The sequence below is a fragment of the Vitis riparia genome, chromosome 14 (genome assembly GCF_004353265.1).
Source record: "Vitis riparia cultivar Riparia Gloire de Montpellier isolate 1030 chromosome 14, EGFV_Vit.rip_1.0, whole genome shotgun sequence".
Lineage (NCBI taxonomy): Eukaryota > Viridiplantae > Streptophyta > Magnoliopsida > Vitales > Vitaceae > Vitis > Vitis riparia.
In genome coordinates, this window is record NC_048444.1 from 10,554,809 (window position 1) to 10,626,897 (window position 72,089).

The 72,089-nt window shown below is 35.4% G+C and overlaps 2 protein-coding genes across 2 annotated transcripts; both read right to left on the bottom strand.

The window, feature by feature from the left end:
• Positions 1–16,047: 16,047 nt before the first annotated feature.
• LOC117931408 lies at positions 16,048–17,367 on the bottom strand. The gene is made up of 7 exons (XM_034852397.1): positions 17,288–17,367; positions 17,096–17,173; positions 16,879–16,986; positions 16,638–16,769; positions 16,451–16,554; positions 16,268–16,343; positions 16,048–16,160 (listed from the first exon to the last, which is right to left on the bottom strand). The coding sequence occupies exons 3-7, from the start codon at positions 16,981–16,983 to the stop codon at positions 16,071–16,073; spliced, it is 507 nt and encodes a 168-aa protein (XP_034708288.1). The 5' UTR covers positions 16,984–16,986; positions 17,096–17,173; positions 17,288–17,367; the 3' UTR covers positions 16,048–16,070.
• A 7,440-nt stretch (positions 17,368–24,807) lies between these two features.
• LOC117929636 (RAB11-binding protein RELCH homolog) lies at positions 24,808–56,458 on the bottom strand. The gene is made up of 20 exons (XM_034849986.1): positions 56,086–56,458; positions 51,923–52,072; positions 51,249–51,427; positions 46,891–46,998; positions 34,737–34,907; positions 34,089–34,655; positions 33,923–33,997; positions 33,702–33,830; positions 33,542–33,616; positions 33,248–33,457; positions 32,876–33,028; positions 32,559–32,773; positions 32,300–32,417; positions 32,052–32,184; positions 31,780–31,981; positions 31,595–31,700; positions 31,367–31,507; positions 31,159–31,282; positions 30,903–31,019; positions 24,808–25,419 (listed from the first exon to the last, which is right to left on the bottom strand). Exons 1-20 carry the CDS (start codon positions 56,285–56,287, stop codon positions 25,037–25,039), a joined length of 3,558 nt encoding a protein of 1,185 aa, XP_034705877.1. The 5' UTR covers positions 56,288–56,458; the 3' UTR covers positions 24,808–25,036.
• Between the last annotated feature and the right edge of the window lie 15,631 nt (positions 56,459–72,089).

A 72,089-nucleotide genomic window follows, 5' to 3' on the forward strand; every position in this document is an offset into this window, starting at 1 on the left:
TTTGAGAACTAAACTATTGAAACTCTCAATTTGCTATAATATGAATTTAATTATGTCTTTTATACTCACTCATCTTTAATAGACAAAAAAAATGAATGAATTCTTCAACGGATTAGGTGGTGCAAATAGATTAAAAATCTGACATTTGAGTCCACCACCGAATCCCTCACATCAGTGATCATGTTCATATTAGATGAAACCATTGCAGCTATTGCATTAGTGTTAACCAAATTTGTCTTGATTTTTGGTTCCTCATTCCTCCTCCCATGTCTACATTGTGTTGTATAGTGCCTGGATTTTTCACAAACAAAGAAATTTCCCTTTTTATCAAATTTAAGGTTTTGGGACTTGGTCCACAAAATTGATATTAGATTTCTAATTCTACGGCATATTTTTGTCTTTATTGCTCGTTTGTTGTTCGTGTAACTTTTGGGCTTATATTCCTTCTACTAGATTAGTCATGGAAGCAAGTTCTTTGGCTTTCTCACCTTGTCTAGGTTTTTTGTTTTGTTTATTAATCCTACTATGGATTATCATATCCTCTAGAGATATTGGTTCTCACTTCTACTACATAATTTGCACTAAGAATTGTTATTTTCACAAGAATAATTAACTCACTATTAGGTTATTTCTTGTACAAATCATGACCTTTAATCATCTTTTTAAGTCACTTAGGGAACTTGGCAAATTAACGTTAAAGTACAACAAGAGATGCCTAATTGATAATAGAGGATAAAGGGAGAATTTTGAAAATTAGAAAAACTCAAAAACCTAAGGCTCATGTGTACTAGGGGTAGGATTGTGCATTGCACCAATGACAGAGATCAGTATTAAGACAAATAAGCAATCTGCACTTTAGAAAGTGCATATTTGGGTTGATAGAAACCAAAAAAAACAAACCCCCTACAATACCTCCCTTTGGATGGGAATACCCATTGACTTGGCCATAGGAATGGCTCACCCCCTAGGGTGCAGCACACCTATTGCCTTGCCTATGGGCATATTGCACCCCCTTAGGGGTGAGACATGCCTATTTCCACCCCTTTCTTGGATGTTTCCTCATCTACTTTTGAAGTCATTTGATCATTGGATGATGCTACCACTTGTCCTAGATTCTTAAGGTTTTCCAAGTATAAATGCTAACTTTTGAGGAGTCAAGTAAGGGGAATTTTTAAAACAGACTTTGGTAAAGGGGATAAGGTTGTAAGACTTGGAAGATCTATAAATGAAGAATTATTTCCAATAAGTCGTTCTTAGTTAGATTCTCTAACTAGGGTAAGGCCCATTTGATGTAAACTCTATAGGAAACAATGTTTAAGCTTTCTTTCCTCTTCAATGTATGTGTTCTATTCTATATTTGATCTCCATATCTACTAACCTTTATTTACTTAATTTATTAGTGTTGAATGTTTGTTAATACATTAAAAACCTAGGAATTATTCACTTAGATTTGTTGCTTTCTTGAAACATCTAATGATTAAGGTTCCTTCTCTTTGATTTTTTGTATTCTTAAAACATCAAATGCCTAATTGTATTATCCTTGATTTAATGAAAGATCCTAACAAAAAATTAGCATTTCAATGCGGCCAACCAAGGAAAACATTATGAGATGCAAATACGCCGTGAGATGAAAATTTCAATTCCAATCTCATGAAAATAGATTTTAAAATTTTGAGAGTGGATATTTTATCAAAATTCTTTTTGAAAATTACTCTCATGGAAATCTTAAATTTTTCATGTCGGTATTCTTCATATTATACTAGGTTTCCAATTATGAAATAAATATTTTTGAAAATTTTCAAAGTAAATAATTTATTCATCAAGAAAATTACTTTTAAAAATGTTCTTATTTATCTCAAAAGACTAAGTGGGAAAGGCCTTAGGCAAGCCCACGGCCTCCATTGTCAAGCCCATCTTGATTTGGGTTCATCACCATCCCCACAATGAGTTAGCCTTAAGAATCAGGAGATATGGACTCTCCATATGGACGAGACTAGATATGTCTATAGTGGGAGTGACCACCCCTACAGTGGGGTTCTTGACTTGGTGACATTGATAGTTCAAGGACAATGGTTATACACTTAACATTGGATATGAAGTGGTAGAATCGCCCCATGCAGTCCCAATTGCATAGTCCATGGCCAAATAAAAGGTATGTTGATCTTGCTTTTAGATACCTTTATGGTTAAGGTAAGGAGATCAATCTAAGAGGGTCTCTAACTAGTAATAAGGTCATGGCCTGCCCCATGTAGGCTTGATTCTTATGATATTAGGATACCTTGCAAAAGGACATGTAGTTTGAGGTGCTACATTTTTGCTAAATTAATTACCAAATTCCTTGAATGCTCAATTATGTTATATGCTTGGTTATAATCTTTGTTATAGATATCATGTTGGTTCTATTATCCCTCTCTTTCTCACAATAGGCCAAGTCCAACTAGTCAATTAGACTAATTTTATTTTGGATATTGTAACTAATTGCATAGAAATTAGTTTAAGTAAAGCTAACTATTCCTTATGAACTAACCTAGAAAAAGGAAAGAGTGATATATCAAGGTGATATTAGACAGATCAAAAGACCAAGTGTCTAATACTTGGATCTTTGGATAATGTGTTGCAATAGCAACATATGTTTATTACTAGAGACTTTGATATTCTTTTTCTAGTTTGCAATGGTTATTTGGTGATAAGGGTAGGTTAGCTTTTGCAAGCTACTCTTAGGACTGTTATGAACACTAGTATTCATATGATCTTAGAGACCTTGTCATTTTCCTTTGGGGTGGCTAAGGGTATTCTCATATTATAGAGTGTTCATATGGAAGTCAAAGCTTTTTCAGGTTTTTCATGTTCTTCTCTCAAGAAGAAGAAGAAGACCAAATAAGTAAAGTTCAAGAGAAGGAATAAGAGAGAAAACTCAAGGGCAAGTGATTCCTTTGTGACCTTCTAGGACACTAGAAAAAGAATGCCTAATTCACCTAAAGGAAAAAGGAAAGTATACATCATTTTCTCACTGTTGAATATTTGGTGGTGGATTTCACCATTCATGATGGATAGACTCCAAGCCCACTATCTGTAAGTCTATATACGATATTCAACAAGTGGAATGTTAAATGATGAGATTACACTTACCTTAGCTTCAAATGCAAAGTTAGCTATGCAGGTTTGTAGGAGGTAATATCCTCTTCTTTTATATGTATTTCATTATCACTTTGTCAAGTGATGAGAATAGTCAAATCTCATGATTAAACCTAACACTAATTAAACATTTGGTTTATAGACCTAAGTCATATTAATCTAAATAGGATCCAAAGACTGATAAAGTTTTGAATCTTTGATTCTAAAAGATCTTTTAGTCTACGAATCCTGTATAGATAGTAAAATGACCAAGAGGACTAGAGCCAAGGAATGTTTGGAGTTAGTGCATACTGACATGTACAGAACTTTTATTATCCATGCATGGGAAGGGTATCGGTATTTCATCACTTTTAGTGATGATTACTCTAGGTTTGGATATATACATAGGAGATCCAATGCCTTGGATACATTCATTAAATTTAAGGCGGGATCGGATAACCTATTAGGTATACATACCAAGTCACTTCGCTTAAATCAAGGTGATGTGTCTAGTAATTTTGATTCTTTCTGTTGGAGCGCGAGATTATTTCCCAGTTATGTGTACCAAGGTCTATATTGCAAAATGGAGAGATGAAAAAAAGATATCAAACTTGGATGGATATAGTAAGATCATGGATAGGTTTCTCATTTTTTTTTCCGGATTCTTTTGAGGATATGTCTTATAGATTATGTAATACCTCTTTTTCTTAAGAGATATATCAGTTTATAGGATATCTAAGAGGATTTTTGGGTTATTACCTTTATAGTCAAGATCATCAAAAGATATTTGTTGACACAAATGTCGGATTTTTTATGAATACTATATGATAAAGAATAAGGCAAAAATTTTAATTTATTTGCACAAATGTCATATTTTTTATTAGATGATCACTGATGTGAGGGATTAGGTGGTGCACAAATGAATAATTCAATAACCAATCTGATTGTGCAAACATTTTTTATTGCAAGTCAGTCTCAGATACACCTTATGGGAGTGGGAAATTCACGACATAAATAATAAATAAGGGAATGAACAGTACATTGTCCAATTCACTGATTAATCATCTTTATATGCCGAATCGTTAGCTGGTTCGATTGACAAAGTCAAATATGCGTCAATCAGAGAAGAAAAAATATGGGAGAATTGTGTTTTGGGCCCAGCGGGGCCCAAAAATTAACAAATGGTCCATGTATCTAACAAAATTAACAGGAAGGCTATGAGATATTAACTGACCAATATGCCCTTCATTAGTTCCAAGTCAGCTGGATGTTGCCATGTCATTCTGACTGAAAAATCTCAAATAATAGCAAAAAGGGTCACCAGTCTCCTGCCCCTTTCTCTCCCTCCGTAAACACCATGGTCAACTATGAATGTCCCCCAATCGTGCAGCTGAGGATTGTGAGCAACTCAGAAAAGCCTTCGCATGTATGTGATCATCATCATTCCCAAATCGAAATGAAGGTGGGTGTGATTAAATTTTCTGAGATTTTGATTTCATGTTGGTTCCTTTGATGATGTGGTGGTTGTTTGTTTACAAGGTTTGAGGAAAGACGTCTGTTTTGATCTGGTGTTGGGGTGTTCTTAAAAAATTTTGAACTTAATAACAGCGTGTTTTAGGGTGCGTGGTGGGGTATAAATGAGGCTTTGATCATATCCATCTTGCCTCATACGAATGAAGCACAAGGTAAGTAAATGAAAGAAACTTCCAGTTAATCCGTTGAAAAAGATCTCCTTAAAATTGGCATTTCAGCTGGTTGAAAATTCCTCACTTTATAATCTAGTTGTTGGGTTTATATTCTAGAGAATGAATGGGTATGGTGCAGAAGGTGAGCTGTGGGGACTAGTTAGTGCATTTATGATGAATAGGAAACTAAATTGAGTTTCATTTTCGCCATTTTGACTGAGCCATGACATTGGGAAGTGGTTAACCGGCCCATATGCACTCATTAAGGTGTACCTAGGTCGATTTCCTGCAAGTGTACAAGGCATTTACACTAAGTGTACAAGGCCAATGTAATAAATGTACAAGGGTGTACAAGGGCGTGTATCTTAAGGGTTTTCAAGTGATTTTGAAGAACTTGCTCATTTACTTTTTCCAATCGTCGGGGACATTCCTCACACATATTGCTTGAATGGTGCCTCATTGCACGCATTTTATGTGATGGCTACCATGTCAATTCATGCTATTAGCTCCCCTACTAATGATGCATATGAAGCGAAACAAGGCTTAACTTTTTCATCTTTTTCCCTTATCCATGAGAGTGGAAGCATTGTTTTCCCACCCATATGCACTTGGTTGGTCGTCCCTATTATGGATTTGCCCAACTGTACAAGGCATTTACACTAAGTGTACAAGGCCAATGTGCTAACTGTACAAGGGTGTACAAGGCTACCTAACTTGAAGGATTTCAAACGATTTTCGCAAAATTCTTTGCTCATTTCTTTTTGTTGGGTAATAGATTTGAAATTATGCAAATCATGCATTATTGGATTTTATTTCTTTCCATGCTTTAATTTTCTGTCTAGTCCACCATATTATTGACTTAGTGAGGAGCTCTCAATGGTAAAGATTCATGGAAGAGCATAAATCAGGGGTGGGATGAGTCCATGAGGTTCATTTCCTTCTCTTTGGGTGATTGGCGAAGAGTTAGGTTTTGTCATGATATATGGTGTGGGGAGTTGCTGCTGCATGTCAGATTTCCTGAGTTGTTTTCCATTGCTGTGGATAGAGAGGTTTTGGTTGAGTTATCAGGGCTTTTTGAGAGGTGGGGCTTTTTGAAATTTGATGTTTGTGAGTGATGTCCAGGGCGTTAGGTTTGGCAAGGGATACTTTGGAAGCTATTAAACATCTTTATTTCATACAGGAAGATGATATATTTTGAGATGTAAGGCTGTAATAAGACGGAATTTTCAATGAAATCTTACCATGTGCTAATGACTAGAGAGGAAGGTGTTTTCCCCCTTTTCAGTTAGCCATGACATTGGGATGTGGTTAACCCGGCCATATGCACTCTTTAAGTTGTAGGTAGGTCGAATTCCTGCAACTGTACAAGGCATTTACACCAACTATACAAGGCATGTACACCAACTGTACAAGGGTGTACAAGGGTGTGTATCTGAAGGTATTTCAAGTGATTTTGAAGAACTTAGTCATCAACATTTTCAACTCGTCGTGCACATTCCTCACACATATCGGTTGACAACACACTCCTTCCACGTATTGTTAGTTCATTGTTTTAGCTCCCCCACATTACTTAGGCGTAAGAACCGAAATGAGGGTTAAGTTTTGCCTCCTTTTCCCTCATCCACGAGAATGGAAACATTGTTGCCCCACCCATATGCATTTGTTCGGTCGTCCCTTCGGTGGATTGCATAATTGTACAAGCCATTTACACTAACTGTACAAGCCAAATGTGCTAACTGTACAAGTGTGTACAACCCTACCTATATTGAAGGATTTCAACTTTTTTGAAAACAATTGTTGCTCATTTCCTTCTTTTTTTTTTACTAGGGGGACATCCCTCACAGTCATTCCTCATTTCCCTTCGTACACATTCAAATGCCTTGTGGTAGCACACTTATGTTGCATAGGAACCTAAATTGGGGTTCATTTTCCCATTTTCAATCAGTCATTTCTTTGGAATGTGGTTAACCCCCCCATATGCACTCCTTCAGTTTTATTTAAGTGGAATTGCTCCAACTGTACAAGGCCTTTACACCAAGTGTACAATCGCAATGTACTAAATGTACAAGGGTGTACAAGGGTGTGTATCTGAATGTATTTCAAGTGATTTTGAAGAACTTAGTCATCAACATTTTCCACTCGTCGTGCACATTCCTCACACATATCGGTTGACAACACACTCCTTCCACGTATATTATTTTATTTGTACAATGTTAGTTCATTGTTTTAGCTCCCCCACATTACTTAGGCGTAGGAACCGAAATGAGGGTTAAGTTTTTCCTCCTTTTCCCTCATCCACGATAATGGAAACATTGTTGCCCCACCCATATGCACTTGTTCGGTCGTCCCTTCGGTGGATTGCATAACTGTACAAGCCATTTACACTAACTGTACAAACCAAATGTGCTAACTGTACAAGTGTGTACAACCCTACCTACATTGAAGGATTTCAACTTTTTTTGAAAAAAATTTGTCGATTGTGGTGTTTACTTATTGTTGGTAAGTGTTATGACAAACAATTTCTGTCTCCCTCTATTCGCCTTGTTATCTTGGGTAACAACACATAATTTCAGTAGGCCATTTTGTTGCCTTTATGAAAAACTCTCATTTGGTGTTGATGTGAGCACAAATATCTTTGACGTATCTAATTCAACAGCTTCATGCAAAATCAGATAGTTAATTCACATTCTATGGCTTTAGAGGTTTATTTTCTCTTAATTTTCATCCTTCCAATATGCTTAAATTATGAGTATGTTGACTTCTTCTGTTTGTAAGACGGATTTATGACTCTGCATCAATGGAAAATTATGTGCACAGTATGGAGTGACGGATAATAGGAGAACTTAAACGAGTACATGAGGGTGTCGAATTGCACCCTTTCCTTTTCGTATTTAGATGAAGCAAATAAATGATCTTTTATCCTTGAACTAATTGTTTTTCCCTTTATGTGTGCAGGTGGGTTGATTGTTGAAGTGGGAGCTTTGTCACGATTAATAGAAATACTTCAAAATAAGAGGCTTAACATCAGATGAAAGATGAGAAGAGAAAAACATAGAAGTCTAGATGATCAAGATAGTTTATTTTATAGGAAGCCAATCTATGTTAAGAGTTGGATAATAAGATACCAACCTTCTTTAAGTTTTTACATTGTAACTATTTTCATCAAATAGTATCATATACGTTTCGGGACATGTAATTATGGATTTCATTCCAATTAAAATTCCAATGTATTGAACTTAAATTTTGGTTATTTCGCAGTTTATCATCACATGTTTCTTGTTTTTAAATTTTGTTTTTCCTCCGTTTATATTGGTTGTTGGCCAAATAATGGCTCATTCTCATTTCATGTCGTTCTCCAAGTTTGCTGAATAATTTCTTTACTTGCTAAATTTATTAAGTCATTAAATACAATAATCATGTTTGTTAAGATATTTTCATAGCCCATATTTTTAATATTAAATTCATTTCATTAATTATTTACTATTTATATCTCTATATCATTTTATATGTACACCTTCATATTTATTACATAATTTTTATAGTCAATATTGTGTAGTACTATATGTTTGCAAAACTTTAATTATGAATATGTCAGAAAGCAGTTACTAAGTAAAGAATAATGGGAGAATTGTTTTTTGGCTCAGCGTGACCCAAAAAATAAAAAAAGGTCCATCTAACCGACCCATTGAAGCTGAAAACCCATAGGAAGTGTCAAACTTAAAAAGAAAGATTACCAGTCGACCGGTTGGAGCCTTTATGTGAAAATCTTTAACTGGATTGCGACCGGTCTATGGTAACCGGTCGACCGGATCCATCCCATGTCGACCAAGTATACCAACTGACTAATAAAAGAGTTCCAAAATATGCAAATTTATTAATTTTTTAAATAGTTATTAATTCAAAAATTTTATCAGTTCTAAAACTATTTTTGGACCTCACATTTCATGAGAGAATGAAATGTTTTTCCTTATATTGGATGTTCTAAGAAAATCAACTTGTTAAACAATGCAATCAAATGACTAATATTGGTAATGTGGGATTACAATTTTTGGTTATGAGTCATCATCCTAGTTCTAACCAAGTGATCAATTCATTCCATTTTCTTAGGCTATGTTTTGGTCTAAAAAATATGAGTAAAAAAGTTGAGGAAAGAAAATAAAAAGAGATGAAAAGTAGAAGATAATAAAAAAGTTAAGAAAAATAAAAGATGGATTTAAATTCACTAAATTATTTTTATTTATTACTTCAAACATATCTAATACATCATTACAATGGATCCTTGAAAAACATGCCATTATGAAACAATATATTATTTCATTTATATTTATGACTAAGGTTAAATGCATGAGATGAATAAGAAAAATAGCCATAAAAGAACCATCAAAAGGTAATTAGAGAAAAGTGTTTGTTGGGAATGAGCTTGTCAAAATTAGAATGAACGTAATGCCACTAAAAAAATAGAGAAAAGAAAAGAAACCACAGATGAAAATGAAAATAAACTTTCTCCATTGGTAAATAGGAAAAATCAGACAATAGGACAAGAGGACCAGAGGATGCACCCTAGCAAGATGTGTACAATGAAACACCCTAAAGGCAAAAGAGAATGCAGAGACAAATACAAGGCCTCATGAACAAATCTATTATCACAAAGAAGTTTAAAACAGTTAAGTTTCTCTCCTCTAAGGGATCTGTATACACAACAAATAGTGACCTAAATTAAGCATATGTCCTTCAGTTTTAAAACTAGCAGCTCAGTCCTTTCAAATTCTTTTCCATTCCAATTTCATTCCCTCCATAAACTTTGTCAAACAAAAACTAAAAATTCTACAAAACTGGCTTAAGATAAATGTGTATGAAATGCATTAAAAGAGTTAGGCAAGGTAGCGTGATTTAATGCCCAAGAGAAAAAAGACGGCACACTAGGAAAAGTACAAAGATGAAATTATATAATATCAATCATCCTGCCTGAAAATTTCAATAGTCCATAATGCATGTTTATCAAACATGTACCTAGGGTTGAAGTGTTGGAAACTCCTGTATAGTAAATATGAATAAAATATAAAAGGACAACTAATAGCTTCTGAAGTTCAGACAAAATAGAATTTCATTGAAATATATCTCTTTTCTCATTTCTGTAAACTTCGAAGTTGTAGCAAACTGGATTACTAAGAATTCTAACTAAAGAATAAATACAAGAGACAAAGTAAGATATGGCCAGCAATTCAATTTCGAATCTAACACAAGAATGTTAAAAGGTTATAGTTTTAGTAAATAAAGAAAAGTAAAACAGGGTTAAAGTTCATTACCTCTTAATATGGATGAGATGAGTTGCCCATCTTGTAAATATTACTAATCAACATATAATAAACTAAATAGCATAATATATATATATATATATATATATATTGAATCCAAATTAAAACACAATAAAAAACATTTGCATGCAATATGACACTACTCTGAATATACGTATGTTAATACAAAATATATATATGTCCCAGTTTTGCAACATAAACAAAATAACGACGTGGTCTCAATGCAGTCAAGGTGCATGGGGTGGCGGTGGGAACACGGAGTGGATGTACGCCATCATCTCCTCATGCTGACGCTCTTGGCGATCAAGCCTCTGTAGGATATGCTCATGCGTAGCCTGCTGCTGATCCATGCGCTCCACAATACGAGTCCCAAGTGAGCTAATCTGCGCAGCCAATTCCATCCAAGGCGCATGCTCAGGGCCGTCACGAGCCTGGGCATGTGATGTATGGGTGTAATGAGGCTCAGTAAACGATGGCTGACTAGATGGTCCAGCTGTGTAACCCGTCTCAGTCGTCATCGGCTCTGAAATAGGCGGGTCAAAGTCCCCACCCTCAGACTGGCGTGGAGGGATATGAAACACAGGCTCTCTATGCTCAAACTCGGTCTGAGGGTGTACCCCACCCTCCATCTCCCGAATCTCCTCCTCTTTGTCTACTGCAAGATGCACATCCCCCTCTGCCTGTGGCTGTGGTACTGGTCGGTCCGCCCTCCTAATCCATGACCCATCTGGGGCCTTCTCCAACTTCATCCGCGCCATCGACTGCTCATCATAGGTGTCATAACTGCTGGGCGCCTCGACCTCCTGCTCCTTGCTCAAATCCACCCCCGCATCCTTGAACACTCGTGTCATGAAGCGGCCGTATGGGAGAATGCGTTTGGGCGTCTCGCAACATGCCATCATGTGCATCATCATGACATACCCGACATCAATACGTCTCCCCGTCATAATCGAATCAATCAAGAATGCCTCCAGGTAGGAAACCTCATCTCGATGACCGCCACGTGGTAGGAGGATGTACGCTATCATGTGGTGAAGGACTCGGCAGGTCACTGTGAGGCTATGTGCCGATGGTTTCCCCAACCCCGGGGCATCTGCCAGGCCACACATCCTCTGAATCGCCTCTCTCGGATCGAAACCCGGCACCGTCGGCCTGGCCTTGGCATCATATACTCGGAGTCCGCCATAAGGAATGTCCAAAATGCGGCAGATGCTCTCCGGGTCCAGATGGATCCGAACCCCTTTAACGGTCGAAGTGATCGGGCATCCATGTCCATACGTCACTCGTGAATAGAATACCCTGACTAATGTCGGAAAAATGGGCTTTGAAATAGTGACTAAGGGCAGCCACCCCATGCATGCAAAGAGGCTCTCAAACCCGAAATGCTGTAGATGGGCGAAATTAATATTTCTCCCTGCAACCACCTTCCTCTGGACGAAATGGTGCTTGTACCTCTGGTATTCGTCGAGCGTAGTGAAAAGGCCGGTGTCGAACCTCGCCTTTCGGCGAGCCTCCGCCTGACCGTCCTAAGAAGTCTGAGTAGGGCGCTTGCCCTGTGCCTTCGAGGCACCCTTGTCTCTCCTAGGCGCCATGAAACACTACAATAGAAGAGAGCATTGTACTACAGGAACAAAGGGCCACACCTATGTCAAAACAAGGCCAATGAAAGAGTCGTGGCGCGCGGGAAGAGAAGACAAATCGCCTGTGACACGCGATGAAGGAGGACCACTGCCAAACCTCACGCCCCAGGTCCGAAATGTGAACCCGCACCCCTCAAAACTCACTCCGAAGGCTTGCAACAGTTGGAAGGGCGTCGAAAGTGGGTGTGTGGAAGCTCAATCGGCGGATCCCTTCGACTGGCAGAGGATATAACTGAAGAAATTAACCGCGGGAAGGTTTTTTAAACGTCACCCCGGCCGACCGGATATGAACCGGTTGACACAGTAACATGTTCCAGGATGTTTTGCACTTTTTAATATAATGCATTCATTTTTTTAAAATTTCATTCATTCGAAAAAAAAAAATACATTTAGGAAACCTGTTTAATTCCTTTGTGTTTGGATGTTTTTTTTTTTAATTTAAATAATTCTTATCATATATCATCTAATTCTTATCATAAATTTAAAATAAAACTTTGATGAAAAGAAAATAAATAGAAAAAAATAAAAGTGAAAGAAAAATAAAAAATAAATTTAAACTTAGGATATTGTTTTTTGAAATGTGTAGATTGTCTTGTATATAAATATTTCTATATTTTATATTTGGTAGTTAAATATAGATATAAATAATTTTTTGGGATAAATAATTTGATTTATATGAATTTTTAAAAATAATTTTAAAAATGGATGGAATTAGAGAGTATTCCAAAAAATGTACTCAATGGGATTAAAAGGAAAATAAATTAATTAATTTCACTTATTTTTCCTCACTATTCAGGTTAAATACATTTAATTAGAAGTTAATTTGAAATTTGATTAAATATTTTTTTATAGAAATTTTAAATTAATGATAATTAGGCGTATTTAACCTAAATATGAGGAAGGTGGATGAAATTAATACTTTTTAAAAAATAATACGATAAATTCTTTATAAAAAAAATGCAATAAATCTTTTATCATTTCCTTGCATCTGAAAAATATTAAAGAAAATAAAAATTAATCTATTTTCAAATACCGCGATTAATTTAAGAAAATTTTGATTAAAGAAGGTAACAATATTACTTGATACAAATAAACTTCGGAATGAGAGTAACACTATTCTTTTCACATTTTTTTGTAATTTATTGATATTAAAAATAGTAATAAAATATGATGAAAATGATCAATAAATATTAGACTTTGGATTTAGGAATAAGAGTAACACTATTCTTTTCACATAGATGTTTGTTTCCAAGGACATGGGTTCGTACTTGAATTAAAGTTTCTCAAGAAGGAAAGGGATTTGGAGATCATTTTCCTTCCCCATTTCTTAAGTTTCTCTTTGATCTTTTCAATTTCTTGTTTTGGTTAGGTAGTGGCCTATATGATAAATTATTAAGGAACATACTGAAACAGCTGTTAAGATGGTGTATAATATTCCACATATGTGGAACATGCCAATGATAGCAACACTTTGGATTCGATGGTCATAGAAAACGTGTTGAACAACTACTACTAATATTAGCTTAAACTAATTTATAATTAGTTGATGGAAGTTCATTGGCAATGCATGAGAAAGGTTTTTTCAACTCTTGAAGTTGTGACGGTCTTAATTGATTTACACTTGTTCTTGATCAAACCTCAAAAAAATTATGCATTTGTCAGACTAATAGCAGGTTGTTTGACTCCAATCTTAAGTATCAATCTTGATAATCTCCTGAAGTGATTACTAAATCTAAGAGAGTTAGGTTAGATTTAACTGATAGACCGGACTTGCAAATTAACATCATTGACTTACTAAAAGTAGAGAGGAGTGGTGCCATTTGCATTGATTAAACATAAATTAGAGGTCCTGAGAAGAATTGAATTCCTTGACTTGCAATCCAGAAGCCACATGTGTTACTACCTAACATAAGATAAGTGTAGTTAATTTTGGAGAGACACTCGGTACTAAAAGACCATTGACCTACTAGTGATAACCAATGTTCTTTTCAGGGTTGATTGCTTGCTTTGATGGAGTTTGCTAATTCATATTGACTCGAATTAGAGGCAACATGTTGGGATGCAAGTGGCTCTCCTCTCATTATGATTGATGCATTCCTTTCCCATGTTTTCTTGCATTTAGACCCGTTTTTTGGACACGTAAATAAGAACAAAATGCCACGATGTTGATGCCATTTGGTTGTTAATTAACAAATTAATGAATTCTATAATGAACTTGAATTGGTCATGGTGCAGTTTTTCAAATGTCCTTGAGACCATGCTGTTAATATGTTAATTAACACAAATTATTTTCTATTCTTCATCTTTTTTTCTCTTTATAAAAGAAAAGATTAAAAGTTTTTGAAATATAAATTTTCCTTTCTTTCCTATTTCCTATCACTCCCAAATAAAATAAATAAATAATTCACTATTTTTTTCCTTTTTCCTTTTATATATATATATATCCTAAAGAATAAAAATATACAGATACATGTTTATGTGAAAATCCTAAATGTAAAAAAACTATGGTCAAAGAAGGCAAAAATCTATTATATCAAAAGATTTATATCAGAGGGGAGAGTTGTAAGCGGTTACAACAAAAACATAATCATTATAACCCTAAAACTATACTTCATCCATAATTATAGTTTCACCACATATGTGGTTTTATTCTATATAAATGGTTTTTAAAAACAAAGGTTTTTGGGCCATTTGAATTTGTGCCCAATTTTTATTTATTTATTTTTATTTATTTTTTTTTTTTGGTTGGAATAATTCATGGGTTTTGACTCCTTCATTCCAACAGAAAAAATTATACAATAATGAGTGAAGACTAAACTCCACTCTACAGGGTGCATTTTTATTTTTTTATTTTTTTATTTTTAAATTTTTTAATTTTTTAAGCAATTCCACTTATGTTTGATTAACAGAAAGTCAAAAATGTAAATAAGATTTCTTCCTCTTTTATAATCTCTGGAGATTTTTCTTTATCAGCACATTATCTACGACCAAACTCAAGTTCTGTGAAGTCCACCTTTAATTCTGGTCCTTCCAGCTTCTTTCCATCATCTCCTGTAGTACGGTCAAGCTTCGAACCATTTAAACTCCTGAAAGTTTTTAGGCAAACCTTACCCCTTAGCACCCCGGAAAAATGCAAGTTTCAATCTATGGAAAATACAAAAATCCGTAAAATCTGTATAATTAAAATAAGTAAAAACAAACTATTTGATGTTATTTTGATAAATAAAAAAAAAGGAAATTAAACGATTTCAAAATCAAAATCCTCCTGGGACCGATCGACCGGATATGGTCGACCGGTCTATATCCGGACAAGGGTGCATTTTGCATTCTCTCTCATCCAGTAGCATGTCAAAATCCTCCTGGAACCGGTCGTTTGGATATGGTCGACCGGTCGATCTCCGGACGAGGGGTCAAAATCCTCATGGGACCGGTCGAGTTGATCTGGTCGACCGGTCGATCTCCGGACGAGGGTGCCATTTTGCATTCTCTCTCATCCAGTAGCATGTCCAATTCCTCCTGTAACCGGTCGACCGGATCTTGTCGACCGGTTGATCTCCGGACGAGGATGCCATTTTGCATTCTCTCTCATCCAGTAGCATGTCCAATTCGCCATGGAACCGGTCAAGTGGATCTGGTCGACCGGTCGATCTCCCATTTTAGAATATGTAAAAATGTAATTGTCATTATGAAATAAAAATGTTGAAAATTAAATATCTTTAAGTATAAACTAATTAATCTAATATAATTACAAACTAAAAAAGGTTTAAAGTTATTTTTATTATTTTTGTATTTTGATAAAATAATATATCATATAATTAAAAATAAATACTAATGTGTAGTTTTGGATTGTGAAGAACTGTCTAGATTTCTAATCCATGTCAGTCCAAATATTTCCAAGTTGATACTTCACCATCACCCATGCCAACTTGAATCTCAAGTTCGACAAGAGCTATAATAGAAATGCTACGTCAATAATCACAAAGAGAAAAGAAAAAAAAACAAAAAAACAAAAAAACAAAAAACAAAAAACGAAATAAAAAGGTATCCTGCTATTTCTAATTTTCTGATACATTCAAATTTCAAACAAATGTAAAGTATAATCCAAACAAGTGTTGATGCATAGGTTTTTTATAGTTTGTAATGGCGGTGCCTTTTATTAGATGTTTTGAGAGAGTGAGGGAAAATGCGACTTCATCAGAACCTTCATTAAATATATAAACCATAATATTCACAATACAATGGCAGGAGTTAGTTTTTCCTGTATAATGTACAATCATCTTTACAAATCCTCCTCACATCCTATTGAAAAGTGTAACTCAAACTGTCATAAATCGATGCCGATGTGCATTATGTGATGAAAGCAATAATCTGCCCAGTAGCTTCAATCTATACTTCTTAATCTTGGCCTGCACTCATTCATGTTTAAAAGACATATAAGGAAAGGTTAAATAAGTTGCCGATGCTATGCAATTTTTATATAAATGATGTCAAGCGAAAGCCTATATGTACATACCACATCGATGGATTTGGAGAGTCCCCCATTGGACCAGTTGTCCATGAATTTCATAACAAAAATGCCGCAGTCATTGCTAACACAAAGAGTAATGTGTAAGAACTTAATATGCGTGACATGGGAAGTATAATATTTGGAAAATGCTATGAAATCAAATTAAACTTAATTGTGGTAAACACTAACTCATTTGGTTGGCATGGTACGTTTGGCATGACAAAACTGTACATGTTCAAGTCTACAGCAACCATTTCTTTCTTGTTGGCAACAAGCCATAGAACAACCTTGGCCTTAAACAAGCAAAGTAATTGACATTCAAACTTACAATATGATGTACAATGCAACAAATATTGGGGAGTAGAAGGTACATTACCAAATTTTGTTGTATTCCACTCATACAACTCCTTTTTCTTCCAGGCCGAGAATCCAAGAGCTGGATTCGTTTGTTATGTAAGTCATAGACATAAAGTGTCCAATGGTTTTTGAAAAGGACTGGTAAGTAGACCTGCATGATGCCACATACAATGGATTAGAACATATAATGGATTAGAACATATAATGGGTCAAGGAGATCAGAAGTGAAGAAACATAAAACATTGGAATGCAAGTTTGACCTGAGTAACATTCTGATACGAACCATCAAAGGCATACATATATGGATCGAAACGCGCAATAATTGCATCGTGCATCAAATGTTTTGCATTGGAACGCATCACCATTTCCTGTATATGAGATGAAAGTACTTAATGCATGGAAACATGTGTAAACGTGTGGACATGTTATCAGAACAAGGGAAATTCAGATGTAGTGGCAATTAAAAGCATTCATTACAGCTATGTAGGGGGAGAGAAATAGTTTTGTCCTTGATTAATCGTCGAATTGCAACATTCGGCAAAATGCATCAACGACCTAAAAGAAGAAATGATTAAAATGTAATCAATATTCAGATTGACTAATTAGAAGATGTTACATCACATTAAAATTAAAAATAATGCAAACTAGTGGACAAATTGAAATATTAACATCATTGCCAATCCAACAGTCTCCCTGGAAAGACGCGAGGTTGCCTCTGGTTAAACTTGTGTCATGCATTGCAACAAGCTCCTCGCTGCCAACAAAACCATATATGTTAGGGTAATACGATTTGTTGCATGTGGAAACACTTGAAATTGGCGTAGTATATGATGTAACATGCCTTGGGTCCAAGTCCCCATTAAATACAGTTGTAGCTGCCTCTTTTAGGTCCATCTTGATGGCAGAATGGCGGGTTTGTGCCTGCGCTATGAATGGTGACAATAGATTGGGAGCCATCCGACGCACTCTCCGTTGCCTCCCAATGCTATGGGATCAGGGGGCCACAGTCATAGAACGCAAAGGTAAGGGGTCACAGATGACTACTTCGTCATCGGCTGTTTGTTTGGAGTATAAACATATTAGTTAACTAAACCCCAGTACAATTTGACATATTTTGTACGCACTAATGCAGTAATGAATGTGGCCCAAAATGTTACCAATAATAGGTGGATGCCGAATAGGAGTGTCTGGTACTTCTTCGGTGCAATGGAATGGCATGTCATATCGGGCAGAGGGTGAATCATGCGCGGCCTCAGGAAAGTCATTCGCTGCATAGCCTGAGTGACCAGCAGGAGGGGAATGTACACTTCTTTCTCTTCGAGCATCCAATCTATGGATCAGACCACGCATGATGCCAAGCTGTTGCTGAATGCCCTTTTGATAAGAATTTATTGCGCGTTCGGCAGCATAGTACTTTTCCAAGATTTCCTGTCACATGTTAACGAATTGGCATAGGCAAATTTAAAAGAAAATTGATTAGAAGTTATTAACAATATAGCAATGATAACCAAATTGTAATGTGATTCAGATGGATTGAATGCGTAAAGTAACAAGTAGTTTTAGCGTACATCACTACTTGTCGGTACATGACTACTTGTCGGTCGACTGTCATCCTCGACATGTGTACGAGGCGGTGACGATTCATCAAACGCCTACATTATGAGAACATCACGCATGGTAAGAACATAGAAACATTAGAGGTATTCAAAATGCATGTAAATCAATATATAACAAATTTCATGTCGAATAAATGACTACCTGGTCATGTCCAAAACTCCCAAACTCACTGATCTCAGCAGATAAGCGCTCCTTTATCAACTCATCTGACCATGCTGAGAGTAGGGGCGCTGTCATCGGAACATGAACGGAAGGAATTTTGAATTTGATTACGTAATGGAGCTGCACAATGGAAATAAACATATGTATAATTCTTACTTGTTGGTACTGATGTAAACAAATTCAAATTTACCAATTAATGAATGTTAAAGAAGGCCAATACCTGGAGGAAAAGAATGCAACCATGAACCCAGACGTTGTTCCCTTGCTTAAATCGTCCTATACCCTCCACAAGCTGGTCAAGAACAAATTGGCCCCAATTAACATCATTTCTGAAACCATCTTCATGGATGGTATGCCACAAGTTTCGGCATCCATCAATCCTTGAGGTGGGGGCTAATAGCGTCGCACAAGTGTAGTAAATGAAGCATCTACGAAACTCCTCCCCAATAGGTAAGTTGAGGAGTCTCTCCTCACATGTGTTGAGGGTACCGAACGGATGACCAGACGGGGTAGTAGCAATATGTAGAATCCGTCCAGTCATTGGGAGGCCAAAGACAAGGCCAACATCAGCAGCTGTCAAATCATACCTTTTGTGGGATGTAATGTCAATGCGTCTGAACCCAACGTTAAAATGGGCAATCAGCCATATACAGATGTTATGCCGTATCTCCTTGCAATTTAAGTGAAGAAGACCTCCAAAATGAAGGTCTCGAACCACGTCCAATTTATCAGCAGGGAGCCTGTTGCATAGTTTTAGAAACCTTGAAGATGAACACCGTGTAGACAATCTGGTGGGCTGCATTGAAATGGTTGGAGGTCATTAGTAGTTTACACATGAATTATATATAAGAAAAAATTAACATCAATAGGAATATGTAAACGTAGTGAATAAAGCAATAAAATTGAATGAACAAACAAACATATTCATGTGGATTCATAATTTACAATTGGATGTTTATGTAATTCAATCTTTAACATCAAAAAAAACTATAGGTCGTAAGTTGATCAAAATATGAAATATCCGAAATAAGTTATCAATATTTAAAAACAAGAAAGAATGCATCACCTCAGTAGTGGCCATAGAAGAATGAAATGATTGTTGTAAGCTTCAACCTTGGAAGAACGGGCACCTGGAAATGGGTGTTATAGCAGTTATTGATGACCTGGGGAAACTAATAATAAAGGGAAAGGTCAATTGACTATTTCGACAATTAATATGTTTGATTAATTTGGTAATGGTGTTCCATAATCATAGTTGTAAGGAAAAAATAAATGAAATACATAACAATATGACATTTTAGGAAAACGCTTACAGTTTGGAAGCAAACACGTGTATGATCAATTATCCAACCAGCAACCATATAAATTAGTAGATAATAACCATATGGACAACGTGTGTAACAAGTATATCTAATTCAGGACAAATTGAAAGACAATTTTTATGACGTCTTAGAAATTGATGGGACATTGAAATAGGTGCAACAAGAACATAATGCGATAAGAGGACTAATTCACAACTTGGAAATAAATATAGGGGAAGTCTCGCTTTATTGAAAAAAAAATTTTGTCACCCCTATACGTAAAATAATGTAACAGAAATTGTCATCCTTAATGAGGCTCCAAATAAGAAATGCTCGAAAATGTAGACACATAGATGGAATTAAATAACAACTAAAAAGAAACCACATTGAAAGTGCACTTTCAATTAAGTTGGTTACTGAAAGCAACTCTAAATAAGAAAATTTCCAAAAAAGTGCATGGTGCCTATAAATAGGGCAATACATAAAAACGAGAATCAACAACCCCATACCATATACCATACAACAGAATATATGGAATGATACAAAAAGAGGAAATTGTACAACCAAATAAAATGCAAATGTCACGGCAACAGATTATTACATTTAGAGCGGTTGTGACCTATTCCATTGCATCGAGAGCAATGAATTGCTCTCTTATGAGAAAACTGTGATTCAATGCGCCTTTGTCGGGGTCTTCCTGGAGGACGTCTCACATGAGGGGGTTGGAAAGCAGGAAAGGTGTTGCCCGTGCAATCTTGCAAACTCCCATCGTCACAAAGTTTCGGCATGTTGTGTGTTAGTAATGGTTGAAACTGACCCGAGTAAATCAAATCTTGCATGGAGACATGAAAACATGGGTCAATATAGTCATACACGTCGTGTCTCAGTGTGCGGATGACAGCACATACGTGTGCACATGGCAAACCGGACATTTTCCATGTCATGCAAGTACACGTACGTTGATTCATATCGACGACCAAATAAACCTCTCCAGTAAACACCTTAAACGTCCCTCCCAAATAGGGTAGCACACTAATCGGACCAGACCTCATGATATTTGACATTAACTTCTCTTCAGTTTTCGGTCCGACCACGCTCTTCCACTTTTGTGTACCATGCATATGGGTGTCCAACATGGCTACAAGTTTATCCATGTGCATTAACAATAAAGTATAAATTGTTTGGTGACACTCTTCTCTTAACCACGCATTGAACGCCTCTGCAATGTTAGTTATCATTATATCCCATCGCTTTTTAACAAACTTTGACATTGCCCAATGTTCGGGATTGTTTTCCGCAACCCATTTTGCTAGGTTCTCATTGAAGCGCACAAGTTTTTCAAATGCCTCATTGTAGTCTATTTCCAACCTAGCATACGCAATGCTGTCCAAAAGTAGCAAAGCATCTTCTTTCCCTTTCTTTCCTCGAATGTTTTGCTTATTGAAGAAGCTAGAAAAGTTTTCCTTAACATGGCGATAACAATATGCATGATTTCCTGTCCCAAACAACTCCGAAACACTACGCAAGATTCCCTGATGTCTATCTGATATAATAACTTCTTTACCATCTAATACTCCCTTTAATTTATCCAAAAACCAATACCAGTCCTCATAATTTTCTGAACTTACCACACCAAGGGCTAGCGAGAACATTCCATCATTTGCATCATATGCAATGGCAGACAAAAGAGCTCCCTTATATGGACCGCTTAGGTGGCAAGAATCAATAGCCAATACAGGTCGACACCCCATGATGAACCCTTGAATTGAAAATGCATGGGCAATGAACAATTGCATGAAGTGACCTTCTTGGGAAGTGTACTCCGCAATTGTGCCCGGGTTTATTTCTCTTAGCCTATGGCATAACCAAGGGAGAAACGTGTAAGAGTCGCGTGGTACTCCATATATGCGCTCTTTTGCCTTCTCTTTAAGGTGCCATGCTTGGTTATATGTCAATTGAACCCCATGATCACGTTCAAAATCCTTACAAATTTGACGGGGAAGATAGTCTGGAGTGGTTCTAAACACATCTTCAACAACAACCGCACCTCTCTTTGAAGAAACCTTCACCTTAGATGAACACTCATCCTGAGCTATATGATTATGATTCACTTGGTAAGTATGAACTCGCAAGATGACATTTCCCTCGACAGCGTGAGCTGTTATCTTCCAAGGACAACCATCAACCGAACACTTGACAGACATATGCGTAGGGGAATTTTTCTTGTACTTGTATTCAAACCTCCCACCTAATGACATCTGGTAAATTGCATTGCGAAACTCCTCGGCATTTTTAAATGTATGTCCCGACCCTAATATTGCCTCACGAAAACGAATCGATCCAAAGGGATGTACTCAGTATCTGCAGAACGCGACGCAAAACCTCTTGATAGCATCATAGTTTGAGGAATTGGATCGCATGATGCATTAGAGGACGGGAACGTGATAGGTGGATCTCTGCATTGACATATATTAACATAATTAGACTACGTGATGCATAAAATTGATATTCACAACATTTTAAATAAACATTGATGTTAAAGTCCATTACCGAAATGCCAACTGTGAATTCGGGATATTTGCTTCAATGGCTTCCACAGAGGGTAAGTCTACTAGGTATACATTTGCAAAGTCATCACTGTGGGAAACCACGTTATCCAAATCATCCTCATCTTCTAAATCTTGGATGACTCTGGGATTGAACTTCAGCGTGTAGTGCATCTTCATCACGTCAAGGGAAATGTCGAATTTCTCTATGATTTTTTTGGTGAATTCTTCAAATGCCATTCCTTTATATATGTGAATACCTTTGCTTCTTCCACCCAAGTATTCCCATTGCCCATCATTTTTTTGGACAAGTTTGCCACCCACGAAAATGTAACAATATATCCTATTACTTGCGTCCATTAACCTATACAAACATAGCACAAATATCATATTATAGACCAAACAATTATGTGTCTTATAGAAAATGGCCTTCATATTTTCTCTCATCTGCCCTTTTGCTTTGAAGTTCACACTATTACTAGTCGCCATGTCCAGATTATCATGCATCATTTATGCATATACTTTTCCAAATGTTACTTCACTTATTCTATTTTTAACTGGTTGGTCAACTCTTTCTCTGTTTTTTGCAGATTGCTATGACCCTCTAGATCCCAATAGGAACATCACAATTACTTTTCAGACTTATAAATGGACAGATCATGCCAATGTCATTAGTGTTTTGGCTCATACTTAATAGACAACTTCAAATTTAACTTAATTTCAATTTGGTTCAATTGTATGCTGAAAATAATATTGAGTTGCATGCGTTTGATATTTAGCAATTGTGAATAGTAAACATGGAAAGAGGTATTTGGCCACTACAATGATTGTTGGAAACCATTCTGGATTTCAAGGAGAAATCCCTTAATTGGTTTCTTATGTATTGACTCCCTTAATTTTGGATTTCAAAAATAGAATTAAGGCTCGTTAAATTGCCTTTGAATTGATCTGTTTCTTTATTTCGCATTTATATTCATATTAGCTACAGATTTCATGAAGTTCGAAATGATAATCTATCTACACATACTAGGTATCCCACAATATCTCATACTATAGGGTTCAAAGAACTTGGGTTTTTTTCGAAAATAGGTAACAGGCGAACTAGCATACTAAACTAGACTGCCACACGAGGAAGTAAATATAATGCTCAATGATATAATTTGAACGAAAGGACGAAAAATATGTTTGCAACAAGAAAATCTATTTGCATTTACTTATCATATATTAGAATAAAATTGCACCTATAAAACTAACTTTTCAATTCAATATGCAATGCTAAACCAAACAAACATAAGTGAACCAAGTAAAATGCAAGAAAATCAAAATATATTTTTATGTTGTCTTCATCATCACAATTATCATGAATGGCAATCGAGGGTTCTCATATTGATGGAGAACCAAGTGAATCATGGTGACACCACAGTTTAATAAAAAGAAATGATTTTTCCATGTCAAGGCTATCAATCATATAAATCGAACACAAACATAATCATCTAAACAAAAACTTTTTTGATACCACGACATGCAGATGCAATTAGCCCATGAGGATCCTCACTATTTCAAACTGTAAGCCATGTCGTGGGTTATGGCGTTTTTAAGACATGGCTTACAAAAAAATACTACTTTACCTGATGGTCAGAGAAGCTCCCTCCTCAATGCTCAGCACGGGACGACACCCATGGTGGGGATTAATGGCACACTGAAATCGCCAGATAAATTAGGGCAATGTATTTGGGCTGAAATGAAATGGTCGGGATAGCCGAAATGAAGCATAAACTGAAATTGCTGAACCTACTATCAACTACTTCGCCACGGAACCCAAATCCGGTGGTGATCGTCGAGACCAATGGATTGACAGAGATGAAAAACTCCACCGTCTACACCTAAAATCGGATGGTCGACAAACTCCAGATGAAGATGAAGAGAGGATTAGGGCATTCTTTGGGCGGGAACGAGGGAGACACTCAGGAATGTGAAAACGCCTCTCAATTTGGGGAAAACGAATTGCAAATCCAACGTGGATTTTGTTTTTTTTTTTACATTAGCCAGCCAAAGGGCATTTTCGGCATATTATAAATTGTATAGCCTTCTTATCAATTTTGAGACTTTGTCTGGGTGTTGGGCTTAATTCTGTTAGATACATGGACCATTTGTTAATTTTTGGGCCCAGCTGGGCCCAAAACACAATTCTCCCAAAAAATATTGGGTGGGCATTGTGGCAAATCATTTCATTAAATAATTGTTCATTCCTACTTCCTAGCAGCACCACCGGGAGGATCCGTCAACTACAAGGTTGAGACACTCTCAACAGAATGTCGCCCAGACACTGCAGTTCAATGTAATCAAAGCTTGTTTGATTCCACATCAATTTCCAACCATGATTTGACTCCCTTGTAACTCAAAAAAACCTGTGAGAGTTTTCATGCTTAGTGGCCACAAAAAAATGGATGTTGGTTATGGATTATTAATGACTTGAAAAATCATACCATACTTCAAGAAGAGAGAATTAACGATTCAGTATTGTCAGACATACAACCAAGGCCATTTAGCTCGATGGGCTTGGTGAAGAAAATTGCAAATTTTCACTTGACTACGTGCCGTAATAATCAATTAACATTAAAAATGGGTAAGTCTATATTTTTTTTCCTTTTTATCTTTCTCACTAAAAAGAATTTCTTTTTGTGCATCAATACATCCAACTTCATACATGGAGAACAAAAAAAAGGGGGAAAATCTGACATTGTCAGAGATCAAAGACATACAAGCTTTCACTGTATAAGTAGGGGAAGCTTTCATTGACCTGTTGAAGTGTCCTCTTGGTTCTTTGCTTTGCTCCTTAACATATCCGTGAAATTTCCCCTCATAATTCTCATGAATCTTGTGTCCTCTGCAGGAGGTGGTGGCACGGCCCTTGGAGACTCAACAGGCTCTGGTGGAGGGTCTCCACTATCTTTTTTGCCCAGCAGCCCGCCTTCACCAAACAAACTGGTTACTGATGATGCGATCCCAAGATGAGCACCCATCACCTTACTGATTGCCTCCAAAGTTCCGCCTGATCTTTCCTTCAATATAATTTCTAGGGCTTCTTTATGTGCTGGATCAAGAGCGTCCAAGTCTTTCAACAGGTTTTGTATGGCAGGTAAGAGGAGCTCCCGAACACTAGTTGCAGGAAGATCTGAACAAACAAAGAAGATGCTGAACATCAAATAACACACCAAATGATAGTATATATGGAAGGGACAAGAACAGTTAATTATCTGCAACACAAGGAATGCAACCCATAATGTATAGTTCCAGTCATAGGAAACAAATCTTAGGCACATTAATTGACTGGAAGTTGTTATTACTACATTTGTTTCTGTGGTCATTTCTCTGTCCTTTTACCAACAAGAATAACAATAGCACTATCCTCCAATTTCACCCAACATACCCGTTTGGCACAACACGACATGGGTCTGGGTATGGGATTCTTGACAGACACTCCTATAATCCTTCAGGTGTGGCTGCTTGATTTTTTCATTGATATCCTTTTATTCTTTCAACTTTCATGGTAATAATTATAGAGAAAAAGATGAGTTAGCTGATATTTTAGAGATAAGAGGAAAAAAAAAATTAGAGGGAAAAGATAAGAGCTTTTAAAGAAGACATTTTCAATTCCAATTTATTTTTAATTGATTTTTCTTCAATTATGTCATAGCCCAGCACCTGTGCCCAGTCCTCATATCCTAAAATTTGAATTGTCAAGGATCAAAAGCCTAGATACATATCCACATCCAACACTCATAAGTCACACCCAAACCCATGCAACATAGAAAACAATAACAACTACTTCTATTATAATAATTCATCCAAAATTTATTTATTTTTATTAGAAACAAACATGTTCATTTCCATTGAATGGCAAATACAAAGAATGACAAGCAATACTTCCAACATGTGTAATTCCTGATCAAACAGTAGCAACGTCACTGCTCCACAAAAAATATCTGGACAAACTATAAGCAGTAAATGCAATGTGCATACAGTACAAATCGCTTGAAGGAAAAAAGTTTGGAACAAAAGAAACTAAATACTTTGCTCCTTGCAGCTTGATTAGCTTAGTAAGGATTCCCAGAGGGGCCAAATGCCAAACTTCCACAACCCTCTCTCTATTATACACCTAATGAATAATAATAGAACTCCCCTCTACATATAGGTAGGATAGTCACAAAGCTTTAGCCTGCAATAAGCCTTCTAGCAACGCTAATACTCTACATCCGTAGTTGAACCCACCTCAGTAGGTTTGAAGCCCTCAGTACTGACCCAAATGCTCTTTGATCAAGCCTCATATATCTAATGATTAAGATTATCAAAAGAATATCCATCAAAATTTAACTTTACCAGACCTATTGGAGGAGATAACCAATCAAACATAGCCTTCCCATGTGATCCCTTAGAATACCAAACATTTTTCCAATATAACAATAAAAAGATTCAAAGGAGTACCACAAAAGGATCAGAGATATGGATCTAAAGGAAGAAGAATAAGTCAACCAAATCTCAAATAGCCTCCATGGATCTTCATCTACCTTCATAGATCCTAGCATTTTTCTCTCATCATAAAAACTGTATCAAGGATAAAATAGAGATCAACCAAACCCATGAAAGAGATGAACAACCCATCTGCTACGCTACCCAATCGATCTTTGCATGATCAAGCAATCTATGCCAAAGTCCTAGTGCTATGGGGTAATGAAGAAAGAGATGATCAATTAATTCACAACTCTCTAAGCAAACAATACACCAGTCTCGGATGACAGCTTTGTAAAGCCTTCTCACCTATAAGTTAATACCTTTATATTAGCCACAAGGCATGCAAAAAGTCTTAATTTTAGGTGGAGCTTTTACATTTCAAATAGATTTTGTAGGAATAAAGGAGTAAAGATAGGAAGAAGGAACTATTGAAAAGAATCTTGAAGGTGCCAGTTAAAAAATTCTCACATTTGGGAAAGTAGGTAAAAAGTGCACATAGATAAGAGGAACAAAAGAAAAGGGAAAGCCTCTAATCTTGATTTGGAAACTACAACTTGAGAGGTCCATCACCCCCACCAGGCCACTACAATGTTGGCATCCCAACCATTGGACTATAACCCATAAATGCTTAAGATGAGTGTCATAGAGCATTGCTTCCCCTATGAAACCTTCACAACCACTTCCATACAAGGGTTATATTCCTCAAGAAGATCCTACCAAACCTTCATCACTTTTGGATTTGCAATGCTCCCATCCAATGTCGTAGTCTTTCTCCCCTTAAATACTAAGCACAAAAGATTCTTCTATAATTTCTCAATCCCAATGTCTGTTCATGTTGGGGTGTTAAAAACAGATCGGAAATAAATGAGAATACGAAATAAACAAGACTGCACAAGGGCAATCAAAGACAAAAAGGCTTTCTTGCAACCATCCAAACAAGAGGAATTTTTATGTACCACTGGGTCCTAAAGCGAACATCTCTATGGTTCCCTCTCAAAGAGAGACACAAATAAGTTAGCAGCCAAAACAGAGACTCCTTACTCTTAAAGGAAAGCCAAACTAAGAACAAGGTCCTCTCTAACATTAATAATCGACAATATGTGTTTCACTAAATTAATCTTGAGACTTAATACCATGGTTCACAATTAAGGTATAGATCATTGATTCGGAGGTCCCAAGACACATTAGTCTTGGTATCTCAGATCGGTATCAAAGGATACACAAAATATGTTAATTTAAGAATTCCAAAATTTTTAAGAGAATTGTTAAAATTATCACAAAAATAAATACAATCACATAGACTAAAAAAAGTAATAAATATTTAAGGAGAGAAAATTATTCATATAGTGATAGAAGCATGTTGGAATAGATTTAAAACTTTTTTATTTATCACCTCATTCTAAATATTAGATAAAACTAGTAAAAAAAGAATTCATTCTTATAATAAATTTGCTTAAATTAAATATTTTGAAAATTTAAAAAATATTTTAAACCATTGAAAATAACCATGAATCACCTTTAAAAATGTAAATATCTTTTTTCCTATCAAATATATTCTAAATAAAACCATTATAAAAAAACAACAAAATTTTTTATTAATCTTATTTTCATTGGAATAAATAAAATTTTAAACATAAATATATTTTATAGTACTTCTATCCATTAATTTTAAATTTTTATATTAATATTTATATCTTATTTATTTTATATAAACCTAAATATTTATAATCATTTCATTAATCCCAAATACCCAATCAAAAACCTCTCTCCCATTTCGGTCAAAAACCTCTCTCCCATTTCAGCCAAAAACCTCTATCCCGTTTTCGCAACACACCCATTTCTCTGTAAAATACCCCTTTCATATTTTCTGCACAATACCTATTTCACCTCTCAATCAACTACTTCTCATGTCATCTCTCCATGACACTCATTTCTCCAAACAATATCCATTTCACCTCTCAAAGACAACTTCTCACATCAATTCAAAGGTTTGAAGGCATTAAATTGGAGATAAATCAGCCACACCAAGATGCAAAAGCTCAGGTCTGAAGGATGAAGACGCAAACCAAGACCAAGGCTCCAAACTGTCCTTCCAAAGTTCTTTATTTTTGCGGTTTTCTATTTTCTCCACTGTTTTTTACTCAATTATCGGTCCAGTACAGGGCATGGCCAAGGCGGATATGACTCAGCTGAGTCATACCAATCTCGACTGACATTTGAATCCTACTTTATGTGCATTCAAAATCTTCCTTCCATTTTCCACCCTATGCAAATATTTGGAATTTTGAAATCCCCTTCCTTAGCCCATTTTACCATAGGTCTCCATCTACGATGCACCTCTTCCCTTGATAAGAGGTCTTTCAGTTTGATCTTTTTTCTATCCCTCAATGTTGCTAATTCAACTATCAAAGCACTCTCCCCCTCACAAGAACCTCCATGGCAATGTCTCTAAAGATTTTGATCTTTCTTCCCTTTAATTTCCTCAAGTTGGCCTTGTTCCAAATTTTTAGTTTAGCTTGAGTCGCAACTTTTGCTTGAACTTATGAGCCTCCTATCCTTTGACTAGCACCTCTATCCACTATGAGTTAACATTATCCTTAAAATTAGCATGGAACAAGCACATATTCTAAAATCTAAAAGGAACCAAACCCCACCTAAAACAATTGGTGTCTAAAATAATTAGACAATGAAGAGAAATAGTTCAAGATAAGGTCTTTAGATGGTTGGGAGGAAAAAATGACTTCCCAATCCTTTAAAAATATAAATCAATCTAACCTATTGCAAGTTTGAAAAAGTGAAAGAGGAATTTCTTAGAAAGGGATATATTAATTTGCACTCCCAAAGAAAACCATCAAAAAATCCCTAATAACAAAGGTGAGCCCAAACCCCCTTAACTTTTATGAAACACTTTTGTTGATATCGAAATCTCCCCAGCACACCACCTTGGATAAGATAATTCAAAAGATATGATAATTCTACTCAAAATTCCTTTCTAAGAGTAGAACCAATTGGGCCATAGACCACAAAAGGATAAAATCTCTTACAATGTTAGAAAAAAGCTTGACTACAACAAAGCTTCTATCATCACCTTAAAACAATTGAGGAGCTAAAATCCCATATCATACAATATCTCTAAAGGTTCACAACTGATGAGCTTCAACCATTCTTGTAGCCATCCATAGGCCACTCATTGAAAGCCTATCAAACTACTTCTTTGTCTCTTGAAGCATTACCACATCCAAAGCTTCCTTAAAAAGGAAATATTAGGTAACCAGCCTTTTCTTCCTAGATCCCAATCTACAAACATTCCAACTAATCACCTTCATAAAAATTTGAACAAATAAAGAAGACTACTTAAATCTCAATCTTCCTAGAGTAGTACTTAACTTCGGGCTTAGACCAATTGTTAAAAATTTTAATGACATAAAATTGTTAAGAGTGGAGAAATCATTGAGAATAATGTTTGTCAATTCTTTTTTTTTTTTTCTGGTACATTTCAATTCATTGTAAGTTCTAGTATTTGAGGAATTAAAGTTCTAATGGAGTTATACACTTGTACTGTATATAGATGCAACTATATTTCCTTTTTGAGATGATGAAATAACAACCAAATAGATTTTCATTGGTTTGTTCACAACAAAGATAAAGTTGGAATTGGTTTACCTTCTAAAGAGATGAAGTCGTGATCAATTTATCTTCTAAAGCAATGACGATAAATCAATGACTAAATGGCATTTTGAAATTTGGCATAAATGCAATGATAAATTTGTAATTTTAAAATATTGTGAAATGATACCTAAAAATGATTTTAGCAAAGTCATATCACCAGATATGTTTACCCACGTTTGTTATGGGCCTCACAAACCCTCTAGAATTCCAAAAAGAGTCTTTGTGCAAGACCCAAACATCAAAACAGGCAGAAGAGATCAAGCACTCATTCCCAACACCCCATTGAGCCAAATGTAGCCCAAGGACTCAGAAGAACTTCGAGAAAGCAATCAATAGACACAGAAAATTATCTCTAAGGCATAAGCATATGATCCTATACTAAATTGGAACAACCTTACAGTTGAGCTGCAATAGTAGGCTCAAAGATGGGAATGGGGAAAAGAAATAGAAATTTTCCAGTCCTAAAGAAAAGCAAACCTGTAGCATCCAAAGCACGGATTGATTCACAAAATGCATTAGCTCTCTCACGGCGACGCATCACATCACTTGTAGGACTAGGCATGGTTGTGAATTGGAAAATCTTGGACAAAAGATGTATACCATGTTAAAGAAACATTATAACCCACCACCTTGACACAGAATCCAAGAGAATATTCCTATAGTGGATAAATGATTATACACACACATGCAAACACAGTAACATAGAGCACTCAAGAAGAAGCATAAAGGATATAATCTCTAAGTTTATCTGTTGTATGTGGTATAGCAACCACCAATGCGCGGACCACAGCAATAGTAGCTTCATGTGATCCATCTTCAAGAAAAGCATCCATCTGAACACGTATCTTGTCAACAATCTGAAATGCCCAAAATTTGGTCAGCCAACTGTACAGAAGTTGCTCCACTATGATAGTCAGTATCAAGAAGTAAAAAAGTAATACCATATCATTTTTAAAATGTTGTGCCACAGCTCCAAATGCATCTATGCTGGCATACTTTACATTTAGGTTTTGGTCAGAGCCAAGAGTTACTAGGGCAGGCAAAACATGTGTTGAAGCAACTTTTGCATCAATATATGGCACCTGATAAGAAAAAGAAGTTAAAAGAGTTACAAATGCTCCATTAGATGTAACTGGAAATGACAATTACAGAAGAATGGATAAACTTACAATGACTTTCAATAGATTAGCAGCGCTAATTTTCATCTCTATGTTTGAGCTAACAACCATTTCCCATAAAATATTAAAAATCATGCCATGATGCTCTTCAAATGTACTGCATTATGTAAAAGCCTATTAGTCAAAACAATGAATTTCTAAATATTACAATTGAAAGATTTTCATGAAATACCAACCAAAGAAAGCGAACAGCATCTACAATCTCAGCATTGCGCTTTGTTGGTTGACTCTCCTTTACTGTGCCTTGAACTAAAAGGTTTCTCAAGTACTCCACCAATTGTTCATGCTTGCAAGGCGCACCTAAAACACCCGCCAAGAGAAGTGGCAGGACACACATAGTAGCAAGTCTCTCAGCAATAGCAGTTTTCGGTCTCAGACCTGTAATCAAGAAACAATTAGAGATCATAAAATTTAAATAAAAGGTTAAAATAAACAAAGAGTTTATTACCTTTTATTACTGAATGGATGGTAGAAGGGAAAAATGTCAAATCAGCATTATCCCCAATTGCTACCAAGAATACAGGTAGCATTATGTGTGTCAAATAAGAATCCCCAAAACGTTCAGATACAGCCAACAAAAACTGCATCATGAATATCTAGATTAGCAAGTACTAGAAGGGCAATAAACTCATGCATATGAAACATAAAATGAACCCAAAAGCATTCCTTAGAATAAATTCAAGTACAAGATAATACCTTAGTGATTCTGTTTCTCAAATTATCCTCCTTCTGAGGTAACAAGCAGGCTAGCTGAATCAAACTAGGAAAGCAGTCAATGTGCATCCATTCAAACGCAGGCCATTCAATATGTCCACTGTCAATATATTTAAATCTCTCAGAAGCAAATATTGCAGCAACCACACTTTCAAATATTGTAATAATATTTTCACAACATAAAATGTTATGTCCCATTTGGGAATGAAAAAGGTGTAGAAAAGGGGAAATCAGAGACTACCCTGCATATAGTTCAAGCAAGGAGGTAGAAAATAATGTTCCCATTGATTCTGAAACTGTAGGAAATGGGCATGTCTCAATTGCTTTCTGGTGCACAAATGGAAGCAATTCTGTCAGCATTCTCAATAAGACATCAACATTCCAGCGCTCTCGTTCACCTAAAACATGTAGATGTGACTCAACTGAACCTTCAACCCCCGAAAGAGGAGGACAACGCTGAAAAGTTGGAAAGAAAAGTTACAAAAGAGAAATACAAGAAATGAGGTAGAGAAAAATTTGAGTAACAAGTAAAGGATTATCAGTTAGAAACTAGCATACCTGAGAAGAGCCCAAGATATGAGACAGTAAAATTCGTAAAATATGGTCCAATTTGTTTCCCCAATTGATTACTGCAGGAACTAATTCTTTAAGTGTAGTCTCTACAACCACTCCAGACGGATCACAGACCAGTTGAAACATCAACTCCTCAACCTATCAACCAAAAAAAGAAGACAAAAAAGATATATTGGAGAAATTTCTTATTATTATCTTTTTTCCTTCCTTGTAAGTTATCATATTATGATCAGGGGAAAAGGCTCCATTCCCTAGACCATGTGTCATCAACCTGTTCTAGAGCTTACATTGTAGCCAATTCTGTCAAGTCAGATTTCTTCTCCCTGATTGCCCCGAAGCATATTTAGTGAGGCTGACCTTGAAATATTTATCCATATTTGGAAAGAGTGGTAGCAGCAAAGCCAGATTATGAGCAGCAGCATCCCGAACAACAGTTCCAGAATCTTCAATCAGTTGTTGAACAATGGACAAAATAAGAGAATCACGAATCTCAGGCCGAACAAATTCTGCAAGCTCCCCGCATGATTGAGCAACAAGCAGCCTGCGCTCTTCATAGATGTGATTTATCTGCAATTGGTGAAACCCATTAGAAAGAAAGCAATAGAATAGGAAAATTGAGAGGCTCCTAAGAAAATCCAGACTGAAGCTCACTTGTTCCCAACACTGGGGAAGCAATTCTGTTTCTGTTCTCATCTCTCCTACATTCTTAGCAAGGTTAACACATGCCTGAAACGAAGTTGAAAAGATTTAGTGTCATATTCAAATCATAGATACTTTACAATATAATTGCAGTACTTCAACAGTAACCTACATCCATTATAATTCGTCTCTGTTGCTCATCCGGACGTTTAATTAAATTGAACAATGTGTGGGTTAAGGAATCACGGGTGCTGCTATCTGGGTGACGCTCAATAGCACACATTATCAGGGGAAGAAGCTCCTATGTGCAGGTAAGACCAATAGAATAAATGACTCTTCCACTGTAAAACCAGAAACAAATTTAGAAATAGGAATAAAATAGTAAAAACAAACCTCCCGGTGGTTGATCAAAACATAAGGAACAATCTTGGGCAAGGCATCTGAAAGGATCTGGATGGTTCCCAACCCCTGTCAAAAATTAAATTCCAGACAGTAAGGGGTGCTGAATATTTCACAACAATAAAGGCCATTATAGTAAAAAAGAGCTCTATGAACTTGCCGTCTTTTCAGAAACAATTTTGCCACCTATATTATCTGATTTAAGTACTTCACTTTCTTCAGGTGGTGGTTCACCATTTTGTTTAGGGGCATTCACAACATTTCCTGCAGTACCATTCTCACTTGAAGAACTAATTAACAACTCTTGTGCAACTTCCTCAGGTTTTTTCATGCCGTCATCAGAAATTTGACATGCCAGCAATGGAGCATCTTGATTCTCTAAAACACCAGATGTCGTGTCCACTTGATGAGATATTACAGTTTTATCTTCATGTATCTCAACAACATTTTCTTCTCCCTGAATTGACTCTTTCCCACAATTGCTGGAATCTAAAGCATCAGTAGCAATGGAGTTTTTTGCTTTTAAACTTTCCATCTCCATCTGTAATGACTTTATTTCCTCCTTGTATCTTTCTAAGGACTGGGACTGTACATCATCAACATCACTAGTTGCCCAACTCCGTCCAGAACGATATCCTTCAATGTGCATTTTCAGTGAAGTGATTTCTGCTCTACAGTCATTAAGGTCCTTTCTTTGGTGCTCCAAGGACTGCTTCAAAACTTGCACCTGAGGTTTACGATATCAATGTATATATTCTTACATACATGTCTATGATGGCTACATAATACATTGTAATGAGAGATTTACCAGGTTCTCCCTGTCCTTAAGATCCTTCTGAAGAGCTTCTGATGATTTTGTTAAAGCCTTTATTTGACCATCAGCCAAATCTTTGTTTTTCAGCAAGCACTCCTTTTCATGATTTAGCTTCTCGTTTGCTTTTAGCAATGACTCATTTTCTCGAAGCATGGCAATTTTCTCCTGCAGCATAGAAAGCTTAATCAGAATATGCAGCAACACCCAAATCAAACACGAATGTTCCAAGTCCTCACAATGTTACCAACAAACATCAAGCCAAACAATCTATCATTTTTAAAAAATTTAGATTTAAGTACTTATCAAATAAAATTTGAGGCAAAAACCTCCATTCACTCCATTAGAGTTTGACAACTAAGCCCATTGTACATGAAACATTAGCGAATACTAAAGTTCCTATTTGTTTCATGATGCATAAAAAATTGTTAGATTATGATTGTGTAGTGAGAAGAATAACAAAGAAAAAGATTAACAATTGTAGGGAAAAGAATAGAAAATTGACTTAGTGAAAGATTTGGAAAGAACAATTATGAGAAGAGAGGGGTGATAACCACACAATGGAAAGAACAATTTTGGGAAGATCTTTGGTGGGGTAACCAAACTTTGTGCTCTCAATTTGCTGATCTTTATAGAGTTATTTCTATGAAAAACCTCATTGTCTCAAATGTCCTTGGCAATTCCTTTCCACTATCTTGGAATTTTAATTTTTGCCGCAATCTTACTGATTCAGAAATTGATCTCCTTCAGAGATTAATGTCCTCCCTTAGTTCAGTGCTTTTCTCTCCTTCTTTGGCAGATTCAAGAGCGTGGTCTTTGTCATCGTCAGACTTGTTTTCAGTGAAATATTTTTTCTTGGCCTTGTCAAAAGTCTCAAATCCTATCTTGTTCCTTCCGGCCAAGTTTTTGTGGAGTTCAAAAGCCCCTTCAAAAGTTAAGGCCCTCGCTTGGTTAGTAGCACATGGGAAGGTAAACACCAATGATAAGTTGCAATTGAGAAGACCCTACAAATCCCTCTGTCCTCAATGGTGCATTCTTTGCAAAGGAAATGGAGAGTCGATCGACCACCTTTTTCTTCATTGTCCTGTTACCATTAGACTCTGGCACAAGTTGTTCAATCTAGCAAGGTTGGTTTGGGTCCCTCCAAGGATTTTTGAGGACATGTTGGTTATTGCTTTTAAAGGCTTGGGGAACTCATTAAGAGGCAAGACACTTTGGCAAATTGCTTGCCTTACTTTGGTATGGATGGTGTGGCAAGAGAGAAACAATAAGATCTTTGAGGATAAGGGGAGAACGGAAGAGATGTTATGGGATTTGATTTTGTTCTATTCCTCTCTATGGGCTTCTTGTTCTGCAGCTTTTAGAGGAGTTCCTCTAAGTGTTTTACAACTCAACTGGATTGCAATTTGCGCTTCAAAAGTTTGAGAATGTTGGGTTTTCTCTTTGTTTTTAGATTTCCATTGTTGGGAGTTTTCTCTTTTGTTCAGTTTGTGTAGGAAGGACCTCTCATACTTCCCTTAGTTTCTTCTCTTTCTTTTGTATCTTTTCTTTCTCCTGTATCTTTTCTTCTATTAATATATTTTTCTTCGTTTCTGATCAAAAAAATAATAATAATAACTACACAATGGAAAAACTGAAAAGTTACTCCAAAACATGTGATCAAGGTTCATTTTGACTTGTATATTACTATATTAAGAGAACTAGGCTCTTACCATTTTGGCCCCACTTGGTTCATAGAATGCAATGAACAGCAATGGGGCACCTTGAGGTATACATTCCTAGCATCAATATCTTAAGAATCAACTATTCCCATTTTAGTGTTTAGATCCTGAACAATTCTACAAGTAGAGTGTTTCTATTGCCACTCAATTTAATTTGTATAGAAACTAAAATTTGGTCACTTTCTTAATACCTTCGTTTATAAGTAAGTGTATAACTATGATACCTGGATCCTCCAACTTCACCTAGCTTGGCCATGTTGACACGACAGAGTACAGGTATGTCATCCTATGAGAGACTCTGCCTTGGATCTGAACATTTGATTTTAAATGATTTATTTTTTAAAATTAACTTCCTCAAAGGATAGCTATATTGGAAAAGAGAGTTTGTTTGAGGTGAAATTTTATAAAAATGTTTAGAGGTGAGAAAGAAAAAATAAGGATAAAATAGAAAAGAAGATGAGCATAAGGATAAAATAGAAAAGAAGATGATTTCTTATCAAAGATATCTTTTTTCTTCTATTGATATTTACTTGATATTTTTTTATTTTATCCTTGTATCATGTCATACCCAAGTGTCTATCTCTGTTATTGAGACCTCTTTTTGGTCGAATCCTCAAATCCTAAAATTTGTAGGTGTAAAGGATCAAACAACTAGACACATATCCATACCCAACACCTGCACCGGAAAACCATACAACATAGGTCTATAAGACTGAAAATTAGAAAGTTAGTGATGGATCTAAAACAATGCAAAGTTCTGCACAAAGAGATTTTCATTAAATTACATAATTAAATTTTGTAATATACACCTTATAAGATTTTCAAAATAAATAATGGTTTGATGTGACAGGATATGACATATAAGCATGATTTTAATTATATTGCATAATCACTTTTCCTAATTTTTTTTTTTTTTTTATCTCTTTCATTCTCTTCATCTTCAACTATATCTTTTTAGGGAAGTCAGAATGTTAGATGAGGAGTTATATATCCCTTTTTTGGGGTCAAATTTTGAAAATTTGGCCTAATTCTGCAGAGTGAATAAAAAATTTGACTAACTTTTATTTGAGTAGAAAAAATAAAAGAGAAAAATTGTTCAAAAGTATTAAATTTGAGTATAGTCCTTTGACAAAAGGAAAAAAAAAAGTTTCAATTCTTATTTAATATAAAACAATATTTTCAAATGATTCTTCAATTATAAAGGACAAAAATAGGATTACAAAATTAAGGCATAAAAAAGCATCTTCAAAATATGGAAATTATTATGATTTTGTATTTTTGAGATTGGATATTTAAGGGTATGTTATAATTGTAAATTATAATAACTATTATTCCACTTCAAGGGTATACAAATATTACCTCCTTATATAGAGTTTCATTACCCACTTTTTTTTTTTTTTTTTTTTCTGATAGGTAGTTTCATTACCCACATTTAGGGGTTATGGAATGAAATGGAAAATCTACCATATATTGGTTTGCATGAATCACAAGAATTTGTAAATGAAGATTGCTTTCTCATTCCTATTCCTTCATTCCTCAAACCAAATGCAAACTTAAGGTGTTGCCAAAAAATTTCATCTTTATTCCCTAAAAAAATGCTTGGTAGAAAAATTACCAGAAGCCACAAATTAGGTATAGAAACCTTTAAACACTTGCTAGTACTGCACATAAAAATTTTAGAAAGGGAAATGAATCATTTTAAAAGACAGGTATAAGAACTGGCTCACTAGATGAGTAAGAATGATGGGCTGTGGGAAACAAAATATTCAAAAATGAGTCTTACAGAATTAGGATGCTAAGATGGACGAGTCCTGAACAGCCAAATGAGAGAATATCAGACACAAAACTAAAAGTAGCACCTGATAAATACAAGATGAGGGAATAACGCTTATGATGGTTCAACTTAGTCCAAGAAATGCACCAATAATAATGATTCAATGTTTAAGGGGTTCAAATAGGAAGCAGCAGACAAAATTGAACTTGAACTGAGGTAGTCAGAAAAGATGTGATCATTTTCAATTTAAAATAATACAGTCAGGTGGTAACAAATAGCCATATCTTTGCTTCCAAATAAAGTTCTTTTTTACATATTCATTCATTTACATGAATTAGAAGCTTCTTATAAAATTTATGCCTTCTCTGTGACCTGTCAAACCCTTTTAGTTGCTTGCACCTACTAAAACCCATACTCATAACAAAGCTTTTTTCCATGGTTGTGACAACTTCCTTCATCCAAGTGCATGAACGCTAATTCTTACCAAACTTGGAAAGCAAAGATGACTCCACATAAATCCAATTCCACAAGGCCAAGGCATTCAAGAGTATTCTACATGGACTTGAGTACTGAATGTTTTTTTTTTTATAAGTAAAGGATATGCATTAAAAAGGCAAAACGCCGCAAAGCATACAGGAAGTATACAAGGCAGCTTAGGCCTCAAAAAAACAAAAACAAAGAATCACCTCCCTTTAAGTGGAAGCTATCCACTCTAAAAAGCCTATAAGGGAGGACGCCTCCTCACCTACATACAATTTGGCCCAACTCCACAAATTACAAACAAAAAAATTCTTTAACTTTTGAACATTCAATATCACCCCCCCCCCCCCCCCCCCCCCTTAAAGCTAATCTATTCCTGTCCTTCCACACCGTCCAAAAAATACACAACGGAATGGCATCCCATATCTTTTTCCTTTTCTTTCCCACAAACGATCCCCTCCGACTAGCTAAAACCTCCTTTACAGTTTCTGGAAAAACCCATTTCACATCAACTAAACCAAAAACAATATCCCATAAGGCTCTAACCACTGTACAATGTATAAGGATATGATTTACACTTTCTTCCTCACAGCCACACAAGAAGCAACGGTTTGGCAGTTGAAATCCTCTTCTTTGAAGTTTATCCAAAGTTAGCACCTTTCCCATGTCACCTCCCAGGCAAAAAAAGCAACCTTAGTTGGCACCCTTGCCACCTAAATACTTCTTGAAGGAAAACCTATATCATCATACTTCGCCAACAAACTATAAGCTTCCTTGACCCTAAACTGACCACTTTTTCCCTTCCTCCACATAACTGAGTCTTCCTCCAAGGAGGGTTTGAAACCCCTCAATATGTGGAGAAAGTCCCCAACCAACTCCAACTCCCAATCATTGAAGTCCCTCACAAAATGAAGGTTCCAATTTCCTTGACCCGAATTTTGATCCCACATTTCCTCAACCGTTGAATTCCTTTGCACAGCCATACCAAAGAGATGAGGGAAACACTGAGACAATGAAGCTTCTGAACACCACACATCTGTCCAAAATCTGATCATGTTGCCTTTCCCTACTCGGAATGTCATGTTATCCCAACACTACTCCGATTCTTTCCAAATCTCCTTCCAAACCCCTACTCCAACCGCCCCATTTGCCTTTTTGGGCCTCCAATCAAGACCCTCCTGCCCATACTTCACCTTGATCACTTGTCTCCACAGATTATCTTTGTCACAGGCATACCTCCATATCCACTTACCAAGTAAAGCTTTGTTCAACAAAGCTAGCTTCCTAAGTCCTAGCCCACCTTTATCCTTGTCTGTACATACCACCTCCCAATTAACCAGATGAACTTTTCCCTCCATATTTCCCCCTCCCCACAAAAAATCCCTTTGCAATTTCTCAATCCTTCTAACCACGATCTTGGGCATTCTGAAAATAGACATTTGATAAATTGGCATGCTAGCCAAGGTGCTTTTTATTAAGGTGACTCTTCCTCCTTTAGAAATATATTGTCGTTTCCAAAGAGCTAGTCTCCTCCTTACTCTCTCCTCCACCCCATCCCATATATAAGGCGCTTTGTTTGGAGCCCTTAAAGGAAGACCCAAGTACTGAGAGGGTAAAGACCCCACCCTGCAACCTAGCTCAACAGCCAACTCCTCCATCTCCATCACCTCTCCAACTGGAATGATTTCACTCTTGGCTAAATTAATCCTTAGCCCTGAAGCCGCTTCAAACCAGAATAAAATCCAACTTAAGTGAGTTAGATGATCCTTTTGGCCTCACAGAATATAATTGTGTCGTCAGCAAAAAACAAGTGAGAAATGTTCATTGGAGGACCACTTCCACCCCTTATGTTGCATCCTGATAAAAACCCCCCCTCCACAGCTCTCCTGATAAGAACATCTAGCACTTCCATCCCCATAATGAAGAGGTAAGGAGACAAAGGATCCCCTTGTCTAAGTCCTTTAGTGCTAGGGAAGAAACTTGCAGGCACTCCATTAACCAACACTGAGAATTTAGCTGAGGATATGCAACTCCACATCCACCCCACCCACTTAGACCCAAAGCCCATCTTTTGTAACACCTTCAACAAGAACTTCCAGTTGATGCTGTCATAGGCTTTCTCTATATCCAATTTGCATATAATACCCTTTCCTTTTTGTTTCTGCCACGTGTCTATCACTTCATTTGCAATTAAAGAGGCATCAAGGATTTGTCTTCCCCTCACAAAGGCATTCTGAGAAATGGAAACCACCTTACCTACTACTTTCTTCAATCTATTAGCTAGCACTTTAGCCAACAACTTGTAAAGCCCCCCCAAGACACTAATAGGTCTGAAATCTCTAAGATCCTCAACCCCACTTTTCTTGGGAATCAATACCAAGAAAGTATTGTTGAGACTCTTGAGGAAAGAGCTGTGATCGTAGAAGTCTTTGAACATTTCTAAAATCTCCTCTTTAATGAACTCCCAACAACTTTGCCAAAACGCCATAGTAAAGCCGTCCGGACCGGGGGCTTTATCCTCATTCATCTCCATCAAAGCCACATGGATTTCATCTTATGTAAAGGGCCTCTCCAAGTTCTCAGCCTCTTGTAGGCTGATCTGATCAAACTGAAGATTCCCTATGTCCGCCTTCCACCCCATATCTTCTGAAAGCAAACTTTGAAACTCATTAGCTATTCCTTCCCTGATTTCCTTCTCCTCTATCAACCACACCCCGTTGATCTTTATTATCTCCAAAGAGTTATTTCTACGGTGAGCGCTTGCCATGCGATGAAAGAAACCCGTGTTTCTATCCCCCTCCTTCAGCCATATTTCCCTAGAGAGCTGTCTCCAATGAGTTTCCTCCATAATCACCCATTTTCTATAATTATCCTTTGCCTCTTTCTTGAGCTCTGTTTCCTCCACAGTCAGAATTCTTTCACTTTCCTCCCTATCCCAGAATTCCACTTGCTGCAAGGCTAAGGATTTGTTGCTCTCCAGCTTTCCAAATACTTCTCTATTCCAAACTTTCAATTTCTGTTTGATTTCCTTCATCTTAGTAGCCAATCTGTAACTAGCACTGCCCCTAACCTCAATCCCTTGCCCAGCAAGATCATTGAAGCCCTCTACCTTAAGCCACATATTTTCAAATCTGAATGGAGTCGGGCCCCATCTTATCCCCCCCACTAACGTAATTGGAAAATGATCGGATACCGAACGGGGCAACCTACACTAATTAATCCCATTGAATTGGTCTATCCAACTAGGGGATACTAGGAACCTGTCCAATCTTGCCCATGCCTGATTGTTTTGTCCCCCATTCCAAGTAAATTCACCCCCCTGAAGGGGAAGATCCACCAGCCCCAGATCATCTACAATTTCAGCAAATTTCCTCATTGCTGAATTCATTCCCCTCTGGCTACTCCTTTCCCGCGGAAACAGAGTAATATTAAAATCCCCCCATATACACCAAGGGTCTTCCCACAGCCCTCTGACCAAACTCATCCCATTATGCATCCCTTTCCACTTTGGAGAACAATCCATACACTCCCGTAAAAATCCATATAGCCCCATTTTCTACGTTCCGAAATCTGCAAGATAACGTAAACTGACCCTCTTCCCAATCTAGAATATCCAAAGTCCTTTTATCCCAGCATATCAAAATTCCTCCCAAAGCCCCTTCCGCATTCACAGCTTTCCAAGCTAGGAATCTTCCGGATCCTAAACTTCTCGCAATGCTGTCCGACATAACTTGAATTTTTGTCTCCTGAATACAGATTACGTCCACCCTCTGGTTCCTTATGCACGTCTTAATAACTTTTCTTTTAGAGCTATCATTTGCTCCCCTCACATTCCAACTCAGAATTTTCATCTTCATTGGGCAATCACAATCTGGCGCCCTTTGCCCTGTACCGAGCCTTTCTATTTAATTCCCCCCTCATAATTAATGGAGCATTCCAGTCTTTTTAACTCCCTTTCGAATTTAGATTTTTCCAGTAGCTCTTTACTATGGATTTTCTCCCTTCTTTTTCTGGTTTTGGTCAGAAAATTCAGGATTTCCTTCTCCAACCCCTCCGTGGAGAAGCCCAGGAATTGGCTGAATTTCGCCAAACTACTCTCCTCCCATTTGCCCTCCTGCTCACCTCTCTCTGTTTGGGCATCAAAAATATCTCCGACCCCAAAAATCCCCCTGCCCTTATCACTGTTACTTATATTTGCTCCCAGTTCCTTACCTCCATTGCTTCCTTCATTGCAGCCCTCATACACCATTAACCACATTGAATTATCAGCCCGATCTTCCTCATTCCAGTCCCCAGAATGATCGAAAAACTCCCCCCCGGGAGTCCGATCAAAAGTAAAAGAATTGAGATGAGAGGTCCCCAAAACCCTTTTCCCCCAAGAGCACAAACCCATTCCATACCTCATTGACTCCTCTTTAAGCGCCTTATCCGTTTTTGATATCCTAGCCACTCCATATAACTTCCTCAAGTCCTCAGCCTCCCGCGCAACAAAAGGCTCTGGCACATGAGGATTACCTGGAACGGGTCCCGTCGACAGAGAATCCTTCTTCTGAGGGTTATTTTGATCTTGGGCTGCTGAGGAAGTTGGGCCTTCCCTTTGCTTTACAACTAAATCAGGACCTTTGTTTGACAATTGGGCTTTTGGCGACTCTGGGCCTACAATAGAGCAGCCCACTTCATCACGCCTATGCGGCGGGCCTGCTTCTGGGCTAGCAGCCACACCTTTCATCTTCAAGCCCATAACTCCGCTCTTCAGACCAGGCCCACCACCCCCTCTTGGCTCCTTTGGGTTCACAGATGGGCTTAAGAGGTGCAATGCACCAGTTGGAGCCCAAGACCTGGATGTCGGGCTTTGAAATACAACCCAACCCGATCCAATCCCCTACTCACCCGTCCCATCATCTGACGAGTGCAGGGTCTCGAGACCCACGCTCACCCACCCCTTCCTCACTCGCTTCTCCGCGCGTGAGATCTCCTCACCCCTACCCTCACTGTTGTGACGACCATCATTTTGTCTGCAACTCCTCCTTATCACCGGACGACATTCCCACCATAAAGATACAGCATAGACCTCCTCCTCTGCTTCAACTTCCAGGACACTCGGTCTAGCTTCGCCTCTCCCTTTCACCAATATTCTGGCCCACTAGAGCTCGCCCATCGTTTTCGTTTGGTCGTCGACTGTGATAAAGCCGCCACATTCGTCCCCCACCTTCTTCAAGACCTCTGGGCTCCAAAGCGAAACTGGGAGCCCAAATAATCTCACCCAAATTTCCTCTGTCTCTTCCTCCTCTGTCCAACATCCACTCCTAGGACTCCAGAAATCCAGCCCTAACTGAATCCCATCCATCGTGCAATTTCCTGAGGATACAACACTACGGGCCTCTTCCAAATCTTCAAAGTCCAGCAAAACCCTTCCCTTATCCAACTTAGCCAGCCCTAAGCTACCCTTAAGCTCCCACAATTTTGCCCAAAGCTGTCCCACCTTCTCAAGGTCATCATCTCCCCCTGAGTTGTCTTTCCTGCTCACCACGACACAATGTTCCAATTTCTTTAGCAATTCTATTGATTCCTCCCTTTTCACCTTCACTGCGATTGCGTTTGGGTTACCCGACAATGCTCGTTTTGCTATTGTTGCATACGATCTCCCCCCAACAGTCTTCCCCATGTCCTTTCCTTCCTGGGTTTCTGGTCTGCTACCAAAAGAGCCTACCATCTGGTTAAGCTTCTCCGCCATGATCATCCACCCCCTTTTATCCCTTCTGCCTCTCGGGATGAAGATACAGAACCATTTCTTCTCTAGATCAGAGACCCCTAGCCGAATAAATCCCCCCACTTTGTTTTTTCCTCGTGACATGGAATACATTCGGCCCTGCTCCTTCCATTCCCTTCCCCATCTTGCTTCTTTCTCATCCTTGATGCAGAGATTCAGGCCTTCCAAGAAAAACCCTAGACTGTACGCTCCCAATCGCACCCATGACGAAACCCCTCCCTTCTTCTCCACAATGAGGACCTGGATTTTTCCTTTTCTATCTTCCCCAATAATCTCGAACGCCTTGGATTCCACTATGAAGCTGCACTCCTTCCTTCTGCTTCGCGGCGCCGACCCCTCCTCCCCCTCCTCACCATCGCACTCGTCTACGCACTCTCTCTCGACTTGAGTACTGAATGTTGAATGTTAGAATGTACCAAGGTCCCAACTTCATCAACCCCTAATGTTAGGACAGTGAGACAAACCATATACAGGAATTTTCCTCAGGAACTTATACTTAATAAGAAATGTGTACCCCACTCTAAAATCTTCCCAAGTCATTCTGCATTTGCTACCAGGTGTGTTGGATGTATAACCCAATACATATTCAAGTTCTTTTGTATCAGGCTATTAAACCATTCTGAAGATTTTCTTACATATTTTTTATGAAACCACCAAAAGGAAGTGTTTATTCTTCCCTTCTTTTTGTTTCCCCAAATTTCTCAAGATGACTTCTTGTGCTGTATAAAAAGTAGCCTCCAAAATACTAAAACCCTTCCTGATTCTTTCTGCAGTCACTTTGGAATTCCTCTGAATCATTACTGTTCTTCCATTAGATTTGTTGATATTTAATTTTGCTCCTACGTATGAACCTATAGATAGGTATCATGAATGCATTTTGATATGACGAGTGATACATGTAGACAGTCATGAGGCCATGCCAAAGATGGTCCTACGCTATGCAGAATTATTGGGATAAAGCCACATGCCACTCCATCTCCAATTGGCTCCATGGTCATCTTTCCCAAATCTCTTCCCATTCTAAGACATGGTATGTAGATGGCTCTTTCTTAGGTGAATGCTCAAACTCCTAGGAAGCCCTCAATTTGTGGATGTTTTCCTTGTATTCTTATCCATCTCAAAATGGAAAAGTCATTTTATAAGGCGACTGAAGAGAACCCCCACCATGATAAGGTGGGAGGTTGTTTCCACATCCACGCCTCCTACACCTCCCTTGAAAATCCTTATGAACATAGAACCAAAAAGGCTACACTATTTCCCAAGTCGGGACCTGGGATGGTTTGAAAAGCCCAAAACAGATTTGCTACACCTTAGTGGTGGCCTCAACCAGCTCCACTATCAAGTACACAGAATGGTTGAAGATTCTTGATTTGGCATCAGAGTTGGAGGTTCATTGAAACAAGAATAGCCTGAGCAATGACAGAACTCTTTCAACCGGAACAGGAGGGAAGAGGACTACCACTGTCCATGGGATAGATGTAACTATCACCACATTCCTCTCCAATAACTGGTGGTCCACATGGTACCATTTCATTGGCCATGGGTTTGTAGACAAACTGGTAATCATTCTAAACCCCCTATAACTGGGTCTAAGAGCTTATTACAAAAAGAAATTCAATTTTGCAGATTTGAAATTTCTAGTTCAAAAGCCCACTCTTTGAATTCTCCACGATTCTACACTCACCCTCATGAGGCTATTCCCAATTTTTCCAATCCCCTCTCACTTCCCACTCTGCTTCACTTTTCTCTAGGATTCAGACACCTCAACACCTATAATGGATGGCCTCCTCTAGAAAGGACCTTATGCAAATATATTCATAATCAGAGCAGAAGAATGGGATGTCTAAAGGATTTTGACAACTGATATGATATATCATATATCATCTAATAACATTCTAGCGGTCAATCAACATTTGGTGAATTTAGAGAAAAAATTGTCTAAATCCTCTAATAAAGAATGAATATGCAACAAAACTATATTAGCTCAAGCAACTAGATGCACCAGAAGGAAAGAATTGTGAAAATAGAGGTCAAAACTTGTGATCCAATTTCTATAATCTATATTAATGAAAAATGCAGGGATTGTATGTGAATCTTTAAGCTTCAGCAAGATACTGATGTAGATATCATTACCATTAATGAAAATCATGAACATCTAAAATCTCCAATGGTTAAACCTATTTGCCACTAGTCAGTAACAGGTTTTTAGGTTAAGTGCAAGAAGCAAAGAGTATTAAGTGCAAAAATCAAAAAGTGACCTGCAAACAGCAATGCCCTATGTAAAAAACCAACATGATACATCAGTGAAGAACATTAATTTCAAACAACACATAACAGTAGCATGCATCAGCAATCTTATTAAAAATATGGAGCAAATCATCTATCCACTTGTGTTTCAGAAAGTACCTCAGCAGCTTCTGCGGTAGATGAAAGATATTGATAATAATAATGGCGTAAGGCATCCGGTACACATGCAGGTGTATTCTGCCAAACATCTAGGTTTTGGTCGATAACCTGGGATAAAAGTATTGAAAAGTTAATATTGCGTCTAAATCTTGTCTATATAAAAGTACATGTGTACATGCATCCAGACATGTTATGTACAACTAAAATTCATGTTGCTAATTATGACTTCTTAGAACAGTGAGCCAATGAAAAGTACATGCAAAATCCAAAATTTTCTATGATTTCTTTTACTTGATTTTATTTAATATACCAGGAATTATCTGGATTGGTGTTGGGAAGACCTAATTGAATGAAAAATAAATTAAATTAAATTAAAATAAATCAAGCTAATGGATTACTAATTGGATTGGCCCAGCAGGACAACCCTGAAAACCATTAGTTTACCAGGTTTTGGGTTTTTTGACCACCTCTGATAGACAAAGTAGTTTCAAATAAAGACTACGAATTAATTATTTCATGTCATAATATACTTTACTCAAAGCAGTAAAGTGCTTATTACAATAGAATAATATTCACAATTCTCTTGTGTTTATATAAATTTATTTTATATCTTTGAATCATACTCTGTCTGGATTTGAGTTAGTGGAATGACACATAAACAGTGGCATGACCTTTTACAGTCAACAGTAGCAAATGTTAAACACTCATTTAAACAGGTGAGACAAGGAAAAGAAATTACAAAAAATGCAAGGGGCTTAATAAGAAAGAAGTTATCTCCTCTCCATGTGCACAGAAACATTAAATGAGAGCACTGTTCTTAAACTGGACATGACACTTGATGGTTAACTGGTCAGTTTTTCTGATCCAAGCTAACCCCTATAATGGTTCTTCTAGGAAAACTGACCATTTCATCATAACTCATTCAACCCAAGCAGTTGACAGAAGTCACAGAACCAGTCAATCAGAATGGGTGAGGGCTTACATAATCGCCCCATTTCATGTGAAGCCCATAGAAAAGCAGTCTTATTAGAAGTCATATCTTTCAAAAGATCACAACTTTCTCCAACCCATCAAGTATCAAAAGGTTTTAAAATTACTTTTTCGAAAAGACAAGTCAAGACTGGAAATTTAATTGCTTTAACAGTCTAAAATTGTCAATGAAACTGCATTCTTTTAATTAAGAACTTAGTAAAAGAAGTGCCAATAAGGGAGCAAACACTAATACACAGGGGTAATACAACAAGACACCAAAAAATGAAAGAAAATCATGCCAGCACTAGGATTTCTAAAGAAAGAAAGAAGGATAAACCTCCCCCCTTAACCCAAGAAAAGAGGGACTTAAAAGTCTTTTACTCTTAACAACTAAAATCTCCTCCCCACCTCAGCCCAAAAAGCTTCCTATTATGTTTCTCCCACATGCACCAGGACTTGCTCAGCAGCGCCAAATTCCAAACTTTCCTATACTTTTGCCTACAGAACTGCCACATTAGCAAACCAGAGCATCCCTCACACAGGAAAGCACTACTGATGTGATGCCAAAAAACAAGAAATGCAGTCCACAGGAAACTAGCCACCTCACAATGTAGGAGGATATGGGAATTAACTGACAGATTGTCCTGTGTACAGACAACGATAAGTGGCCCTAGTCCTGCCACAAATTTGGCCCTCCACCCATTCCTCACTGAGATACAGGTGAAACCAAGGAAGATACCTCAAACTTTCCACATGGCATGCTAAGGCCCAGAAACCATCAAAACTTGCCACCCACAAACACCATCCCACTTCCAACTCCCCAAAATTTTTCACGATCACTTACAATCACAAACCTGCAGAGCCACCTGTCTAACATGGATTTATTAAAAATAAGAAAATATAAATACCTAGGCCCCAACCTTCACAGGAGCACAAAGCATACACCTTCTCCTTAGGGAATCTTGCTGAAACATTCCCAAATGGTTACGAGCTGAAATCAGAATAAAAGAAGCTGAAAATCTGAACAAGAAACTGCATTTTCCACAAGTGAAGCCTCACCTTGAAATACTCCACCATCAAATCATAAACCAGTATGGATTTGAAAGAAGCACCCAAAGGTAATCCTATATAGCTAGATAGAAGCTTCCCCACCTTATACCTAAGCATACCTCCAAAGGCTTTGCATTGACTACATAATCTACCAGAAAAGTTTTACTCTTGTCCAGGTTAAGCCACAACTTGACACAGGTTCAATGCACAAACAAAACACACCCAAGGCACAAAACTCATCTCCATCTGCATCATGGAACAAAAGTCTTATCTGCAAATAACAACTATGCACTTCAAACCCTGTCTCAACTCCATCCCCAACATGAAACCATGGAAAGACCAACTTCCACTACCTTGGGATTAAAGAAAAGCTTAGCTCCTCCAAAACCAAAACAACTAAGTAAGAAGAGAGTTGATCCCTTGTCTCAAGCTCCTAGAACTTTAAAAAGGAACCATAGATAAATACTATTTTGCAACATTGAAAATCTAAGAATGGATAAATAAAATTTGATCCAAGAAATCCCCTGGACAAAAAACAATCTTTGCCAACAAAGCAAGAAATCCAGAAGAAACATGGTCATAGGTCTTTCCAATATCCAATTTGTGAACCAGACCTGCCTTGGAGCTTTTAATTTGGAACCATAGCTTCATTTAGGATTAGGAAGATATCAAGAATTTGTCTATCCTTGAAAGTTGAAATATGTTATTTCAATACAAGGCTCACCACCACCAACTTCAAAGTCTTAGTCAGCAACACTAAGAAAGTCTTTAATGTCCTCCATCACACCTCCTTTGAAGATCAACACTAAAAAATTAGCATTCAATCTCTTCTCAAACAAGCCCAACTCTAGAAAATCTCTAAAGAACCCTATGACTTCCACTCTCACTGTCAACTACTTCTGCTGCCAAAAATCTAAATTGAAACCATGTCTCCAATGCAAAGAGTAACACCCTAACTTCCTCACTCCTCAAAAGCCCTCTTTAACCCCTCCCCATCCTCCTCATAGATGAATACAACGTTAACTGCTCAGTGCCAGGTCTTCTAACCCCCTTAGTTATTATACAAATATACAAAACAGGAAGCCACCGTTGACCTTGAGAACCAAATGCCATCAATCATGATCCTGCATATATGATTAGACTTTTCGCAGGCATTGGTGGCTTTATGAAAAAGTTTGGCATTCCTATTCCCTTTCTTAAGATACAGAACACTAAATTTCTTTCTCTAACAAATTTTTAAAAATCTACTATCACTTTGCACGCCACTCGCACCTCAGTCCTGAAATCCACCTTTTCCTCAAAAATCCCATCCTATTGCAAGTTAACATGCAAACAAAACCACCTCTCATAATGATACCTCACCACATTATGATCAACCTCTACCATGGATCCTTTCAAAAATGTGTGTAGTCCCAAAATCCCCTCTAAATACCACTCTTTCATTCCCCTTCACAGGACTGTTAGAATGATGCTTCATGCTTCTTTATGTTGAATATTGAGAGTAGGTGAATCAGGAAAACAGAATCAACTCATCCTCCTTTTACAGAATCTGATTGCAGGATTTTTATTTTTATTTTTAATTGAAAAATGAAGGGGCGTCTACTTTTCTTTCATTGACTTGCAATGGAATGTACATAGAAGGTCAGTTATATCTCAAAATGCATAATCTGACTAAAAAAAGAATAACTACTAAAGATGCCTCTTATTCCACTCTAGACCAGATTTCCTAAGAAGCAACCATTAATCTTCAGTTTAACCCAACCTTCTGACAAAGGATTCCACTCAGCAGTGGTGGAAAAGGACTGTTTTCCTTTCACACACACACCAGAAAGCCCTTTCCAACTCTAAAAAATGCATATAAAGGGCAATCCTTTCTATGTAAAATGTCCATCGGGCCCCTTTCTTTTACAACCAGTACTTTAATAAATTTAATTTCAGATTTTTCCTGCTAAGAAAAGACCACTTTAAGGCTTTTTCTTTACCATATCCTTCTTTTTTTCAAGTGTCTTCTTCTTGCTTGATCCTAGAAATGACATTTATTCACATCTTCTGATTATGACGGAAATGCTCATTTGCTTTTAAAACAAATGAATGGATTTGGGTCTTTAAATATGGGCATGCCTTGATAAAAATCTAAAAACAAACTAATAATAGTGACAATAATAATAATAATAATAATATGAACACTGAACCAGCTTCATCTATGAGTGAGGAAGAAATTATAGTAAAACTTTTAGAGATAGTGAGAAGTTCTAGTAAAATTGTGTGTGTGTGTGTGTGTGTGTGTGTGTGTGTGTGTAAGAGAGAGAGAGAGAAAGAAAGAGAGAAGCATCCACCTCTTCATAAAATGTCATTGCAGTAAGCCGGTACCCTGCTAACAACAAGTATTCCTTTACAGCACAGTTAAGATCTCTACGTTCATTGTCCTTTAAAGGGCCCAAATCTGAGTAGGAAGCATCCCTCTTTTGCCGTTGAATATCTTGTCCATGATCTACAGAGACATCTGAATTTGACTCTGCAAAACACATCCAAATATAGTACTTAATAAACGAGATGAAGCATCAATTTTATGTATGTGCAGTAAATCATTTTTTACAAAAATTTTCTTAGTAAATAAGATGTTAAAATGAGTTCCCAAAAGAAAGCACAACCCTTATTTACCAAATGGGTGTCCTTTGTTCAACATGGACACAAGTTGTCTAACATGGAAAAACAAATTTGAGTATGGCAATGGACACTAACATGGGCATTAGTTTCCAAGGCAGAAAAAAGGCAACACTAGGACCCTCCATTTTATTTTACCAAACAATTTAAATGCACATTCGTGTACTTTTTAACTACTTGGTGGTTCCATTAATTTGAAAACTAAAACCTGGACTAACGTGCTCACTCAAAAGGATGCAATAAACTAGTTAATATTGATCACCGAACACAAAAAACATGTAAAACAAGATCAAACAAACAAGAACACATAATTTCAGATGTTGAGAAAGAAAACTTGAAAGCTTACTACTCGAGTTAGGAAGAAAGTCAGCTTTCTTCTCCAATTCAGTCTTCAGTTTCAAAATATCCTCTTGGGCTAAACGAAGCTCATACCCACTGATCGCCAATTTTTCCTCCAATGCTTCTTTCTCTTCTAGCAAACTTTGAGGATCTGCAACTGGCTCCCAGAAAACAAAACGCAGAAAAGATCATCATTTATGTTTTAAATTTAAGATGACATGGAGAAATTTATAATTTGCAATAATAATTCAAGCATCAACTAAAATTCAAGAATAAACAGTGAAGCAGACGTATGCAAACTATGGTGAATGATTAGAACTCACAGGGACACCACCAAAGACTGAGAAATCAACCATTTAAATTTAGAAGACACCTTATTGTATGCATGAATTCATTATAACACTAACTAGGATTGGCACAGCTTAGGCATTGGTAGGTGTTGGGCAAACACAACACCTATGTACAAAAATGATCGCCATGCTTTCAGGGTGTAGCACAAGAATACAAGTACTTTACTCATTGCAGTATATATTTCTTGAAAATGATATATAGTGACTTTCCTTTTTGGGGTGCCAGTCCTAGCAGAAGGCTGGGTAAATTTGACTTATCCATGTCATGTTATGTGATGCCTTTGGTTACATACTGGGAAATATGACAACTACAATGATATTTAGCCTCACCACCCATCCAGAGGCAATCTTTATCAAATTCTTTTTCCATTGAAGAGAAAGGAGTCTTGGTATTTATGAGGGCAGAATAAAACGATTCAGCGCATCAGTACTCATTTTCCAACCACCAAAACCTGCTTCTTTCAGAAAATGTTTCCTAATTTCTCATTTCCATTACTTTTCTGTTTTCTTCTTTCTCTTTATGTTTATACCCATCAATGGATTAAAAATTATATTTCTTTTTCATCACTGTGTGTCAAAACAATTTTGAAACAGTCCTACACTACAAAGTAGTGTTAGACGAGAAAAAGAAAACATGGACCAATCAGCCTGCTAAGGCTCAAGGAAAAACAGCCCCATTCTTTGAACACAAGATTATGCTGTTATTTGTCATATGTTAGATCACCATCTTTCTATGCCAAAATAAAAATCAAGCAAGGAAAATAAAAAATAAAAAAAAATGTGTTGCTGAATATACCAGGACATGAATGTTTCAGTCCAACGTTATTATAAGGTCACTAGGGGTATTTAGTAACCAATACATGACCTCAAAGAACAGATGAGGCGTAACGTTGAAGCCATTAAAGTGATAGTAAATGAAAAAATGATTAGAAAACACTGCAAACCAGGGCATTGTATCACAATAGAACCTGAACAGAGCCAAGAAAAGAAAAAAAAACTGTCACTTTCATTTATATTAATTCCCATCAATTTAATAGCAATTTTCAAATATACTAGGATACTTCACACCACCTTTTAACAGAGAAGAGAAGTTATCCAAATTATAATTAAGTTACTTCGAGATGAGGAAAGTAATGCATAAATTGTGATACCCTAAATGGACATTTGAAGCGAAACCACAACCAAGTCCCATGACTTCAATAAGGAAATGCACTTTGGGGTGAAAATAGGGCTAGGGTGATGACAGTGCTGTGTTGTTTGTTTCCAGTTGTGGTTTGTTGTTTCTCTTTTCTTTTGCTTGCCTTTTGGCACTATTTGTATACTCATGTGTACTTTTTGAGCCTTTGTAACACGCTTTTAATATATCTGCTTATTTTACCTATCAAAGAAAAAAAAAACAAAAAAACTGGGCTAGGGTGGTGATTTGGCATGAGAAATAGTGGGGATGGGGAGTGCTACTTTGTTTTCTCAAAATCTGGATCTATTCTCAGTTGCCTCAAAGACACCTTGTGAATGATCACAAGGTGTCTCTGAGGCATGCAGGGTTGTTATGGAAAGTTAAATTTGTAACTGCCCAAATGATCTCAAAGGGTCTCCTTTGAAGGAGCACCTTTTTATTATGGGGAGGAATCAGAACAAAATGCTATCTGTTAAATCCTATTAAAAGCGGTTATGTGGTTGTTCAGATAATTTGTTCCCAGTTATCCAGATTTGAGTTCAGTATCTCCTTCTAAAGTGGCATTTTTAGTTTGTTCAAAGGAAAGCGATGGTATCTTAACAATAGATCATGTGACATATTGAAAGCAGATTATCACAAAAGATTGTTACAGTTGCAAAACAGATCCAAGAATTTTGCCCATCTTCTCATTAACAGTTCAATCACTTAGCACCAAGTGTTCTCGACTTCAAGTTGACATCTATATCACTAGGCTCTATGGTGGGCCATCTCAGGCTAAACAGTTCTCATGCAAAGAAGGCATGGATGGTGGTCCCTGTAAATCTCACTTAGTTCATTTGGAAAGAATCTGATCAGATGATTTTCAAGGGGCTGATTTTCCCAAAAATAGTGTTATTCTTAGGTTTCTCGCAAGGGAATGTGGAAATTAATTTCTTTGAGTTCTAGGGTGGAATATTTGTAGAATGGTGCTTTTTTTTCCTTTTTTCTTTGTCTTCTTCTTCTTCTTCTCTCTCTACTCATTTTGCTTATCCAAACTATTTAATAAAGACAAAAAAAATAAAAAATAAAAAAGGATCAAGAAGAATAATCTCCAAGAGATAATAATGGGATTGCAATCTCCTGAGAACCTGTTATGAAACCTGACTGAAAATCAGTGTTAATCCTAAGATTCATTTTTTCCCACAAATGTGTACAAAAGTTTATGTATAACCACAAATGCCCTAATCTTTTGCTAGGCTAATAAAAATATATTAAAAGCACCAATCAAAAGGGAGCATACCCCTAGCATAAATGAAGTATGCAAAGGAGGGAAACAGTGAAAAGACACAACAAAAATCCACACTGACATTTCCACTTCTTAGAGCACAACCACAAAATTAAGTCTAACAGCACGAAAAACCCACTTGAAAACCATTTTGATGATGCTAGAAAGACTGGTGCAAAGGTTAAAACTAAGGAAATCCTCAAGAGATACATCTAACAGTTGCAACATTTCAAAGGAGTTGTTCAAATTGGCGCTCCTGCCAAATTGTCTCAAACTGGCATAGAGGAGTTGTTATTCAAGCCTTCCTTCTCTTCTTTCCACAAAACTCTCATACCAACTTGTTAGCAACTCTTTCACCGAAGAAGGAAGGGCCCGATAGATGTCAAAGAGAGATAACAAAAAGTGCGCCCTTAACCTTCCGATGATGAATGAGAAAGTGGTCAATTGATTCTTCTGCATTTTTACACATATAACAATAATTTCCCAAAAATTACCCTACTCTTTGTGTTGATCAAAGATTCCAACCCTTCCCAATGCAGCCTCCAAGTGAAGGATCCCACTATTCTTGGAGCTCAAAAGAACCACATTTCCTTTACAGGGAAAGACACTCCTCCATCCAACTCCAAAACAGAATAGAAAGATTTTACTGAGAATTTCCCACACCACAAAGCCATGATAAGCCAAGGGACATTTAGAAACACATAACCTCTATTTAGACTTACTTGATGTGCTGATGTGGAGTAGATTATAGACATAAATTTCATGGGCTTCCAAGTTAAATCAGTTCAAATGTTTCTAACATAAACCCAATTAACTTTCGTCATCAATCAAGTATAGATCAAACCCTAGTCTAATCCAATATCCTACGTTTAATGATCTACAACACTGTCATCAGAATCATGAGACGCACCTGCAGCAGTTCTACATATCTCACCCACATTATCAAAATACTAGCAGCCAATTCTCTAATAACGTTGATACCTAGAGCATAATATAGGCTTCATTGGGATCCCTTGAAGGACAAGATGAATGCTGATAATAGCACCATAAACGAATCTATTAAATAATCATCGCATTTTCCTCTTTTTTTGCGAGATCCGGACAGAACCGTACAATTTTGAATTCGACGATTTTCACAAATCACAAAATGATAAAAATTCACACCATAAGCCCTTAATTTGCCAGCTTTACAATTGGAACTGAAAACACGTTTCATTAATCAAATTCTTGCGTTATAAATGAGACAGAAAATGAAGCAGATACAGATTCACCAGAAACAGATCGTTCAATTAGAATCAAATTCCGTGCCGAAAGCAAGACGAGAAGTACCGTTTGGCAGCCGAGAAATGAAAGAAAAGAAAAACGAAAAGAGAACTAACCTCGGAGGGAGTTGAAGCGAGAGATCTGATCGGGAGGGAAGTGAGAGGGATCAGAGAAGAACTCCTTGAGGCGAATGGCCTGAGCTTCACGGCCATCCTCAAGAAGCTCGTGAAGCAGCTCGAACGCCGACAACAAGTATTTCTCCTCCAACAGAAAGTTCACCACGCAGTTGCACAATGACGCTCTCTCCACCACATCCATCGATCCCAATTCATTCCATTTCTCTCTCTATAAATCGTACACCAAGAAACTGGTTTTCTCAGAAAGCGAAGGCGATATTGGCCGTTGATATGGTGGACTTGCAGAAACGGATGCTTCGGATATTGAGATTATAATTGGGTTGTGGATCTACCTTCTGAGCATAAAAGTTTGGGGCACCGTCACGGAGGTCAACCGTTTGACCGTTGCTTGGGCTTTACTTGTTCCACTAAATTATTATTTTCTCAGACAATGGGGACAAGATAAAAACCATCATTAAGAGTCAGCCACGTGAGCAGTTTGTGCATGCGTGTCACTAAACCTGGACATGAGAGAGTGGGGATCAGCACTTGGCCTTCCGCATTTTGCCCTTCGGACATTAACGACATTGGCCACCAAAGGGAAAACCCATCCATTTTCTTACTAATGAGAATCAATATTTTGCTTTCATTGAAAGAGAATCAGCTTGGTGATATTAATAATTATTTGTTTTTATTTTAATGTTCCGTGACAAAACAAAAGAAAATAAAAATTACATAAATTGATAATAATATTTTTATATATAATTTAAAACGTTTTTTTATTTTAAAAGAATAATTTTGAGAACTTTTTTCATTAAATAATAAGACTAAAAAAATAATATATATCTATATATATCTATATATATATAAAACTAAGTATAACCCTGATATACAAATATTTAATTATTCTTTTTATTAAAAATTTGAATACTTTGTCATGCCAATTATATTTATACCAAAAAAACCAAATCATTATAATATTTAAATTTTCAAAACTAGAAAACATTTTTCTATTTTTAAAAGAACTAAATGTAGATCTCAAAATTTGTCCTAATTTTATTTTTATATTAATTTTAAGTTTAATTTTATCCTTAAATTTTAAATCTCGATTAAATATGATATTTTTTACTCACTCACCCTTTAATTCTTAGTTTTTATTATTTTTTTATATTTTTTATTTTATTAGGATTATTATTACTATTATTATTATTATTATTAATTTATTATTTTTTTCTTTCTTTCTTTTTATTTTCTTCCTTTTCTTTTTAAGGGTAGATTGGGAAAAAAATTACTGAAAATGGTGGGTAGATTTGGTAATTCTTATGAACGCCTTACATTTTTATTAGACCAATTTACCCTGAATTTCTCAAGTCCATTTACCAATTGAGAAGTACATCTTTTGTCCTGACAATTATAAAGTATAAGTACAATACAAATGCAATATAGTTATAATGAAAAAAATATTAACATTACGATACATTACAATATACCAAAATGACAAAACATTGAATTCATTTTTTACTGAACTAGCATTTCTAGGCTATTATGTTGTTTTCCTATCATAAAGCATCCTTGCAAGCCAAAATTATAAAAAGACAACAAAAATACACTATTGTAATTTCAATACATAAAGTTGTTGATGTATAAAAAAAAATCTATAAAATTGCTTTTTTATATAAAAATATAAATGTACAATAAAAATATACTACAATTACAATATAAATACAATAACATTACGATATATTTACAATAAGGTAAAATTTTGAAAATTTCAAATTTCTTATGAAATTGGCCAATTGTGGGTTTTTTTTATATAAAAATATAAATGTACAATAAAAATACACTACATTTACAATATAAATACAATAATATTACGTAAAATTTTGAAAATTTCAAATTTCTTATGAAACTGGGCAATTGTGGGTTTTTTTTATATAAAAATATAAATGTACAATAAAAATACACTACAATTACAATATAAATACAATAACATTACGTAAAATTTTGAAAATTTCAAATTTCTTATGAAACTGGGCACTTGTGAGTTTTTTGGCATATACATGTCTAATATACAACAAATATTGTTCTTTATTATATAAAATATGTCTCAATTGATTATAATTTTCAATTTTCAATGAAAATCCAAATATGTTCATAAATACCCAAACAAAGTGATTCCAAATAAGCATGAAACAACTGAGAAAATTTTTTCTTCTACCATGTCAAACAAGTCTTAACAACAAAACTAAAGTGCAAATTTTCTCAATGGAAATCAATAATAATCATATCAAACAACCCACCCGGAAAATAAATTAAAAATAAGAACACATCTTCAATATGACCAAAATAATATAAAAAAATTCAAAAAAAAATTTAAATAACATTTTACACAAAAAAAAAATGTAATTTCTTTCTCAAAACCTCCTTTAATATTTCAGACCTAATATTTTGGATCTACATTGTTAAAATTATTAACAGTTCATTCCTTCAATCCAAAATTTAAATTATTTATTTATTTATTTATTTGCATAAACTGACGTATTTTTGTTTTTTTGGCCTTTTTTTTAAAAAAAAAAAAATCTTACCTTTAATGGATTTCTTGCTAGATTCATACAAAAATACAAGCTTTGTGAAGACGGTTTCAGATCATAACCTGAAGTGCTGGAGTTTTTTCCTCTTTCCTTTTTTTCTTCTTCAATACTGACAAACTGCAGCTGGGCTAAAGAAGTTTTTTAAATTTTTTTACTGTTGCTTTTCACTTATTAAGGGTAGTCTTGACATTTAAACAAAATAAGGCCTTTGGAAAAATTATCATAATTTCACCTTATCCTTCAGAAGAATTATTAAATATACGCACCCTTCTCGGTCATATGTTTCCCCAGCCTACCCTTAAGGGTAATTCTCCCTTTCTTTCTTTTCTCTCATTTCTCTCATCTTTTTCTACCTTCCCCAACTACCCCACCCACTTTCTCTCTCTCACCCATACCCCTACATCACTGCCCCCTCTCTTTCCTCTCTTCTCTCTTCTTTCTCCTTATTTTTTTTTTTTTTAGTTTTTTGCTTCCCATTTTTTTGGGTAGTCGGCCCCATTTTTTTTTCCCTCCATCATTTCTTCTTGGGGCTCCCTTCCAATAGCACAACCACTCCACGACCCACACACCCTATGGCTAGCCCATTTTCTCTTCCATTTTTTTCTTCTCTCTACTTGCTTGTGGACCCCGCATTTTGCTCCACGTGCTTTCTCACTCGACGGTGAGATTCGTTTTTTATTTTTTTTGTGAAAATTTGATTTTTATAAAGAAAAAAAAACTAGAGTTGCCATTTATTTTTGTTTTATTTTTTTAAGGGAAAACAAAATAAGAAGAAAAAAAACCTTAAGTGTGACTCCTTATTTGAAAAAGACAGTCCGTAGAAAATCAAAGTCGGGTTCGAGGGTTAGGTTACTTATTGGGAAGGTAAGGTGGAGAGTCATAGCACCCCTTTAAACCTTATAATAAGATCTCTACTAAATAAGGTGAGACAAGTGTGGCAATTGATAAGGAAATCAATGGATGCCAATGAAATGATCAAATAATAAAACAAATCGAATATGAGAACGAATAAATAAATGAAGTAGGAATGAAAGCGTACCTTAGCAGCAAATAAGAACGTACTATCATGGAATAAGGTTGGCTCATAATGATAAAATTAACACATCCATGTCAAAGAGTAAGACAAAGATCAGGTAATATTCATTAAGTATAACATTTGACAATCAGAATAGAAAACTCATATGTGGGGCCCCCACCAAAGCCCGATTTATATTATTATGAATTAATTCCCATAAACTCTATTATGTTGGAATTATGAAAATTATTCATTTTTATATAAAATGTGAAAACCGAAAATTATTTGAAAATCAAAGAAAATTTGAGAAAGTGCATGCTAAAAGGAAAATGGTAGAAAATTTATTAAAATTGGAAATTTTGGTGACCTAAAACCCTACAAAAAGAAGAAAAATTAATGACTTAAAAATTATTTGAAAAACGGAGTGGAATTAAAATTATTTGAGAAAAAAATGGAGTTTTGAAAATTATTTAAAAATTGGAATGTGGAAAATTATTTTTAACATCAAATGATGAAAAAAAAATAAGAGAATGACATGTGGCCATTGGGATTGCATGCCAAGAGTGGCCATGCATAGTCATACACATGTGGCATTTTCTTCATTAATTCTTTGCTACATAACTACCATATATATAACCACCTTCAACTTGTTTCTTCATTAGAGTTTTAGCACAATTCAACCATGAAAATACCCACAAAACTTCACTTGGATTTCAGTCATTCATCACCCTATATGCAGCCACCTTCAGCTCATTTCTTCACTAGAGTTTCAACACAATTCAACCATGAAAATACCCACAAAACTTCACTTGGATTTCAGTAATTCGATCACCCTATATGCAGCCACCTTCAACTCGTTTCTTCACTAGAGTTTCAACACAATTAAGCCATGCAAATACCCACAAAAACTTCACTTGGATTTCAACCATTCAATCACCCTATATGCAACCACCTTCAACTCATTTCTTCACTAGAGTTTCATCACAATTCAGCCATGCAAATACCCACAAAAACTTCACTTGGATTTTAGCCATTCGATCACCTTATATGCAGCCACCTTCAACTCATTTCTTCACTAGCTGCTGTCACTTTTCAATTCTCCCACCGAAATGCAACAACAAAATAAGAAAACGATTCATGATCAGTACCTCAAACCAGTTGAACGTGTTCCTATCTTCAATATTACAATATTCATGTCTGTCATTCTCAGATTCTCCTCCATTTCACTAAAATTCAAAGCTATAATCTCCATTAGAAAATTCCAAATCATCTTCCAATCATCCATTGAAATTCATAGTTGTGATCTTCAAAATCTCTCACTAAGATTCATGGCTACTGATTCGTGCCCAGTCGGGTATTTTAATAAAAAATATTTATAAAACCTATGACCTTATACTAGCGTAGCAAAGCTACTATAGTATAGCGGCTCTAGGGTCGAACTCTGGAATGAGTTTTCATTCTACTAGTGATAGACTCAAGATTAGAAATTGAATCTGATGATTTCCTTTGTCAAAAACTTAAAGTTTAAAAGAAAATAAAATTTGTTTTGAAAGTGGTGTTTGAAACTAAACTAACATAGAACTAGGTAAAAATGGAAGAAAGAAAGTCTCCCGGAGCTAAGGGTTGCTAGGATCAAATTCAGAATGTAAAGTGGAAATTCCGGATTTCTCATCTCGTATTGGGGACAACAACATAAAGGATGGTTGTTTCCCGAATCGGTATAGGTTTAACAATGAAGATTTAATCCATAAAAAGTCAATAGAAATGGTAGTCAAGTTCCATTAATGGCTTTAGACACTATGGGTCTTCACCTTGAGCCACTTTCCAATGGCTCGTACATGATAACTAATGGTCGGATGTGGATCTAGCAATAAGTATCCACAGAGACCTAAAGCTTACCATGTATTGGCCATTCAAAGTGATTCTAAGGGATTTAAAGCAAAACTTTAGATTTAAAAGCCATTTATGAACTCCAACTACCTGTATTTAATATACGAGAGTTTTCCACTTTAGCATCTAGACTTTTCACCTAGCTTCCTTCACTCCAAGAAACTAAAGATTTAGCCTCTCATCCTCTGGGAAAAAATCCTTAGAGGTTGTTTGGCTTCCAAGAAAAAGAAAATAGTAGAGAGAAAAGGAAAGCAAAGAGAGCCCCTATATTTCACTAAGTGTAAAAAATACAATATATGTTAGTTCTTTCAAGAGATGATTTCCACCCCTCTTATAGTCTTTACAAAGCTAAGCCTGTGATTGGCTAATTACAGGGATAAGAAAGGAATTTACATCAAAAAATACAAAAGAAAAGATCTCATGTGGAGTCGGCAGAACAGAGGAGATTTCGCACCAAAGACGCATGGGCTGGTGCGAAATTCGCACTTGCATGGGCTGGTGGTGCGAAATTCGCACATGCATGGCTGGTGGTGCGAAATTCGCACTTGCATGGTGCAGTTGTCTTCCGAAGGTCATATCTTCCTCATTTCAGCTCCAAATTGTACACGGTTTGAAGCGTTGGATTCTTGACTTCCTGAGCTTTGAAATGGTATATAGCATGTAGAAAATGGACTTCAGGAAGTGCTCAAAAAGTGCAAAGGAAGACTGCAGCTACTGTCCTCTGTTTTCTTCACTCTGTTTTCCTCTGTTTTTCCTCTTTGCTTCTCTCCTTTACTTGACTTGTCTTAATGATCCAAAAAACTGTCAAAACACTAAAACTAGCCACAAATATGATTAGAAGTCATTGCTAGGTCCTTAACATGCCAATTGGAATAAGAATGGAGAACTACTACACAAAAGTGCTTAAAACATAATGAATTAAAGGCGCAGAATAACACTTTTTGGGTAGTAATCAGATACAATCTTCTAATCCTCCTATCGAAATTCATGATTGCATCCATCTGAAACGTGTTCATCTTGCAATATGATGACTTCCAAAATATGGCGATGATCGGGTACGGTGATAGTAAGTTAACCTGCTACAACTCCTCCATAGAGACATGAACTGTGGTAATCAGGAAGATAATGAAGATGTTGCTCCTTGTTTTCAATTGCAATCGACAGTAGAGGAGATGATGTCGACAAAAATCTTGCTTCTACTAGAGACTATGTCATTGTGTGAATCTTCTCCACTTGAAGCTAGCCATGATAACCTCAACCCCACCATCAACAAGAAACATAGAGGAATAAAAAAAAACGTAAAAACAGAGCATGAATTTGACTCTATGTCATGGATTCTCAAAGAGTAAGGAATAGGTGGGATTTAAAGAAAGTAAGAGCATGATTTTTATATATCTAGTTCAGGGAAGGAGCAAGGCATTAAACATTCATAAGAGAAAACAAACATACAAAAAACCAAGCCAAAAACAGAGCATGCATGTAGGGAGTTAAGTCCAACAAAGTAGCTGAAAATGTAGTTGGAAATGGAAATGAAACAGTGCAAAAATTAAAGGCAAGAAGCTTGTGGTGGCTTTACCTGGAATTCTCACTCATAAACCCTAGAGTTATCTTGTTTCCAACTCCCCATTCTTTTGCTTTCTTTTTCTTCATTGGTACTCACTCTGTTATCCTCATTTTCGTTCCCCCCCAGCTCTCACTCAAACACTTGAATATTAGAAAACTCGCCTACCCTCCCCAACTTTCTTCTTCTTCTTACTTTCCTCCCAAAACCTCTATCTCCTCTCTGTTTTTTTAGCTTCCAGTCCAAGCCTCTACCTAACCTACTTAGATCATCATCCTCTAAAACTCCACCGTTCCAACTATCTCTCTCTAGCTACTCTGTTGTTTCCTATTCCACAAAAAAGTCTCTCTCAACCACCACCATGGCAAGGTGGTCACTTCCTTGCCATATGTCTCAACAGTTTGCTCCCCTTGGAAGGCGTCCCCCACTCCCAAATAAAATACCCAACTCTTTCCGGGTAGTCAAAGAGGGGTCTACATTGCTCTTCCTCTCGCATATTCCACAACTCCACCCAATCTTCATTCATTTTATTATTATTTTTTCCCTTTTTTTTTTCTCTTTTCCTTTTCTTCTCCACATTACTTCCCATTTTCAGCAGTCTCCATCGCCACTGCCGGTGGCATGACGTCGAAGCCCCTCCATCCCCTTTTTCTTCCTCCCATTTTTTTTATTGTCTCTTTTTTTATTATTATTTTATTTTATTTTATTTTTGTTTCTCAAAAAGCCATCAACCCTCATTGCCAGTCGTTGTCGGCGAGCCACTGTCGGTTGGTGATCCCTTCCTCTTTTCTCTCATTTTCTCATTCCCTCACTTTCCCATCACACACATGAAATTTGAATTATTGAACTAATATGACATTTGAGTTTTATTTATTAATATGGAATTTGGGTTAATTTGTTATTGAAAAATTAATATGAAATTTGGGCTAATTTATTGTTGGTGAATTAATTTGGAATTTGTTAATTTGAGCTAAATTAGTTGATAATTTATATGGTTGCGCTCATTTGAATTATTTAATTTGGATATGATATAATATTGTAGTATATTTTGGATGTGGGTTTGCATATTAAATTGGGCTTGTATTATGGGATATTAAATTTAGGCCTAATGGGATTTATTTTAATTTATCATGTTTTGGGTTTGATTAATTGAGTTTATATTTTGGTTATTAATTTGAAAATTTTGGATTAGGACCTATGACATGTGAGATATTTTTGTTAAGCTATATTTGTTAATTTTGGCCCATTTTGATTGACGAAATTTATCGAACTAATTTGAAGTTTGGATTTGGGCTCAAATATTTGTTTTGGATTTTGTACATTTTTGGATATTTATATTTGAACTATTTTTGTTTTTGCATGAGTTTGTTCTGCAATTTTGTTGGCTGAGTACGGATTTATAACACGTAGAGCACAAAATTTCATGTAAGAAAGTGAGAATCAAAAAGTTGTAAGAAGACATTAAGCTTGTTTGGGTACCTGTTTTATTTCTCACTTTTATTTGGTTTTATTTTTATTAGTTCTTGTAAATATTCGTTTCTATATGTTTATTGAGTGTACAAAATTGAATATCGAACAAATCAGAAATTTTGTTTAAATAAAAGAAAAAATTCAGTAAATATGTTTTAATGAAATAATAATTTTAAAATATTCTTCTCAATAAGAGAAAGTTTTTTTATTAATAAAAATTCAAAAAAATGTTTTTAGAAAAATCCAAAAAAAAAAAAATTTGAAAAATTGTTTTTAATAATAATTGTCCCAAAATTTCTTTGTTTAATAAAAATTGTCCAAAAATTGTTTTGTAAATAAAGTTGTCCCAAAAAAAAATTAATTAAAAATTATTTTGCAAATAAAGTTATATTTTTTTAATAATTTGTATAAGTCACTTTTCTTAAATGAAAACAAATTGAAATACTTTTGTAAATAAAATTATAAAAATTCATTATTTTCTAGTAAAAGTAAGTAAAAATAATTTTTGTGCCCAAATTGAAATTTTGTAATAAATTCTTTTGATACAATAAGTGTAAATAACTTTTTTTGAAAATTGAATACAAATGAAATTGAAAAAATAAATTGACACTTTTTTGTAAATAAATAAATTGAAATCACTTATTCAAAATTGTTCTCAATAAAATCCTTTGAAATTTTTGAAAAACTAATTTTTTTCAAATATTTTTTTTAATTAGTACAATAAATCAATTTGCATAATTCTATTGTCATTTATTTTGTACATTCTTGTAGTTTTATTTTGTTATCGCTTTTGTGTATATTGATTTATGTTATTAATTTTTGTATCCATAATTAATTAGTTAATTGTCACAATTCCTTCAATTCATTTAGTAGAAACCGTATATATACGGGTTTAGAGGGGTGCTACGACTCACCACCGTACCTTCCCAATAGGTAACCTGATCCCCGGACCTAGATTTAGTTTTTCACAAACTTGTTTTTTCCTTCAGGAGTCACACTTAGAGTTTTTCTTTCTTATTTTATTTTTTCCCTTTAAAAATAAAACAAAAATAAGTGGTCACTCCAAGTCTTTTTCTAAAAATCAAATTTTCACCAAATAAATAAAAAAGCGAATCACACCATCGAGTGGGAACGCATCATGCAAAATGCAAGGTCCACACCAAACTTTATTCTAATTTTCAATAAATATCATATCCAATCAAATCCACATTAATTCCAATATGAGTAATTCTTTTATCTTTGAATAATTTATCTTGCACAAGAAATTATAGAAATGTACTTTAACCAAAAAGAGAAAAAGGGGAAAAAATATTTATAAAAACAATTAAATTTTCAAAGCTAGCAAATGCTTGTTTCCTATTTGCAAAAAAAGTAAATAAAAAGAACATAAACTTCATTCTAGTTTTCAATATAAGTACCATAACTAGTATATCCACTCAAATTAAGCCAACAAAACAATCAAAAGTTTATACGAAATTGGTGAAACAAAACATTCAACTTAAAATTTCTATCAATCTAACCTAAAGACAACAAACCAACAAGGATGCAACATGGGAATTCATGGGGTTTGAAGAAGTTGTTTCACCCATTCAACCTTGAGATCTTCATCTAGATTGAACAAAAGTTTAACTTTCATCAGGTTGTTCATAGTAATTTGACTTAATTTCAATAAATCCAACCTACTAAAATCATAAAGTTTCTCCAATTCACTAACCACTCTATCTTTCCTTTTTGCCAGTTAGTTAAAGTTAGTAACAAAGTTCTCTAATGCATTGCATGTCTTTGTTTTTGCATCAATTACAGTCATGTCATCATTCTTTACTCTTTTCCTATGAGATTGTGATGAATATTTCATTCTTTTTGAAGTAGATGTAATTGTATGAGTACAGGAGGCATTAGTTTCTAAGTCATCAACTCCAATTTCATTGTTTGCTTCATCTTAATTTAACTCCTCCAAAATATCAATAGTTGACATGACTCCTTTTCAATTATCATGATCTTTATGAAAAACAAGACTTTGATCATTAAAGTGTGGAAACAATTTGAATCTCAAACCATTAGCATCTTTATGCCCCTATAAAATATACAAAAAATAATTAAATGGATAAAAGAAAGAATAATAATAATATTTGAATTATTATTAAGATAAAAGTTAAAACAATAATCATATTTGAATTATTATTAACATAAAAGTTAAAACAATAATCATATTTGAATTGTATTAACATAAAAGTTACTAACCTAAATAAATGTATTACATATCATAAAAATGGTGTTTGTTAAGTTTTCGTAGTGATCAATCATCTGGTAAATTCCAAATTGTAACTACTTATAACCACTAGTTTAATCTCAATAAATTACCATTTAGAAATATAAAATATTCATCAACAATTGAAAATCTAAAAATTTTTATCCTTTCTTAATCCAAAAACTGCACAAATCCAAAAAATTACAACAAGTCTAACTACTGAAAATTCATTTAATGGATATGAATAAATAAGCAGAACCAACTTGTTTTAAGTTCCCTTTAGCAATCTAATACTTAAATCATTCCATTGATGAATCATGAATCATGAATATTGAAGTTTCCCAATGCAATATTTTGGAACTAAAGTAGAAAATGTAGCATCAACAATACAAGAAGAGTTACAGCGACCCAACAATACAATAGAATAATCCAAGCAAGGGAAGAACCTTACAACATCAACAATTGAATGAAAATTAAAAAAATTAGCTAGACCGCAATGTGTAGCCTATTAAAAGCAATCACAACTAACATTTCTCTTAAGAAAAATCAGTTAACAATAGAAACAAACATCATTCATGAAGTTGGTGAGCAAGTTCCAAGAAATTCAATTTACCCATATTTTGTATGAAAAGGTCGATCTCTTAAGAAAAATCATTAAATAACAATAACAAGCCAAGTCTCTAAGAAACTAGTTTTCCTATATTTTCCTAGAGTGGAATAAGGTCTAGACTTTAAATATTTGGAATTGGATTGCCATTTTTTTTTATTGCAACAAGATTTAAACAAAGATTATTTTGAATTGTAGAGGTTTGGAGAATTGGAATACATAAGTGATATTTAGGCATATAAAATACATAATATATTGAAATTAAAAGATTATACCAATGCATCAAATAAATTAACAAGATGTTGTGGAATAAAAAATCACAAAAAAAAAAAAGAAAAGAAGAAAAAACAAGATAGAAAGAATTATAAATATATTTACCTTGACCTAAACTTCAAATACTTCTTGATCACCTAAAATCATTTTCTTTTCATTGTCCCAAAAAAACTACCATGGGTTAGCATATCCAGTATGGTATTGAATTATTTTTTTAAAATCTTCACACACAATTCAATATGTGGATTGGTTTTAAATCCATAATTTGAAAGTTTTTTCTCTAACAACTTTTCTACTTGTAAAAATACCTTTGCTTTTAAATCCATTATCACACTTTAGCTTCCATGAAACACATAACAAGATATTCAACCAATTTTTCATCTTCATTAGGAATCCATACTTGTTTGTTTCTTCCATACCCCTTTATTTGACCACTTGATGTAAAATCCATCATATGTTTCAAAAATATCAATTTATATAACTATATTTTAAGAACAAATATAATATAAAGACAATTATAATAAATACAATCTAACTATATATCAAATTTAACAATAGAAAGACATTATCAAATTCTATTCAAACTAGTTCGTCATATAATAATTCATACAAACCATTTGAAATTTGTAAATTATTAGTAAAAAACATCTAACAAAAATTCTTTTTATAAAATAAACAACATGCTACAATATCCTCCATTCATTAAACATTTGAATTACTAAATTTGTTATCCAAGCACTCTGAATATAATGGTTCAATTATAGTTATTGGTTCACCTACAACTTGGTTGTCTTGCACCCCCAACTCTTGTCCTAGTAGGTTCACAAACATCTCTCATTTTGTGAAATTAGGAAGAAGATAACAAGCAAGAATTATTTTACATTGTGTTTTCATTGGATAGAAGTAAAGGCTCCTAAGTTTAGCCCAAAATAGTTTGAGCAAACCAAAACATCTCTTAATAACATTTTTTGTTGCATAATGTTTTATGTTAAAAAAACTCTTCATAGGTTGTTGGCATATGTCTCTCTTTCCAATCATAGAGATGATATCTTTGTCCTTTATGTGGGATAAAGAATTCATCTCCATTTGCATATCAACATAAAAAAGATAGTAATAGCCTAAAATTAATATTCCAAAACATATTTTAAAAAATAAACCATATATATTTTTTAAAAGAACTCAATAGTTGCTATGAACACATAGTTACCATGTGGAGCTGTTAGTTTATTTCTCTAACTAACTGCATCTCGAAGCACTCAAGAATCAAAGGTTGATCATTCCCAACTTGGTGATATATAAATAAACCACATGTCTTAAAAATAAACTCCTAAGACATTTGTTACAATTCCATTCTTCCTTGTTCAATATCTAGGTTTATCTCCCATAGGTAAATTCATCACTCGAATATAAATTTCATCTAAAGCTCCTAGACAATTTTATTTAAATAAAGATAATAGTATTTCTATAATATGAAATTTACATAAATTAAATTTATATTTGATACATCTTAAGTCACTTTCATCTCTCATTTGTCGAGTTCTCAAAGACTAGTTCCATTTTTTTTAGTAATACTCATTGGTGGTGAATCTCCACATTCAATGCTGCATTGAAATGTCCACTATCATTTTCTCCACACCTTAAGAATCTAAATTTTATAACTCAATTCTTTACATGATATGCAAGAATAATGAAACAATTTCTTCTACATCGACAAATCTTGAATCCTTTAGTTTACCAAAGTATGAAGTGTGAAACATAATGTGGTTAAAGTATGTCTATTATCCCAAGTTGCTTCATACATGCTATATCAGTCTCATAAATCAATCAATTAAGATTCTCAACTTGCAAAAATACCTTATTTGTAGGTCTTTTCATCAATGTTCACTTATGATAACACTTCCTTATAATAGTACAAAGTGTAACAAACATAATAAATACGTCCGTTATAACATATAGAATCAAGGTAAGTTGTTTTCTTCTTTCCATCTTAATAAGGTCCATAGTTTTGCAAGAGCCCTAATGACAAAAGAGGAAAAACATTCTATGTTTTTAATAAGGAAAACAAAATTAAACATTGATGATATAAATGATCATCATTAAGTGGACAAATTTTGTTAGTAGTCGAGAGATAAACATAAATAGATAAATAATAAACTTGTTTGAGATAAAGTGAAAGAATGGCCCTAGTATTGAGAAGAAAAATATTTTTATATTATGTGTGTTTCCATCTCTTAGAAGTTGTTTTCTATAAACTAAAGATCTTTAATAGATTTTAGATTTTAACTTTTATATAAAATTTGAGATTATTCTTTTGCATCATTATTATTTACATTTGACAAAGGTAAAGCTAATTTTAGAGGTTTGAAAGGTCAATGATACTTTCTAAGATAGGAGGGTCTAAGTACCCTTAGCATGTCTAGCCCGCATTTGTGCAGCCTTTGTTGAATATATTTATTTGGTAGTAACTTAGTTCTTTATTCAACCTATTGGTTTGGCTTAGTAGACACCACTGGGCCTAGAGTTTGTTATTTTTTTGCAATGCTAACATCTATTAGAAAATGTCCACCTTGTCAACAAAATTATTTGTATGTGTCATTATGTAAATTCACAATCTCATAAAGATTTAATGGATTGTTAGTGTATTTTATTTAGTTGGCAATTTTGTTTCTTTCCTACTAATTAGATACAACTTACTTCCTTGGGTATTACTTGTCTCAAGGCAACTTCAAACTTCATCAAATTTGAAATTGGGTTATTTGAAACCTTCAAATTTAAGATAAGTAAGTATCAATGATTGAAAAGTTTTTCGAATGACTAATTCAGGAAATTAGGAAGAAAATACTTTTTATTTTCTAATTTGATTCTAAAAAGAATTTTTTGAAATATTTTTTAGTAAGTTTTAAAATTGGGTTTATTTCTAAATTTGTATTTGATTTTAAAAAGATCTTTGGAAGATTTTAAAAATATCTTTGGAATATTTTAGAATTAGGAAACTCTCCATAATTCTAAAAAAGGTTTTATAAATATAAATAGAGATATTTTATTTTATTTTTTTAAAAAAGGAAGAGTTTTATGAACCCTAAGAGAGCATAGACATTCTTACAAAAAGTTTGATCTACTAACTCTCAAACTTTCAAAATCTTTCTTGAGAGTAACTTTCAACTATAACAAATGTTATAGATCTCATCGCAAAACTTCAATAAGGGCTTTAAGAGATCCACTAAGGAGCACAAATGAGTGTTGTGTGGGGGACGCGAAAAAGAAGTGTAGGTGTTAATGGTATAAGACCTTAGGGAGTAGGTGCATCCGATAATGTAAAATTATGTACCATTTTCTCATAATTAATGGATTATTTAACGGTCAAGAGAATACTCGTGGTTTTTTTACACCTAGTAGGTTGCTATGTGGTTTTTCCATGTTCTATCCTTGTGTTCATTTGTACGTATGATTGATTTTATTTATATTTGCATGGGATTGATTGCTCTCAATAAATAATTAATCTAAAAGGACAAACTAAATATTGGTAATAAATTATTTATTAGGGGATTAATTCAAAGAATACCTATTTAACCCCACTAGGTTTTCCATAACCTAGATCACCTAACTTTTAAGTTTGTCTACCGAATTGTAACATAATGTATAGCCTTGATTTAAATTTAAAATTAAGGTAGTTTGCTTCTTCTAGAGTAATTTTGTGAGCATGTGACCTTCAAGTCGATTGTCACAAGATGGACAATGAGGTTACAAAATTATCGTTTTAGGATTCTATTAGTATGAGTATAGATTCAAGTTTAAGCTTCAAAGTTCAGTGATCACTTTTGAAACTACAATCAAGACACCATATCAAGTTCTATTCACATGTAACTATGTGAGAACAACACTTAAAAGTAAATAACTTTTAAAATTTTAGATTATAACATTTAAAATTTTCCCACAAATTTGGGAAAATTTTCAACTTCTCCACATGCCCCATTTTATATTAAGTGCTTTATTCATTGAATTTAGCTATGTTTACATTGTTATACAAAATTTTCAAATTTCTCACATTTTTTTTGTCTAATTTTATTAATATAAGGATTAGGTTTAATTCATACTTCTAATATAATATAATTTTAGCTCTTGTGTGTGTTTTGTTGCATTTTAGTTTACATTTTTCTTTGAGGAACCATGTGGATTTACATGTGGGAAATGGAAATATGAGGACAACTCTTAATTCAAATAAGGGCATAATGGCTTTTCAATTCACACACAAAGCAAACCAACATCTTCTTCCTCCCCTCAACCTAACAACTAAACAATATTAGGTAGCAAAAATATGTTTCCATATAAGAACAAGAAACAACTTCGTC

Bases quoted from the DNA above. Each gene is read 5' to 3' on its own strand.
- LOC117931408 (XM_034852397.1), bottom strand. From the start codon at position 16,983: ATGGTGATGCGTTCCAATGCAAAACATTTGATGCACGATGCAATTATT. The intron at 16,555-16,637 runs GTAATGTACCTT...TGCTTGTTTAAG, and splicing joins GTGGAATACAACAAAATTTG to GCCAAGGTTGTTCTATGGCT. The intron at 16,344-16,450 runs GTTAGTGTTTAC...TCTTTGTGTTAG, and splicing joins GTACCATGCCAACCAAATGA to CAATGACTGCGGCATTTTTG.
- LOC117929636 (XM_034849986.1), bottom strand. From the start codon at position 56,287: ATGGATGTGGTGGAGAGAGCGTCATTGTGCAACTGCGTGGTGAACTTT. The intron at 32,185-32,299 runs GTATTATCTTGT...TTCATGATGCAG, and splicing joins TGAGAAACAGAATCACTAAG to TTTTTGTTGGCTGTATCTGA. The intron at 25,420-30,902 runs GTTTGCTTTTCT...TTGTTTGTTCAG, and splicing joins CCGTGCTTTGGATGCTACAG to ATCTTCCTGCAACTAGTGTT.